Source organism: Musa acuminata, chromosome BXJ3-6 (genome assembly GCF_036884655.1).
Source record: "Musa acuminata AAA Group cultivar baxijiao chromosome BXJ3-6, Cavendish_Baxijiao_AAA, whole genome shotgun sequence".
Taxonomy (NCBI): Eukaryota; Viridiplantae; Streptophyta; class Magnoliopsida; order Zingiberales; family Musaceae; genus Musa; species Musa acuminata.
Window position 1 is genome coordinate 20,891,909 of NC_088354.1, and position 72,089 is coordinate 20,963,997.

Sequence of the window (72,089 nt, forward strand, 5' to 3'; positions counted from 1 at the left end):
TTTGAATAACTTTCCAATCGAAGAACCTATCGGGTCCTTGATGACTTACAAAATGTCATACAATGCACATGAAGAAAATGAGAATAATCTTCTAAAGAACATGAAGGATTTAAAATTTTGAACTTAAGAAGATCACTTGAAAGAAAACTCAAGTAACGATGATGATGATGATGACGACTTGGCACTTTTAACAAGAAAATTCAAAAAATTCATAAGAAGAAACAAAACTAAAAATAAAAATAAACTAAAAAAGGACCAAACCATTTGCTATGAATGCAAGAAGCTGAGACACTTCAAAAGTGAATGTCTCCTCCAAGTGAAGAGGAAGCAACCAAAAAAGAAGAAAGCACTTAAAGCAACTTGGGATGACTCAAGTGCATCCGAAAAAGAGGAGCCAACCAACAAAGAGCAAGTTGCTAACTATGCATTGATGACATATCTCGATGAGGTAAGTAACTCGATTGAAGCTCAATTATCTTTTGATAAATTATTAAATGCTTTTTATGATTTATTTGATGAATATAAATTAGTTAGTAAAAAGTATAAACTATTGAAAAAAGAGCATGCTTCTCTTGTTAGTGATTTTGATAGATTAAAAATTAAGCATGATGATAGATTAGCTCCTTGCACAAAATGTGATGAATTAAAAATACTTAAAAAGGAGAATTTGCAACTACATGAAACCTTAGAAAAATTTGAAATAGGTAACAAATCCTTAAACATATTCCTTGTAAGTAAGAATCATGTTCATAGAAGAGATGGAATCAGCTTTGTGAGTAACACTCATAAAAATCCAACTATCTTTGTTAAAGGTCCAACTTTGCATGTTTCATCCCGAAACAAATGTAACTTTTGTTACAAATTTGGACATGTTGCTTATAAATATCCGTTTAAGAGATATAGTTTACACAAATTGATTTAGGTTCCTAAAGGGACCATAAAGAACTCCATGCAAAATGATAAGTTAAGTCGATCGATTTTTGAGGCGCCCAAGGTCAAATGGGTACCTAAAAATCATCTTTTTTTGTAGAAATATTTACCACCATAAGCTATAAGCAATAGATGATACCTTGATAGTAGATGCTCAAGGCACATGACTGGAGATCCATCTCAATTCTATAAGCTCACTAGCCTAGACGAAGAGTATGTCACCTTCGGAGACAACAACAAAGGTAAAATCATTGGCAAGGGAACCATAGGTAATAAATCTAACTTTTTGATTAAAGATGTGTTTTTGGTTGATAACTTAAAGAATAATCTTTTAAGCATTAGTTAATTATATGATAAAGGATACGTCACTAGATTTGAATCCAATGCTTCCATTATTGAATAGCCACACAAACACACCATAGCCCTAAAATAAAATAATATATACACTATTGACATTGATGATTTTTGTAATGAAATATGTTTTTCAGTTTTAAATGATGATGCTTGGCTTTGGTATAGGAGATTAGGTCATGCTAGCATGAAACTAATCTCTCAAATCTCATCTAAAGAACTTGTAAGAGGTATTCCTAACATTAAGTTTGTTAAAAATAATGTATGTGATGCATGTTAACTAGGAAAATAAATAAAAGTTAGTTTCAAACCAAAGAATCAAATAAGCACCTCTAGACTATTGCAATTGATCCATATGGATTTGTTTGGACCAATAGATATATCAAGCCTAGGAGGTAGCAAATACGCCTTGGTAATTATAGACGATTATGGTAGATACACTTAGACGTACTTCTTGACACACAAAAGTGATTGCTTTAGGTATTTTTCTAAGTTTTGTAAACTTGTTCAAAATGAAAAAGGCTTTATGATTTCATCAATTTAGAGTGATCACGGTAGCGAATTCCAAAACTGTGATTTCTAAAATTTTTATGAATCTAATGGATACAACTATAATTTCTCTACTTTGAGAAATCCTCAACAAAATGGAGTAGTCAAAAGAAAAAATAGAAATTTACAAGAAATGACAAGTACCATGTTGAACGAACATAGTCTACCTAAATATTTTTGGGCCTAAGCCGTTAATACAACATACTATGTCATGAATATGATTATAGTAAGACCTTTACTTTCCAAAACTCCCTATGAATTGTGGAACGAAAAAAATCCCAATGTTTCATACTTAAAAAGTTTTCATTTGTAAATGTTTTATCTTGAATAAAAATAATGCCTTAGGAAAGTTTAATGCAAAACCGATGAAGGCATTTTTCTTGGTTATTCTTCTATTTCAAAAATCTTTCGTGTCTTTAATAAAAGAACCTAGGTCATAGAAGAGTTTATTCATGTTGTCTTTAATAAAGTCTCCGAATTTAAGAAAAATAAGTTTGATGATGATCTTAATTTTGATGCTTTAAATTTAAATGAACCCTCTCCTCCAACTAGCAACTTGGATACATCTTTTTTCGAAACATCCTTATCCAAAGAATGGAAGTATATAGTTACTCATCTTAAGGAGTTAATCCTAGGAGACACATCAAAAGGGGTACAAACCCGTTCTTCTCTTAAAAATTTTTGTGCCAACGCCACTTTTCTTTCTCAAATTGAACCTAAATGTATTGACGAGGCCTTGAAAGATGATTCATGGGTTATCGCAATGCAATAAGAGTTGAACCAATTTAAGAGAAATGAGGTGTGGGAGCTTGTTCAAAAACCTAGTGACCATTTAGTTATTGGTACTAAATGGGTCTTTAGAAACAAGCAAGATAAATTTGGTATTGTGGTTAGAAACAAGGCTAGATTAGTAGCCAAGGGTTTCAACCAAGAAGAATGTATTGATTATGAAAAAACCTTCTCTCCCATGGCAAGATTAAATACTATAAGAATACTCCTTACCTATGCTAGTAATAATAATTTTAAGTAATTTCAAAAGGATGTCAAAAGTGTTTTTTGTAATGGCTTTATTTCCGAAGAAGTTTATGTTGAACAACCTCCCGGATTTGAGAATGATAATTTTTTGAATCATGTGTTTAAATTTACTAAAACTCTCTATGGATTAAAATTAGCCCCAAGGGCTTGGTATAAGAGACTTAGCTCCTTTCTCATCCAAAATAATTTATCTAAAAGTAAGGTCGATACTACATTGTTTATTAAAAATTTTAAAAATAATTTTCTTATTATTCAAATTTATATTGATGATATTATTATTGGTTCTACAAATGAATTCTTATGCGAATCGTTTACCAAGAGTATCAGTCAAGAGTTTAAAATGAGCTTATTGAGGAATTAACTTTTTTTTTAGGATTACAAACCTACGATTCCCTACTCTTTGATTCTCTTCAACATACCCTTAAATTTCCAACCATTAAATCTAGAAATGTTCATAAAGGTAAATATTTAGATCTAGAGGAATTGAGTAATCTGGAACTAATTCAATGATTTGCTAACTTAGATATCCTCCCAATTTTTCAAATAAGTGAACATATTTATCCTAAATATGTTAGGCTGTTTTATAACAATTTACATGTGGATGAATACGATAGGGTATCCACTTATCTTTTAGAACATCACATACCCATTACGGATAACGTAATTTGCAACCTCATAGGAATTGCTAAGAGGTTGTTACTTTAGAGGATAATGAGACGAAGAATCAGTTGAGACTACTTATTCTGAAGCTTTAGGTACTATCTTTAGTAATCCAAACTTGTCTATCCTTCCAAAAAGTTATGAACATTTACTACTTTACAACACCAAATTGCTTCATCATATCTTGATAAGTAGTATTCTTCCAAAACAATATCATCATGATGAAGTTAGCCAAATGGAATTAGGAATGATATATTAGATTATGAAAGGACAAGACAACTATTTTGGTTACCTGATACAATAAAAAATAATTAAACTATTAAAAAAAGATATGATGCTTCCATATGGTGGCTTGATCACTAGATTAATCCATGCACATGACATAGTCATTGCACCTGACGAAGAAATCTTGCAACTAGATTATCACGCCCCCTGAATTTAATCCTCATTCGGGAGGTGTGAACCTAACTTAAAATTGATAATATTAGAATTCAACAAACATTCCAGGATCCAAACACACATTTGAGGATACTAAGAAAATATTCAAGTCATAATTCACCTTTATAATCCACAATTCACAAAACCTGTGTAGTTTATAATCATACATCATATCACTTAATGATTCATAAAATCTAAAGCCTACTCAACTAAACCATAGCCACATTATAAATCCATAGTTATGGGAATCTATACAATCACAAAACCAACATGTACCACATGTTTATATCATTACATAATTTTAACTTAACATTCCCAAAATCCTGACATGAGAGGTACTTTTTAAACATTTACAAAACTCATAAGTTCATATTTACCATAAACATTCTATTAGATACCAAGTACACTTATATAACAAAAACATATCATCCAATAAGGGTTTGCCTAAAGTCTTTTAGCTTTCCACTACCTTAGCCTAATTTAAACATTTTAGCAAGCGACAAGATATCCTGAAAAAAATTATTAGCAACGGAGTGAACACATTGAGCTCAATAAGTGACTAACATATCCGTGGTAAAGAGGATAGTTTCGAACAAATAAGTTTTAAAATACAAGTCAGAGATACAAGAGTTAGAAAATAGCCACTCGACAAATACTGAATTATAATATTGTATCGTTCGAAGCATGTTTTGTTCAAACAATGGAGTAAGGGCTAATTGGAGCATGATAATGGTAGATGAAATATTTTGAAATATATCAATGGCAGATGAAATGCTTCAGAATATATCAATGGCATATGAAGCATTTTAGAGTATATCAATGGCATAGGAAGCATTTCGGAGCATATCAATAACAAATGAAATATTTCGAAGTATATAGCATTTTGGAACATATCAAAGAACAAAACATGAACAGAAACACAAATGTCATATGACGTTGTATTCATTCTATTTTTATACATAGAAACATAGTCAAAGCTTTGAATATCATGTCAAACACATAGAAGAGAAGTGTGATCCCAAACATAATCTCCCATGTTTGGGAGCGTCATCCATCCACATCTAGATGAAGCCAGAGAGGGCTGGTAGAGCATTGTGGGCTCTAAGCAGATACCCTTTACCATTTCTGGCAAAGGTCCAAATAATTCCTTTACCATTTCTAGCAAAGGTCTAAATAATCCAACAAATACCATAGTACAAAAGGGTATTATGAATAATAAATTGGGAAATATTGGAAACACATGTGGAACAACAGAATGCATGTGCCTATAACGAAACATTGCAATACAAACATGAACTTTACATAATAAAATCAGGTATATAAATAATTGAAGGACAAGAGTATATAGGAATTTAAAGCAATAATGTAAAGCTTAATTGAAGTAAGGGTTTTTTTTACTAAAATCAATTTCCAAAGAGAAGAAACAAGAAGAGGTGAAATCTACGAAAGCTCAATTCTAGCAAAATTTGAGAGGCACATTATATGAATTATTTTGATAACCAATTATACTCCAATTTATACAAAATAGGTATCATGCAAAAGATATATCTGTCTAGTTTTAAGAAAAATAAGGTTTGCATGAATTTGAGTTTACAACAGGGAGCTACAAATAATTTAGAAGTGAAAGATCTAAAAACATCAACTCTATTTTACTGAATCCACAAGGTCGAAGAAAATAGATATTTTTAGTTTGCATTTGTGTTCCAAAAATTTCAAATCGGTAAGCTCAAAAAAAGTTTTGAGTTTAGGTTCTAATAAATTATACTTTACATGAATCGGAGTTCCCAACAGAAAGTTACAAGCAGTTAAGTAACAAAAGGTCAGAAATTACAGTCCCTATTTTATAGAATCTGTAGGGTTAGTGGGAATAGAAGTCTATGTAGGCATTTAAACTCCAAATTATTCAGTCTATATATTAAAATAAAGGTCTTTGAGTATACTTTCAAATGGATTAGGCTTTGCCTAAATCAGAGTTTAGTATTAAAAGTTAGGTCCGAAACAATGCATAGATGTCAAATTACTGAAAAATTACAAACTCATGGCTTTGTATCAAAACGAAAGAAATGTTTGGTGCTAAGCCAAAATCTTTCAAATTATGTAGAATTAAAATAAAAGCAGAGATTAGAATTTCTATCGGATGGGGTTAGAACACTTGTCTTGGAAGAGTTTGATTCCTAAATGTGGGGAGTTGATGTAAAACCTCAAGCAAAGCTTCTTCTTCTTCTTCTTCTTCTTCTTCTTCTTCTTCTTCTTCTCTTCTCTTTTCAAACCCACACTAGCTGTCGCTCTTAAGTTTTCTTTTAATCTCTCATCTAATTACTTAGGTTTGACTAACAAAAGGGTTACAAGGTGGCAAATATGCATGAAAGAGGCTTAGGTGTCATATCCATAGAACAAACTTAGGTGGCACCATTAGGTTAGCTAGTGACACATGTCCACTATTTTTTTTTCTTGAACTTAAATTTGATTCTTTCCTAAATTATATCAAATTTCTAATATTCATATTTCGATCCCTAGCCATAAACTTCTAATATAAAATTATTTAATATAAAAGAATTATTAGCTAATCCTCATATTTACAAACAAGCATCTATAAAATTTTCAAAAATGGGAGATGTTACACTCATTTAGTCTAAATTTATCATACCTCTTTCAACGAAAGATAAGATCAAAATTTTACACCTAGATTGAGGCCATCAACATCATTGAGTCTTCTGTAGTGACTTCTCTTTTCAAATCCAAATGTCTTGACCCTCTTGTTGTCACTTTTTGATTTATTTTAAATCATATTTTTATTATTTTCCGCCAGTGCTCAGCCTCTACTTCTAATACAAAGGTGGCAAAAGAAATCTTTTGATCGTTAGAAGAATTTCGTACATCAAATATCTTCTTCATTCACATTGCCCATTATTTTGCTACTATTCTACCACTAATGAATTAGGTTCACCACGCTTCTGTCGCGCCACTCTAATTTAATATTTCTGATCAACCCTTTCATCCCCATTAATTAATAAGAAACAGATGAAGTATGAGGACCAAATGTCCTCGTCATCCTAGATTCCTAAAGGACATCAAAGAAAATTTTTACTAATCACTATAGTTTACTAGACCTCAATATATTGTGCATATCAAACATATCAAATATCTCGATGATCCTCAAACTATGCTCTGCTACTATCTCTGTCACGACCCCTGAATTTAATCCTCATTCAGGAGGTATGAACCTAACTCAAAATTGATAATATTAGAATTCAACAAACATTCCACTATCCAAACACATATTTGAGGATTCTAAGAAAACATTCAAGTCAGAATTCATCTCTACACTCCACAATTCACAAAACCAGTGTAGTTTATAATCATACATTATATCACTTAATGATTCATAAAATCCAAAGCCTACTCAACTAAACCATAGCCACATCATAAATCCATAGTTGTGGGAATCTATACAATCACAAAATCAACATGTACCATATGTTTATATCATTACACAATTTTAACTTAACATTCCTAAAATCCTAACATGAGAGATACTTTTTAAATATTTACAAAACTCATAAGTTCATATTTACCATAAACATTTTATTAGATACTAAGTACACTTATACAATAAAAACAAATCATCTAATAAGGGTTTACCCAAAGTCTTCTAGCTTTCCACTGTCCTAGTCTAATTTAAATATTTTAGCAAGCGACAAGCTATCCTAAAAAAAATTATTAGCAATGGAGTGAGCACATAGAGCACAGCAAGTGACTAACATATCTGTGGCAAAGAGGACAATTTCGAACAAATAAGATTTCAAAATATAATTCAGAGATACAAGAGTTAGAAATTAGCCACTCGTCGAATACAAAATTACAATGTTGTATCGTTTGAAGTATGTTTTGTTTATAACAATGGAGTAAGGGCTAATTGGAGCATAACAATGGTAGATGAAATATTTTGAAACATATCAATGATGGATGAAATGCTTCGGAACATATCAATGACATATGAAGCATTTTAGAGTATATCAATGGCATAGGAAGCATTTCGGAGCATATCAATAATAAATGAAGTATTTCGGAGTATATATCATTTTGGAACATATCAAAGAATAAAACATGAATATAAGCTCAAATGTCACATGACGTTACATTCATTTTATTCTTATCCAAAGCATGCATAGAAACACAACCAAAGCTTTGGATATCATATCAAATACATAGAAGATGAAGTGGGATCCCAAACATAATCTCCCACATTTGGGAGCGTCATCCATCCATGTCTGGATGATGCCAGAGGGGGCCGACAAAGCATCGCGGGTTCTAAGCATATTCCCTTTACCATTTCTGGCAAAGTTCCAAATAATCCTTTTACCATTTCTAGTAATAGTTCAAATAATCCCATAAATGCCAGAGTATAAAAGGGTATTGTGATCAATAAATTGGGAAATATCGGAAACACATGCGGAACAACGGAATGCATGTGCCTATAACGAAATATTACGATATAAACATGAACTTTATATAATAAAATCAGGTATATAAATAATTGAAGGTTAAGAGTATATAAGAATTTAAAGTTGTAATGTAAAGCTCAACTGAAGTAAGGGTTTATTTGCTAAAATCGATTTTCAAAGAGAAGAAACAAGAAGAGGCAAAATCGTTGAAGGCTTGATTTTGGCAGAATTTGAGAGGAACATTGTATGAATTATTTGGATAACTAATTATACTCCAATTTATACAAAACATTATCATTCGAAAGATGTGTCTATCTAATTTTAGGAAAAATAAGCTTTGCATGAATTTGAGTTTACAATAGGGAGTTACAAATAATTTAGAAGTGAAAGGTCTAAAAACATTAGCTCTGTTTTACTAAATCCATAGGGTCGAAGAAAACATATGTTTTTAGTTTGTATTTGTATTCCAAAAATTTTAAATTAGATAATCAGAAATATTTTGAGTCTAGTTTCCAGTAAATTATACTTTACATGAATCTGAGTTCCCAGCAGAAAGTTACAAGTAATTAAGCAACAAAAGGTCAGAAATTACAGTCCCTATTTTGCAGAATCTATATGGTTAGTTGGAATAGAAGTCTGAGTAGGTATTTAAACTGCAAATCATTTAGTTCAGTATCAAAATAAAGGTCTTTGAGTATACTTTCAAATGGATTAGGCTTTGCCTAAATCAGAGTTTAGTACTAACAGTTAGGTCCGAAACAATGTATAGAGGTCAGATTACTGAAAAATTACAGATTCATGGCTTTGTATCAAAATGAAAGAAATGTTTGATGCTAAGCTGAAATATTTCAAATTATGTAGAATTAAAATGAAAACAGAGATTAGGATTTTTGTGGGATAGGGTTATAACACTTGCCTTAGAAGAGTTTGATTCCCAAATGTGGGGAGTTGATGCAAAACCTCAAGCAAAGCTTCTTCTTCTTCTTTTTCTTCTTCTTCTTCTTCTCTTTCTTCCCTTCTCTTCTCAAACCCACACTGGCTGCAACTCTTAAGTTTTCCTTTAATATCTCATCTAGTTACTTAGGTTTGACTAACAAAAGGGTTGCAAGGTGGAAAGCATGCATGAAAGAGGCTTAGGTGTCATCCATAGAACAAACTTAGGTGGCACCATTAGGTTAGATAGTGACACATGTCCAATATTTTTTTCTCTTTAACTTAAATCTGAATCTTTCATAAATCATATCAAATTTTTAATATTCATATTTAGGTCCCTAGCCATAAACTTCTAATATACAATTATTTAATATAAAAGAATTATTAGCTAATCCTCATATTTACAAACAAGCATCTATAAAATTTTTAAAAATGAGGGATGTTACATAGATAGGTTTAATATCATAAATAGAAACCTACTAAGAAGATTAAGATGTATACTCAGAAATAGGACTTAGATTAGATTACCTAGAAGGACTGATCTCCCCCCACCTGATCAAGAACTTGAAACACCAATATTTAAGGAAAATCAATCTCCTCCTACTGGTCCCTTTGAGGTAACACCTCCAATAGAGAAAGCAACCTCCTCATCAACCGACGCCATAAGGACTCGAATGAATCAATTTGAACTACGTTAAGATCAAATCTTAACTGAGTTGTAGCAAATTCATTGACAACTTAATACTCTGTTTAGATATTTTGATTTACCAGTCTCTGAATATCTAATGTATATCTTTTTGTTGATGACAAAGGGGGAGAAGTTGATGGATCCTTTTTAATGTTGTGAACTTTTGATGTTGTGAACTCTTTAATGTTGTGAACTTTTGATATTGTGAACTTTTGATGTTGTGAACTCTTTAATGTTGTAAACATTTGATGTTGTGAACTCTTTAATGTTGTGAACTTTTGATGTTGTTAACCCTTTAATGTTGTGAACTTTTGATGTTGTGAACTCTTTAATGTTATGAACTTTTGATGTTGTGAACTCTTTAATGTTGTAAACTTTTGAATGTTACCATGCAATGATGCAATGTCGGATTCTCTTTAATATTGTGAACTTTTAAATGTTACCATCCAATAATCATAAAGGTTATATCAAGATGATGTATTATGCAAGTAGTGATGTAAGACTGCCCAAAGCATTTTATCATGCATGAAGTGATGAAATTGTGCATTTAATACTGTACTAACTTGAAACTATGATGATGCACAATGCATAAAATTTCTAATTAAAATCGAATAAAAGCTTGAATTCAAGGTTGTGAAATCAAGTTTGTCTTTTCTCAAGTATGACATATAGATAGGAGTTAAGGTTAACTCCATCATCAATTGATTGTCATCATAAAAATGTTGAATCTCGGATTTTGATGATGAAGTCAATTGTCATTTGTTGTCTAATCTATGTGTTTGAGATAAGTGTGCAGGATTAACTACGATGAAAGTTAGACAAGCAGCAGGAGTTGCGCCGGAGTCAAGTTCATGATCACGTTGGGAGTTCGAGAGTTCGATGGAAGTTCGGACGGTCGTCGGAGGTGTTCTGCGAGAACAGATCCGAGAAGTCCAGAAGCTTGCCAAGCGAAGCTCGTCGGAACTTGCCAAGTGGATCGTCGCAAAGTCCAGGAGTTTGCCGGAAGTCCGCAGGAGCATCACCGAGGGTTCATCGGATGATCGACGGAAGTTCGCCGGAAACTCGCCGGAAGAAGCGATTGACGCACCGAAGCAAAGCTGCAGAAATTGTCTTAGATCTAATCGTAGTTAGCACGTTGATTAAGTTGGAAAATGGGAGGTGATCCCATTAGCTTAATCTTGGGGCAATTGGGCCCCTGAAAGACTGAAATTGGGCCGAATGGAGCTAACCATTCGGACCCTGATTGCACCAGGAGGTGCAACCGCCTAGGCCAGGAGGTGGCACCGCCTGGGCTAAGCCTCCCAGCGAGACTGGGCGGTGCAACCTCTCCAGCCGGGAGGTGGCACCGCCTGAGCTCAGTCTTCGAGCAAGACTGGGCGGTGCAACCTCCCTGACAGAGAGGTGGCACCGCCTGAGCTTAGTCTTCGAGCAAGACTGGGCGGTGCAACCTCCCTGGCAGAGAGGTGGCACCGCCTGAGCTCGGTCTTCGAGCTCTGCCAGGCGGTGCAACCTCTCCAGTCAGGAGGTGCAACCGCCTGATCCCGGAATTCCGGGATTTGATCGTTTTGAGCTCCAAATTTGAACTGGGTTGGGGCCTATAAATACCCCACCCATTCAGCACTGAAAAGATACAGACCTATACCGAAATCTTGATCTTTTCTGTGATTCTAAGAGCTCAAAAGTGTTGTAAAGCCTTTAAGTCTCCTCCTTCTGTTCTTCAAGTTTTGAGTTGTAAAGTGAGGAGAGAAAGGTCTGTAAAGGTTGTCTCCTGAGCCTGCCAAAAGGAGAGAAACTGTAAAAGGGCAGTTGGCCTTCGCCTAATTGAAGGAAGGCCTCTAGTTGACGTCGGTGACCTCGTCGGTGGAGGAAGCCAAAAGTGGAGTAGGTCAAGACTGACCGAACCACTCTAAATCTCTGGTTTGCGTTTATTTTGAGCACTTTATCATTACTGCAAACCTCCTTCATAACTACTGCATTCTGCGCTTTTACGAACAAGTTCTAAGTGCTGTTCTTTCCGAATCTGCATTCAGACGTAAATCGGTGTTTTCGTACATTACAGTTTACGTTTACGTTTTGATTCTGCAAAACTGTCTTCTATGCCTTCACGAACAAGTTTTTAAGTGCTGATCTGTCCGAATCTGCTTTCAGACGTAAACCAGCGTTTTCGTATGATATTTACATTGCAGTTTACGTTTACGCCTTGATTCAGCAAAACTGTCTTCTGTGCTTTTACGAACGAGTTTCTAAAGTTCAAATCCCTTTGAAACTGCGTTTAGACGTAATATTGCGTTTAGACGTAAAACTGCTCAAACTGTGTAAAGACGTTTTAGACGTAAACTGAGTTTAGACGTAAATCTGCGTTTAGACGTAAAACTGCGTTTAGACGTAAAACTGCGTTTAGACGTAAATCTGCGTTTAGACGTAAAACTGCGTTTAGACGTAAATCTGAGTTTAGACGTAAATCTGCGTTTAGACGTAAAACTGCGTTTAGACGTAAATCTGCGTTTAGACGTAAAACTGCGTTTAGACGTAAATCTGCGTTTAGACGTAAAACTGCGTTTAGACGTAAATCTGCGTTTAGACGCAATCTGCGCTTAGACGCAAACTGCACTTAGATACAAACTGTGAATCAGCTTTTGTATCATAATAGTTTCTATCGAACGAACGCAGCTTTCGGTTTTAATCGCTGTAAAATTTCCGCTGCACTAATTCACCCCCCCCTCTTAGTGCTCTCGATCCTAACAATTGGTATCAGAGCGAGGTTAACTCTCTAACGGATTAAAACCCAAAGAGAAATGGCATACACCGAAAACCAAGAGGGGCATTCTATTACGCGTCCACCCATGTTCAGTGGGACGGACTACACCTATTGGAAGACCCGAATGTGGATCTTTCTTATTTCTATGGATTTTGAACTGTGGAATCTTGTCGAAAACGGATTTTCGAAGTCTTCTCTTCCAATGATCGATTGGAATGATTTGGAGAAGAAGGCTTTCGCTCTTAATGCAAAGGCTATGAATGCCTTATTTTGTGCACTTGATAAAAACGAGTTTAACCGTGTTTCAACTTGTGAAACTGCATTTGATATTTGGCGCACACTCGAAGTGACCCATGAGGGCACAAGTAGAGTAAAAGAGTCAAAAATCAATTTGTTGTTACATTCTTTTGAACTTTTCCGCATGAAACTGAGTGAAACCATTGGCGACATGTTTACCCGTTTCACGGATGTCGTCAACGGTCTAAAAGGACTCGGAAAGAGCTTTACGGATTTTGAGCTTGTTAACAAAATACTAAGATCCCTTCCTAAGAGTTGGGATCCTAAAGTCACTACTATTGAAGAGGCAAAAGATTTACAAAATTTCCCTCTTGAAGAACTAATCGGGTCATTAATGACCTACGAAATGACTTGTAAAGCTCATGAAGAGCAAGAAGACATCCTTCCAAAGAACAGGAAGGATATGACACTCAAAACTTCTGAATGCCACTTGAGAGAAAACTCAAGTGATGAGGACTGTGATGATGACTTGGCACTTCTAATAAGAAAGTTTAAAAAGTTCTTTAAAAGAAACAAGTTTAAGAATGATGCAAAAAATAAACTTGAACCCAAGAAGGACCAAGTAATCTGCTATGAATGCAAAAAGCCGGGACACTACAAGAGTGATTGTCCGCAAGTCAAGAAGAGAAGATCAAAGAAAAAAGCGCTTCAAGCAACATGGGATGACTCAAGCGCATCCGAAGAAGAAGAGTCCAACACCGAGCAAGTTGCTCATTACGCCTTAATGGCCATCAAAGATGAGGTAACAAATTCAATAGATACAGATTTATCTTTCGATGAATTATTAAATGCTTTCCATGAATTGTTTGATGAGTATAAGACTATCAGTAGTAAATACAAATTGCTAAAGAAGGAGCATGATAGTCTTATTTGTAATTTCGATAAGTTAAATGCTGAACATCATGATAGTTTAAGCCCATGCATAAAATGCCACAATCTAGAAACTCTCCAAAAAGAAAACTTGCTACTTAAGGACACCTTGAAGAAATTCGAGGTTGGTAGCAAGTCATTGAATATGATCCTTACAAACAAGGGTCACGTTCCCAAAAGGAGTGGAATTGGATTTGTGAGAAGTCCTCACCAAAATCCAACCACCTTCATAAAAGGCTCCATCTTACATGTTCAACACCAAACCAAGTGCAACTTCTGTTGCAAATCTGGACACAAGACACATTATTGTCCATTCAAGAAAATAAGTCCAAACAAATTGATTTGGGTTCCTAAAGGAACCATGACAAATTCTATGCAACATGATAAAAAATGTAGATCTATTTATGAGGCACCCAAAAGGAAATGGGTTCCTAAAGATCATCCCTTCCTATAAAAACATTAAAATTTTAGGCTGGAGCAAGAAATAATATTCTGCTCCTTGACTCTTGATGGTCATAAACCAAGAATCAAAAAGGAACTCGCAACGCTTAAGTAACAAGTGGAAGTTATGAAATCACAAATACGATTTGGATACAACCTTATTAGAAACATATGATATCCAAATTCACATATCCCCTTGATCTTCAAAACCCGTTAACATTATCATCTACAAATGAATTCTTGTATCATGAAGAAACTAAATATGTCATGATCTTAAAAGGGATACCAAACAAACTATCAACATACGTATGACATATGCACGTTAAAAGATCTATCTTGATCGTACAAGAGCTTCTTCCTTAAATAAAAACTCATACGAAATCACGTAACAAACATTAATTGCTCTGAAACTCTCCTCAAGGCAAAGGCTCCCTGATCAAATCATATTAGGTGCTCACTGGCTGAAGGCGGTGGCACCTCTCCAGCTGGCGGTGGCACCTCCAGCTACCACGGGTTGCCAGAGGTTGCACCGCTCCAGCCAGAGGTGCAACCGCCCGCAACTCTGCCTTTTTAAACCCACACTAGGGCCGGCGGTGAAACCGACCCCAACTCACTCCCATTTCCTCCTCTACTCTTCCAAGTCTCCTCCATTCTCATTTCACTCCTCTAAGCCATCCAAATATCTTCCATTTCAGAGCAAAACATCAAGAATCCTTCCTTCTCTTGAAGATTTCACAAAGGTACTCTCTAAGAAGCCCTTAAATTCTGTTTTGCTCTTCATTTACTCTTGCTCATCATCATCCCTCTGAACAGCAGTAGTTATGGGATCTAGAAGATCCTCAAGGGACAAGGGAAAGAGGAGATTAATAGAAGAGTTTGATTTCACTCTTTTCGATTCAAAATACCATGCTGAAAAATTTCCCTCTGTCGAACTTAGATCTATCAGTAAGGGAAAATACGTAGATCTAAATGAACTAAGAGACTTAGAGACTATCCAATGGTTTGCAAACCTAGATCTACTTCCAATCTTGCAGATTAATGAACCCATCTATCCTAGGCTAGTTAGATTATTTTACAATAACATACAAATAGATGATGAAGAAAGGATGTCTACTTATCTTTTAGGACAACACATCACAATCACTGATAGGTTCATTTGTGATATAATAGGCATTCCCATAAAAAGCATAGGACTTTACTTTAGAGGATCATGGGATGATGAAAGTATTGGAACATCCTATGTTGAAGCCTTAGGAACAATCTTTGACAATCCTAACATAGAATTAGTTCCTAAAAGTTGTGAACATCTATTGCCTTTGAACACTAAGATACTTCATTATATCATGACTAGTATAATTCTTCCTAAACAATACCATCATGATGAAATAAGTCAATTAGAATTAGGAACTATGTACTCAATCATGAAGGGACATGACATCTGTCTTGGCTATCTTATTCAACAAAATATGTTAGAATTATCTAAGAAAGATATGATGCTCCCATATGGTGGTATAATCACAAGAATAATGAAAGCTTACGACATTCTAATACCATCAGAAGAAGAAGTAATGAAAGTAGATCGATTCAGCATAATAAATAAAAATCTACTTCACCGACTAAGATGTTACTATAGAAACGGTAACTGGGTTAGAATCCCTAGAAGGACTGATCACCCTCAACCTGAACCAGAACCGGAAACACCAGTATTTAGGGGTACCCAATCTCCTCCGACCCTTCCCTTTGAGGAAACACATCCGGTTGAGCAAACTCAAACATCCATCGAAGAAATTGGGATTCGAATGGATCGATTCGAATAGAGACAAGAACGGATTAAACAACGACAAGATCAAATCCTATCTGAGCTGCAGCAAATTCATAGTTAATTTGACTCCTTGTTTAGGCACTTTAATTTTCCACCTCATCAATGAACTTGTTGAACACCTGTTGTTGTTGTAAACTTCTTACTCACTTCTGATGTGCTGGCTGTAAACATCTATCGTGGTAAACATATATCTTGCACATTATGGTAAAAGTTATCTAAGATTTTTATGGTATCATTACTGTTTGGTATGTGATGTGTCCAAATTAAGAATGTTGTGCTTTGAAACTAAAAGTTTTGAAAACCTTGTGCTTTGATTCAGAATTAGGAATGTTGATGTGTCCGAATAGATAAATCTGTTAAAATTATTTTTCGGACTATGTTGAATGATCAAACCACTTGATTGCCATGTTTCTATGATTATATGTGAAAATCTGCAACAAAATCTTGTCCGAATGCATCTTATTTTTTGAATGCTATACACCAGATTTTCTCGTACACTTTCATGAAAAATAAGTTTCTGAAATAGATTTGATGAAGTGATTCATGTGTATGTATTCCATCCTGCAAAATCTTTACATAGACAATGGATTATAACAAAAAGGGGAAGAAGTATTTAAAGCAATCTATGTAAAATTCCTCTATAAGCTTGTTATTATTATTTTCCTGGTATCATAATTACTATGCTTTTTGTTGATGACAAAGGGGGAGATATATGAATAGATATATGAATTGATAAACACTGCCATGATTAGAAATACTATGAGTGATGCTATAAACACACTGCTATGATTATGCCATCCTTGCATCACCAAGAGATATATGAACATGTGCTAAAGTTTGCATTATGCCTTAAGCTAATATCTTATCATGTGAAGAAAATGTAAAACTTGCTAGAATATTTCAAATGTGTGCATCATGTAATAGTGCTTCACAGCTTTATATGATAATGTTCAAACTACATGATGAATAGTTACAAACACAATCATACAAACTTGATGATGTATGTCAAGCCTTGACATCATCCTTGAAGAGATACATCATGATGAGTATCATGATGGGAGTATTGATGAGTTTAACTGATCTAACTTATCAATACGTCACTTGAATTCTCAGGTCTTGAATTCAAGGTTGACTTATCTCAACTATGGCATATAGACAAGGGGAGTTAAGGATAACTCCATTATCAATTGATTGTCATCATCAGAAAGGGGGAGATTGTTGAATCTCGGATTTTGATGATGAAGTCAATTGTCATTTGTTGTCTAATCTATGTGTTTGAGATAAGTGTGCAGGATTAACTACGATGAAAGTTAGACAAGCAGCAGGAGTTGCGCCGGAGTCAAGTTCATGATCACGTTGGGAGTTCGAGAGTTCGATGGAAGTTCGGACGGTCGTCGGAGGTTCTGCGAGAACAGATCCGAGAAGTCCAGAAGCTTGCCAAGCGAAGCTCGTCGGAACTTGCCAAGTGGATCGTCGCAAAGTCCAGGAGTTTGCCGGAAGTCCGCAGGAGCATCACCGAGGGTTCATCGGATGATCGACGGAAGTTCGCCGGAAACTCGCCGGAAGAAGCGATTGACGCACCGAAGCAAAGCTGCAGAAATTGTCTTAGATCTAATCGTAGTTAGCATGTTGATTAAGTTGGAAAATGGGAGGTGATCCCATTAGCTTAATCTTGGGGCAATTGGGCCCCTGAAAGACTGAAATTGGGCCGAATGGAGCTAACCATTCGGACCCTGATTGCACCAGGAGGTGCAACCGCCTAGGCCAGGAGGTGGCACCGCCTGGGCTAAGCCTCCCAGCGAGACTGGGCGGTGCAACCTCTCCAGCCGGGAGGTGGCACCGCCTGAGCTCAGTCTTCGAGCAAGACTGGGCGGTGCAACCTCCCTGACAGAGAGGTGGCACCGCCTGAGCTCAGTCTTCGAGCAAGACTGGGCGGTGCAACCTCCCTGGCAGAGAGGTGGCACCGCCTGAGCTCGGTCTTCGAGCTCTGCCAGGCGGTGCAACCTCTCCAGTCAGGAGGTGCAACCGCCTGATCCCGGAATTCCGGGATTTGATCGTTTTGAGCTCCAAATTTGAACTGGGTTGGGGCCTATAAATACCCCACCCATTCAGCACTGAAAAGATACAGACCTATACCGAAATCTTGATCTTTTCTGTGATTCTAAGAGCTCAAAAGTGTTGTAAAGCCTTTAAGTCTCCTCCTTCTGTTCTTCAAGTTTTGAGTTGTAAAGTGAGGAGAGAAAGGTCTGTAAAGGTTGTCTCCTGAGCCTGCCAAAAGGAGAGAAACTGTAAAAGGGCAGTTGGCCTTCGCCTAATTGAAGGAAGGCCTCTAGTTGACGTCGGTGACCTCGTCGGTGGAGGAAGCCAAAAGTGGAGTAGGTCAAGACTGACCGAACCACTCTAAATCTCTGGTTTGCGTTTATTTTGAGCACTTTATCATTACTGCAAACCTCCTTCATAACTACTGCATTCTGCGCTTTTACGAACAAGTTCTAAGTGCTGTTCTTTCCGAATCTGCATTCAGACGTAAATCGGTGTTTTCGTACATTACAGTTTACGTTTACGTTTTGATTCTGCAAAACTGTCTTCTACGCCTTCACGAACAAGTTTTTAAGTGCTGATCTGTCCGAATCTGCTTTCAGACGTAAACCAGCGTTTTCGTACGATATTTACATTACAGTTTACGTTTACGCCTTGATTCAGCAAAACTGTCTTCTGTGCTTTTACGAACGAGTTTCTAAAGTTCAGATCCCTTTGAAACTGCGTCTAGACGTAATATTGCGTTTAGACGTAAAACTGCTCCAACTGTGTAAAGACGTTTTAGACGTAAACTGAGTTTAGACGTAAATCTGCGTTTAGACGTAAAACTGCGTTTAGACGTAAATCTGCATTTAGACGTAAAACTGCGTTTAGACGTAAATCTGAGTTTAGACGTAAATCTGCGTTTAGACATAAATCTGCGTTTAGACGTAAAACTGCGTTTAGACGTAAATCTGCGTTTAGACGTAAAACTGCGTTTAGACGTAAATCTGAGTTTAGACGTAAATCTGCGTTTAGACGCAATCTGCGCTTAGACGCAAACTGCACTTAGATACAAACTGTGAATCAGCTTTTGCATCATAATAGTTTCTATCGAACGAACGCAGCTTTCGGTTTTAATCCCTCTTAGTGCTCTCGATCCTAACAAAAAAAGGGAGAGATTTTTTAATCTCGAATTTTGATGATGAAATCAATTAGTAAATTATTGATTTAATCTATATGTTAAGATAAGTGTTGTAGGATTAACGACGATAGCAATAAAGGCATAAAGCAAGATGTTGGTCCCGAGTCAAATATCGGATGATATGTCGAAGAATCGGACTATATGCTGAAAGTTTATCGGAAGCTCGTTGAGAGTTTATCAGGAGTTCGCTAAAAGTTCGTCGGGAGTTCATAAGAAGTTCGCCGGAAGATCACCGAGAAGCTCACCAGGAAGTTCGCCGGAAAGTCACCGTAAGCTCATCGAGAAGTTCGCCGGAAGAACAATTGACTAACCAGATCAAAATTGCTTAGTTAAATGTCTTAATTATCATAGTTAGACTGTAATTTGAGTTAGAATTAAGAGGTAATCCCACTAACTCAGTTAGGGACCAACTGGGCCCTTAATAGGGTTGAATTAGGCCGGTTGAATAGCCTATTCAACACCTGAAGTCACGACCGGCGGTAGCACCAATTGGAACTTGGTTTCCTAAGTGGTCTGGGCGGTGATTCCACCCAAACTGGGTGGTGGTACCATCGATAGTTAATGCTATTAGGTGGTGGTACTGCCATAGCTTGGTCTTTGAGCTCTATCAAGTGGTGGTACCGCTCAGTGTTAGTCTGCAAGCGGTAGTACCACTCAATAATAGCACTAATACCGCCAGTACATTGAAAATCCGGGATGAGATACTTTTTGGCTCCAATTTTAAAACCATTGGGGTCTATAAAGATGCCACCATTTTCTACATGAAAGGGTACAAAAGTGTGAACAATATCTTGAAGTCTTGGGGTGTTAAAAGTATTGTAAAAGTGCTAAGAGTCCTCCTCCTCCCTTTCTAAGTCTTGTGATCTTTCAAGAGAGGTGTGAGGCTTGTAAGGGTTGTCTCCTAAACCATGAAAAGGAGAAAGTGCTGTAAAGAGGGTGGTTGGTCTTCGTCCATTGAAGGAAGACAATTAGTGGACGTTGGTGACCTCGATGGAGGAGGAATCAGAAGTAGATATAGATCACAACGATCGAACCACTATAAATTTCGGTGTGCTCATTTCTATTCTGCTTTTTATTACTACTATTACTCTCTAAGTTAATTGCTAGTTCATTTACTCTAAAGTCAAGCACTTTATGAGATTGGGCTTCAATGAACGAATATCTTACAAAACCGACGATTTTTTCGCTCACCCCTCTTAGTGTCGCTCTTGATCCTAGCAAGGTTGGCTATTATTCCCAATGACTAATTATACTAGATCTGGAACCTTTAGACTTATAAGTCCGATATCCAAAAATGAGTACTTAAATAAGGTATTCTTAGTGTCTCAAGTCTAAGGACTAGATACACAATTGAGACTACATAATTACTATCTGATGATGAGGTATCATTTGTTGAATCTTAGATTTTGATGATGAAATCAATTGATGAAGTTATGATTTAATTAGCATTTGAGTGACGCAAGACTAACTTCGATCATGGAAAGATAATTCGATTTAAGTAGGAAGAATCATAAGTTACGCCGAAGTGAATCATGACAAAAGATTAAATGTCGAACTGGAGGACTGGTCGATGTGCCGGAAGGGCTTCGTGCTATGAGTTCATGCATCGGGTCAAAAGAATCGAACATTGCGCTAAGAAGATCGGATGTTGTAGGAGGTCAACATACCAATGGATCGGGCAATATATCAAAGGAAAGGATGATACGCCAAAGGATCGGATGAAATATCGAAGAATGGAACAAAGCGCCGAAAGATCAAACGAAGTGCCAGATGAACCAATGACATACCAGATAATATAAGATTCATATTTATAATCGATTATGTTTAGATCGAAGTAGTTTAGATCTTAATTATCGTAGTTATATCGTAAATTGAGTTAGTTTTGGGTATAACTCTACTAACTCAATTAGGAGCCTATTGGGCCTAATTTGGGGCTGAATTGGGCTCATTAGGAGGCTCATTCAATGACCCAAAAGCTAGCTTAGGTGGTGGCACCAGCAAAATAAGGGGTGAAACCACCTATGAGTTAGAAAAGTATGAAATGTACTTCTCTCGGAAGACCCGACGGTGATACCACCTAGACACAATCTCCTAGATTATGTTAAGTAGTAGTACCGCCCAATGTTAGTCTGGCAGGCGGTGGTACTGCCAATACCACGAAATCCCGAGGATTTAAATTTTGGCTCTAACTTTTAAAGCTATTTAGGGTCTATAAATACCCCACTAATTTTTGCTTAGATAATAAAAAATAAGAATAGAAAGGGGAAAGAAAACTTGAGAGAAAAGAGTTGTAATCTCTTTAAAGTTTAAAAGTGTTCTAAGGGAGGAGTGAGGTCCATTGTAAAAGAGAGGTGCAAAGGTTCTCTCTGAGCCCATGAAAAGGAGAAAGAGTTGTAAAGAGGGTAGTTAGTCTTCGCCTATTGAAAAAAGATCGTTAGTGAATGCAGGTGACCCTAACGGAAGAGGAATTGAGAGTAGATGTAGGTCGGGATGACCGAACCACTATAAAATCGGTTTCAATTTATTTTTTGCCCTTCATTGATATTTTTTACTAATTTACTTGCTCACTACTTTTATGCACATTGTAAGTTAAACATCTTTCCAATACGGGTTTGATCGAATAATATTTTTGAATCAACGTAGTTTTGTAAAAGCACTAATTCACACCCCCTAGTGCCGTTTACGATCCTAACAATTGATATCAAAGCTAAGTTTCTCTCGGTTGGTTTAACACCCAAGAGAGATTAAATAGCTTTTGCCGATAATCAAAAAGGTTATTTTATCACTCATCCTCCTACGTTCAATAGGACGGACTACATGTATTGAAAAACATGAATGAGAGTTTTTTTGCATTTTATGAACTTTAATTTATGGAATATTATCAAATATGGTTTTAAAACATCCTCTAAACCTATAAATAAATGAAATAATTTTGAGAAAAAAATTATTTTCGTTAAATGATAAAGCTATGAATGCTTTGTACAAATATGAGTTTAATTGTATTTTGACTTGTGAAAGTGCACATAATATTTGGCACACTTTTCAAATTACATATGAAGGCATAAATAGAGTTAAAGAATCTAAGATTAATCTTTTGATGCATAGTTTTAAATTATTTTAAATAAAGCCAAGTGAAACTATTGGTGACATGTACACCCATTTTACGGATATTGTTAATGGTTTGAAAGCACTTAGTAAAAGTTTTTCTAACCTTAAACTTGTTAATAAAATTTTACAGTCTCTTCCTAAAAATTGAGATCCGAAAGTAACTGCAATTCAAGAAGTTAAGGACTTGAACTATTTTCCTCTTGAAGAACTCATAGGGTCATGAATAACCTATGAAATGACTTGTATTACACATAACAAACATGAGAACAACTTTTCAAAGAATAAGAAGGGTATGTTACTTAAAATAAAAGAACACCACTCAAGTGAAAGCTCAAGTGATGATGATGACTTTGAACTCATCACAAAAAAATTCAAAAAATTCATAAAACAAGAAACTAAGAACAAAAATGAATTTAAAAATGACACAATAATATGCTATGAATGCAAAAGGCTAGGGCACTTTAAAAGCAAATGCTTGCAATTGAAGAAGAAGGTACTCATACAAAAGAAGAAGAAAGCACTTAAGGTAACTTGAGATGAATCAAGTGTATCGAAAGACGAAGAACAAACTAATAAAAGCGAGGTGGCAAACTACACCTTAATGGCTCTCAATAATAAGATAAGTAACTCAAACAAATCTTTCTTACCTTATAATGAATTACTTGATGCATTAAATAATTTATATGATGAATTTAATTTAGTTGGTAAGAAATATAAATTATTAAAAAAGGATCATGCATCTCTCTCTAGTAAATTTGAAAAATTAAAAAATGAGCATAACAATTGTATGTTAACTCCTTGCACCAAATGTAAAGAATTAGATTCATAAAAAAGAAAAAATTATTACTACAACAAATATTAAAAAATTTAAAATTGGTAGTAAATTATTAAATATGATTTTTGCTAATATGGGTCATGTTCATAGAAAGGAAGGAATCGACTTTATGAGTAACACTCAATAAAAGCCAAATACTTTTGTTAAAGGACCCACATTATATGTTACCACTAAAGTTAAGTATAATTTTTGTGGTAGATGTGGTCATTTTATTTATAAATATCTATTTGGGGTACTAGTGGTACCACCGTCATTATTGGGCGATGCCATCGCCTACAGATTGATATTGGGTGGTTCCACTACTAATCATAGGTGCCTTGGAAGCCAATCACATGAGTGATGACACGTGTGACTTGACATGCAGTCTTTTTGCTTATTATTATTTAATATTTTATCACTTTATATTGCCCATTGCTTGAATATATTGTGATGTCCATGGATTTATGCAATGAGAATCCGATCGTGATGAGATCATGATAATGAGACCGATTTACCTTTAAACACAGATCCTAAATGATCTCGATTATAGGTTACTCTAGAGGGACATTGAGAAAACCTAAGAGACTGGTGTGCTATATACCCATCCATATGATGGATACAGTTGGTCTCATAGTTGCTCTTGTAGGGACACTAGGGATACAGTATAAGTGCTCATTGGAGAATGAGTTTACTGATTGATCTGCTTATGGAATGCTAGATAGTTGATGATGCCTTATTATTAGACACCAATTCTGTAGTCCCAATGGGGTATCAAGTCCTTAGACTTGAGATACCAAGGATATCTTGTATCAGTACTCCATTCTTTGATACCAGACTTATAGGTCTAGAGATTTCAAATCTAGGATAGCTGATCATTGGGAGTGGTAGCCAATCTTATAAGAACTATTGAGTGTCAATAGAGGATCATTCACTCTCGGTGTCATGAGGGGAATATCCCATGTGTTCTTACTTAGACAAATCCCTGGTCAGGGTCATTCGGATTGAGAGAGAAAGAGTTTTCTAGGAGAATCCGATTAGAATGAGACTCGAGCAAAAATCGTATGGCTCTAACAGCACCATTGTCATGCCCCCTAAATTTAATTCTCATTCAGGAGATATGAACTAAACTCAAATTGATAATATTATAATTCAACAAATAATATAGGATCCAAACACATATTTGAGGCCACTAAGAAAACATTCAAGTCAAAATTCACCTCTATAATCTACAATTTATAAAACCTGTACAGTTTATAATCATACATCATATCATAAATCCATAAGCATGAGAATCTATACAATCACAAAACTAACATGTATCACATGTTTATATCATCATATAATTTAAACTTAACATTTCCAAAATCCCAATATAAGAGATACCTTTCAAACATTTACAAGATACATCAATCCAAATTTGTCATTAATATTTCATTACATACAAAATATAATTTTAGATCAACATCCTTTCAACTATGAAAGATTTGCCCGAATAATCTTCTAGCTTTCCACTACCTCTGCCCAATTTAAATATTTTAGCGAGTAACAAGCTATCCTAAAAATATTATATAGCAATAGAGTGAGCATATAAAGCTCAGCAAGCAACTAACATATCTATGGCAAAGAGGATAGTTTCAAATAAATAAGGTATCAAAATACAAGGTAGAGATAAAAGAGTTAATATATAGCCACTCATCAAACGCATAATTATAATGTCATTTCGTTCGAAGCATTTTTTGTTCAGAACAATTGAGGAGAGCTAAATGGGAGCATATCATTGGCATACGGAGCATAACTATGGCATATGGAATATTTTAAAGCATATCAAAGATGTATAAATATTTCGGAGCATATGAAAGAACAAATATGAAACAGAAGCTCAAATGACACATATGATGTCACATTCATTTCATTCTTATCCAAAGCGTGCATAGAAACACATAACCAAAGCTTTGAATATCATATCAAATACATAGAAGGTGGAGTAGAATCATAACATAATATGGTTCATCCATTTCTGAATGACCACCAAACATAAGTCTCCCACATTTGAGAGCTCCATCCACCCACGTATGAGTGAAGTCATAGAGAGCTGGCATAGCATCGTGGGCTCTAAGCATAACCCCATTTACCATTTCTGATAAAGGTTCACATTTATCCCACAAACACTAGAGTACAAAAGGGTATTGTGAATAATAAAATTAGGATATATCAAAAATACATGCGGAACACCAGAATGTATATGCCTATATGAAACATTGTGATACAAACATGAATTTTACATAATAAAATTATTGGGAAATCTTGGGGGCGACATCACATGCGCAGGGGAAGAATAGAAAACAAAATCCCCAATTCCCACAGATATGTTCGTCAGTGTGCGAAGATTGGTGTGCAAAATCTACAAAATAGAAAACCATGTGTGAGATAGATTTTGTTACCTAGGGAGATCGTATATCCCTGAATCCCTATAGATCTCTAGGAGAGGATGAAGGAGGTCAAGTGCTCTCCTCTCTTGCGGTGATCCACATAGTAGGGCTGCGATGACTCTCCTCAAAAACTCCAGGCCTGCTTTGAGGTGGAGAGGGGGAGGAGAATAAGAGAAGGTAACAAAAAAGACTCTAGCCTATGAACCACTAGTTCCCTCCTATTTATAGAGGTCCCCTATAAACTTAACCCTAATGGATGGATCCTGCCCTATTGGGTATTGGATCTCCATCCAACTACCCAAGCCTCTTAGATTAGTGGATCTCTATTCAATAGTCTCTCATTGGCTCTTATTGGATCTCATTCATAGGATCCAATAATTCAAGGGCTTTTGGATATCCAATAAGATAGGGGCTCCGACGGATATCTCATATCCGAACCTCTACTCATCACAATGGCTACCATATGTGTGTGACCCTCTAGGCCTAATATCGAGCTAGCCATGAGTCATACCTATCAGAACTCCTTTTGGCTCAGTGAATTATTATCTCCATAATAATTCACTCAATTTATCGACTACAAACGTACGAGGCCACAACATCATAGTCCGTAGACGATATAGAGGAATCCAATCCATTGGACCTATCTGTCCTCACTTACTATGTACCTATAGTCCTCCATCTATCTAATATCCCAGAGACCATATACCAAACATGATGCTATCAGACCCTATGGTTGCTACTCGAGTTTCACTCTAATTGGATTCTCTCGGAGAACTCTTTCTCTCTCAATCAGAATGACCCTAGCTAGAGATTTGTCTAAGCAAGAATACATGGGACATTTTTCTCATGACATCGAGAGTGGATGATCCTCTATCGACACCCAATAGCCCTCGTAAGGTTGAATACCACTCTCCATGACCGGCTATGCTAGATCTGGGACATCCAAACATATAAGTCCAGTATCAAAGAGTGGAGCACTCATACAGGACATCCTCAGTGTCTTAAATATAAGGACCAGATACATCATTGGGACTACTGAATCGTTGTATGACAATATGATATCATTAACTATTTAGCATTTCGTAAGCGGATCAATCAGTGAACTCATTCCCCAATGAGCACCTGTATTGTATCCCTAGTGTCCCCACATGAGCAGCTATGAGACCAGTGCTAGGAAATCTTGGGGGCGACATCACATACATAGTGGAAGAACAGAAAATAAAATCCCCGATTCCCAAAGATATGTTCGTCGTCGTACGAAGATTGGTGCACAAAATCTATGAAACTTAAAACTACATATAGAATAAATTGTGTTACCTAGGGAGATCGTATATCCCTGAATCCCTATAGATCTCTAGGAGAGGGTGAAGGAGGTCAAGCGCCCTCCTCTCTAATGGTGATCCACACAGCAAGGCTGCGACAACGCTCCTCAAAACTCCAGGCCTACTCTGAGGTTGAGAGGGGGAGGAGAATAGGAGAGGCAAGCAAAGACTCTAGCCTATGAACCACCAGTGCCCTCCTATTTATAGATGTCCCCTATCAACTTAACCATAATGGATCCTGCCATATTGAGTATTTGATCTCCATCCAACTACCAAAGCCTCTTAGATTAGTAGATCTCTATCCAATAATCTCTCATGGGCTTTTATTGGATCTCATTCATAGGATCCAATAATTTAGGGGCTTATTGGATATCCAATAAGATATGGGCTTCGGCAGATATCTCATATTCGAACCTTTACTCATCGTAATGCCTACCATATGTGTATGGCCCTCCAGGCCTAATATGGAGCTGGCCGTGAGTCATACCTGTCAGAACTCCTTTTGGCTTAGTGAAATATTATCTCCATAATAATTCACTCGACTCGTCGACTATGGATATACTAGGCCACTATGCCGTAGTTCCCAAACGATACAGGGGAATCCAATCCACCGGACTTGTCTGTCCTTAGTTACCATGTACCTATAGTCCCTTATCTATATAATATCCCAAAGACTGTATACCAGGTATGGTGCTGTTAGACTCATATAATTTCTACTCGAGTCTTGCTCTAATCGGATTCTTCCGGAGAACTTTTTCTCAATCCCAATGACCTTGGTTAGGGATTTGTCTGAGCAAGAACACATGGGACATTACTCTCATGATACTAAGAGTGGATGATCTTCTATCGACACTCAATAGTCCTCGTAAGGTTGACTACCACTCCCGAAGACCGGCTGTGCTAGATCTGGGACATCCGAACCTATAAGTCCAGTATTAAAGAGTGGAGCACTCATACAGGACATCCTTGGTCTCTCAAGTCTAAGGACCAGATACACTACTAAGATCATAAAATCACTGTCTAACAATAAGACATTATCAACTATCCAACATTCCGTAAGCGGATCAATCAATGAACTCATTCCCCAATGAGCACTTGTATTGTATCCATAGTGCCCTCACATGAGAAGCTATAAGACTAGCTGCATCCATTATATGGATGGGTATACAACACACTAGTCTGTCCGGTTATCTCGATGTCCCTCTTGAGTAACCTATGACCGGGATTATTTAGGATCTTTTATTTAAAGACGAATCGGTCTCATTATCATGATCTCATCACGATCTGATTCCCATTACACAGATCCAAGGACATCATAAGATATATATTCATATATGCAATAGTTAATATAAAGTGATAAAATGCTAAATTATAATAAGCATAAAGACTGCGTGTCAAGTCACATGTGCCATCACTCACGTGATTAGCTTGCAAGGCACATATAACTAGTAATCTCCCACTTGACCTGAAACCAATCACCTATATGTCTGATCCCCATCAGACCCCTGTGACGCTCAAAGACAATATGAGACAACGGCTTTGTCTATGGATCTGTAATGTTATCTTCAAATGGAACTCTTTCCACTACTACATCTCCTCGGGTCATGATCTCTCTGATCAGGTGGAACCTCCTCAGAACATGCTTAGATTTCTAATGAGACTTGGGTTCCTTCACTTGAGCAATCGCCCCGTTGTTGTTGTAATATAAGAAAATCAGCTCCTCGCTACTTGGCATGACTCCCAGATCTATGATGAACTTCCTCATCCAGACTACCCCATTTACTGCCTTTGCTACAGCCATGTCCTTTGCCTCTATGGTCGAGTTCGTAGTAGTATTTTACTTGGAACTTTTCCAACATACTGCTCCTCCATTCAAGGTGTCAATATACCCTAAATTCGACTTACTATCATCGATATCAGACTGAAAACTCAAGTCGGTGTAGTGTTCAACCTTGAGGCTACTACCTCCATATACTAGTAAAAGATCCTTAGTCCTTCTCAAGTATTTAAGGATACACTTTATTGCTTTCTAGTGCTCCAAGCCTGGATCCACCTGATACCTACTCGTGACACTCAGAGCATGTGCTATATCAAGCCTGGTACATAGCATGACATATATGATAAACCCTATTGCTGAGGCATAGGGTATCCTATCTATATTCGCCTATTCTTCAAGAGTCTTTGGGGACATACTCCTAGAAAGTGATATCTCATGTCTCATCAGTATGAGACATCTCTTGGAATTTTTCATGCCAAAACTTTTGACAATGGTGTCTATATACTTGGACAAGGAAAAGCCAAGCATCCTCTTGGATCTATCTCTATAGATCTGAATCCCCAAGATATATGATGCTTCCCCTAAGTCCTTCATTGAGAAGTGTCTAGATAACTAAGTCTTTACTGTGGATAGCATTCCTACATCATTCCCATTGATCAGGATGTTATCCACATATAACATCAATAAGGTGATAGCGCTTTCGCTTACATTCCTGTACACACAAGGCTCATCTGTATTCTTAATGAAGTTATAAGATCTGATTGCCTCATTAAATCTTATGTTCCAACTTCGGAAAGCTAGCGTTAGTCCATAAATAGATCTAAGTAATCTTACACCTTATCTGGGCAGTCTTTGGACATCCCTTGGGTTGTATCATATACACCTCTTCCTCGAGGTTGTCATTAAGGAATGCAGTTTTCACATCCATTTGCCAGATCATATAATTATAGTATGCTACAATAGCCAATAGAATTCGAATGAATTTTAGTATGGCTATGGGTGAGAAGATTTCGTTATAGTCAACACCTTGTCTTTGACGATACCCCTTAACCACTAGCCTTGCTTTATAGGTCTCTATCTTTTCATCTACTTCTATCTTTTTCTTAAAGATCCACTTACAACCGACGAATACAATACCCTCGGGCGCATCAACTAGGTTCTAAATATTGTTGGAGTACATGGAATCTATGTCAGAATTCATGGCTTCTTGCTACTTCCCGGAGTCTATACTTATAATAGCTGTTGAATCTCGGATTTTGATGATGAAATCAATTAATGGGTTAATTGATCTAATCCATATTATTGAGTTAAGTGTGCAGGATTAACTACGATAACTAGAAAACACAAAGCAAGAATACCGGAGTCAAGATCGATGGACGTTTAAGAGTCCGAAGAATCGTCGGAGATGCTGCCGGAACCAACCGAGAAGAAATCGGGAACCTATCGGAATTTTCAGAAGTTCGCCGAAGAGATCGTCGGAGGTTCACGGAGATCACCGAGAAGGCTCGGCTACTCGTTAAAGTCATCACAAGATCGGGAGCTTGATGGGAGTCCGTCGGAAGAAGCTCGTCGGAAAGCTCGCCGAAACAAGACTCGACGTTCGCGGTTGAAAGCTTGCTTAGGATGTGTTTTTGTTATGTAGTTCACTTGTAATTAGGATTAGGATTAAGAGATAATCCTATATCCTGGTTAGGGGCCAATTGGGCCCAAAGTCAGATATGGTTTGGGCTTAAATTAAGCCAAACCAGTGAAATCGGAGTGCCAGGCGGTGGCACCGCCCAGCACCCGAGAGCTGGGCGGTGACACCTCCTTGGCTGGGCGGTTTCACCATCCAGCACCCGAGCGCTGGGCGGTGGCACCGCCGCGTTGGGCGGTGGCACCTCCAGCACCGGGAACCCTAAGAAAATTTAAATTTTGGAGCCCAAAATTTGAATCCTCTTGAGGCCTATAAATACCCCTCAAATCTCAGCTAAGGTTACAACTTTTGCGAAGCATTTTGATTGAGAGAAAAGTCTTAGAAAGTCTTAGCAAGTCTTATTTTCAATTTGCTAGAGAGTTCTCCTCCTTCTTTCTTATTGAAAATTTGTAAGAGGTTGAACTGCTTGTAAAAGGTTTTAAGAGGGGTGTTTACCCTTCCATTTCAAGAGATTTGCTAGTGGAAGGTGGGAGCCTCATCGAAGAGGGGCATCGCAAGTGGAGTAGGTCATTTGACCGAACCACTCTAAAAATCGGCGTAATCTCTGGTTTGCATTTTATTATTGTCATTTACATTACTGCAAATCTTCTTACTGCTTTAGTTCCTTATTATCCTTGTTGAGCAACTTTAAGAATACGCTTTCAAGTTAAACTTTTCAAGTTCCGTTCTTATCGTACGAAAGATTTTGTTAAAATCGAAGTTTTAATCCGCTGCACTAATTCACCCCCCCCCTCTTAGTGCCGCTCCGATCCTAACAAGTGGTATCAGAGCAAGGTTATCTCTCATATTTGGTTTAATACCCAAGAGAGATGGCTTACTCCGGCATGCAAGAGGGCCATTCTATTGCACGACCACCTTTGTTTAATGGGTCGGATTACACATATTGGAAGACTCGCATGAGAATCTTCCTCATTTCTATGGACTTTGAGCTTTGGTCTATTGTCGAGAATGGATTTCAAAAATCTTCTCTTCCGATGAGCGAATGGAATGAATCGGAGAAGAAGGTTTTTGCTTTAAATGCAAAGGCTATGAATGCCTTGTTTTGTGCATTAGACAAAAATGAATTTAATCGTGTTTTAATATGTGATTCGGCTTTTGATATTTGGAGAACTCTTGAGGTCACTCATGAAGGCACTAGCCGAGTGAAAGAGTCCAAAATCAACATCCTTGTGCACTCTTACGAACTTTTCCGAATGAAACCAAGTGAGTCCATCGGAGACATGTACACCCGGTTTATGGATGTCATCAATGGACTCAAAGCTCTTGGTAAAGATTTTACTAACTTTGAACTAGTAACTAAAATCTTAAGATCCCTCCCTAAAAGTTGGGATCCAAAAGTTACGGCCATTCAAGAGGCCAAAGGCCTTAAAGCATTCCCTCTTAAAGAACTCATTGGGTCTCTAATGACCTACGAAATGATATATCAAGCTCATGACGAGCTCGAGAACCCCCTTCCAAAGAACAGGAAGGATATTGCACTCAAATCACAAGAAGACCACTTGAAAGGAACATCAAGTGATGAGGACAGTGACAATGACATTGCACTTTTGACTCAAAAATTTAAAAAATATTTAAGAAAGAACAAATTTAAAAATAATATAAAAAATAAATTTGAACAAAAGAAGGACCAAGTGATTTGCTATGAATGCAAAAAACTGGGACACTACAAGAACGATTGTCCTCAAGCCAAAAAGAGAACATAAAAGAAGAAGGCGCTCAAGGCAACGTGGGATGATTCAAGCGCGTCCGAAGAAGAGGAGTCCAACACCGAGCAAGTTGCTCATTACGCGCTAATGGCTTTAGGAGAAGAGGTATGTGATTTATTTAATGAAGATTTATCTTTTGAAGAACTCTCTATCGCTTTTCATGAATTATTTGATGAATGTAGAATTGTTAGCAAGAAGTTAAGTATCTTAAAGAAAGAGCATGCTTTGCTACAAGATAAGTTTGAGAATCTTCAAATTCCTCCATGCTCTAAGTGTGAGCATTTAGAAGCAATAAAAAATGAAAATTTGCTTCTTAAAGAAACCTTAAACAAGTTTAAGGTTTGTAGCAAAGGATTAGATATGATCCTTGCACACAAGGGTCACATCGCAAATAGAAATGGAATTGGATTTGTAAAAGGATTACATCAAAATCCTACCACTTTCATAAAAGGACCTACATTACATGTTTCCTCTTATATGAAATGCAACTTCTGTTGCAAATCCGGACATATTGCCTACAAATGTCCATTTAGAAAAATTAGTTCACGAAAATTAATATGGGTTCCTAAAGGAACTATAAAGAATTCAATAATAAATAACAAAATTAGTGGGTCAATTTTTGAGGCACCCAAAATCAAATGGGTACCTAAAAATCATCCTCTTTTGTAGACAAACCCACAAGCTAGGAGCAAGAGATGGTATCTCGATAGTGGATGCTCAAGACATATGACTGGAGATCCATCTCATTTCTCTATGCTCACTAGCAAAGAAGAAGGGTACGTCACCTTCGGAGACAACAACAAAGGCAAAATCATTGGCAAGGGAACTATTGGTAACAAATTTAGTTTTTCCATTGATGATGTTTTACTAGTTGATGGATTGAAACACAATCTCTTAAGTATTAGTCAACTATGCGATAAAGGTTATATCGTTAGATTTGAATCAAATATGTGCATTATTGAAAAACCAAATCATAACATGACTATGATTGCTTTAAAACAAAATAATGTCTATACCATCAATCTTGATGAACTAGGTAATGAAATGTGTTTCTCCGCCGTAAATAATGATGCTTGGCTTTGGCATAGGAGATTAGGTCATGCAAGCATGAAAACAATATCTAAAATCTCATCTCAAGAATTAGTACGAGAGATTCCGAATATGAAGTTTATTAAGGATAAGGTATGCGATGCATGTCAACTAGGCAAACAAATAAAAACAAGCTTCAAACCAAAAAATCAAATTAGCACCACTAGACCATTACAATTGATCCATTTGGACTTATTTGGACCAATTGATACAACAAGTCTAGGTGGAAGCAAATATGCTTTTGTGATTGTGGATGACTACTCTAGATACACTTGGACCTATTTCTTAGCTCACAAAAGTGATTGCTTCAAGTGTTTCTCTAAGTTTTGTAAACTCACTCAAAACGAAAAAGGCTTCATGATTTCATCAATTCAGAGTGATCACGGTGGTGAATTCCAAAATCGTGACTTTCAAAATTTTTGCGAAGTAAATGGGTACAATCATAACTTCTCAACTCCAAGAAATCCTCAACAAAATGGAGTAGTTGAAAGGAAAAATAGAAACCTACAAGAAATGGCAAGAACTATGTTAAATGAACATAGTTTACCCAAATATTTTTGGGCCGAAGCCGTAAATACGGCTTGTTACATCATGAATAGGGTCCTAATAAGACCATCTCTATCAAAAACTCCCTATGAATTATGGAATAACAAAAAACCAAATATTTCTTATTTTAAAGTTTTCGGTTGTAAATGCTTCATTTTAAATGAAAAGGATTTCCTAGGTAAATTTGATGCTAAATCCGATGAAAGCATTTTTCTTGGTTACTCCTCCGTTTCTAAGGCCTTTCGTGTCTTTAACAAAAGGACCTTAGTAATAGAAGAGTCTATTCATATAGTTTTTAATGAAATTTCTGATTTAAAGAAAAATGATTTTGATGATGATCTTGGTTTTGATAATTTGAATTTAAACGAACCCCCTCCTCAAAATAGCCATTTGAATGCATCTTCTTCCGAAATTTCTTTACCCAAAGAATGGAAGTATGTAGATGCTCATCCAAAGGAGCTAATTATAGGAGATACAATAAAAGGGGTTCAAACTCGTTCTTCTTTCAAGAATTTTTGTGCTAACGCCGCTTTCCTTTCTCAAATTGAACCTAAATGCATTGACGAAGCCTTAAAAGATGATTTTTGGGTCATTGCAATGCAAGGAGAATTGAACCAATTTGAGGGGAATGAGGTATGGAAGCTTGTTCCTAGACCAAGTAACCACTTAGTCATAGGTACTAAGTGGGTCTTTAGAAACAAGCAAGACGAAAATGGTATCGTGGTTAGAAACAAGGCTAGATTAGTGGCCAAAGGTTTCAACCAAGAAGAAGGTATCGATTACGAAGAAACCTTCGCTCCCGTGGCTCGATTAGAAGCCATAAGGATGCTCCTTGCCTATGCTAGTAGTAATAATTTTAAACTATTTCAAATGGATGTCAAAAGTGCTTTCTTGAATGGTTTTATTTCCGAAGAAGTATATGTCGAACAACCTCCCGGATTTGAAAATTCTCTTCTTCCTAATCATGTATTCAAATTGATTAAAGCTCTCTATGGCTTGAAACAAGCTCCTAGAGCTTGGTATGAAAGTCTTAGTTCCTTTCTTATTTTAAATAATTTTACCAAAGGCAAGGTTGATACTACATTGTTTATTAAACATTTTGAAAATAATTTTCTTATTGTGCAAATTTATGTTGACGATATTATTTTTGGCTCTTCGGATGAATCACTATGTGAATCATTTGCCAAATGTATGAGTCATGAATTTGAAATGAGTTTAATGGGTGAATTAACTTTCTTTTTAGGATTACAAATCAAACAACTTAGTGATGGTATATTTCTTAACCAATCCAAATATACATTAGAATTGTTAAAACGATTTAACATGGATAATTCAAAAGCAATAAACACCCCTATGAGTACTATGACTAAGTTAGATATGGATGAAAATAGTAAAAATTTCGATCAAAAAACTTATAGGGGAATGATAGGTAGTCTACTCTACCTCACCGCGACTAGACCAGATATTATGTTTAGTGTAGAACTTTGCACTAGGTTTTAATCTAATCCTAAATTATCTCATCTAAAGAGTGTTAAAAGAATATTTATGTATCTTCAAGGAACTCCAAATTTAGGATTGTGGTATCCAAAATCTGAAAAATTCGATCTAATAGCTTATGCAGATGCCGATTTTGGTGGATGTAGGATAGATAGAAAAAGTACATCCGGAACATGCCAATTTTTAGGACATGCACTTGTTTCTTGGACTTCTAAGAAACAAAATTCAGTTGCACTATCTACGGTGGAAGCCGAATACATTGCTGCAAGTGCATGTTGTGCACAAGTCATTTGGATGAAAAATACATTAGAAGACTATGGAATTCACTTTAAAAACATTCCCATAAAATGTGATAATACTAGTGCCATATGTCTTACTAAAAATCCAATTCAGCACTCTAGAACTAAGCACATCGACGTTAGGCATCATTTCATACGCGATCATGTCCTTAACAATGATGTTGTTCTAGAATTCATTGACACAAAACATCAATTAGCAGATATATTTACAAAAGCTTTGAATGAAGACCAATTTGAATTCATTAGAAGGGAATTAGGTATGTTAAATTGTCCCTAAGAATAAACTTGTTTGAATGGAATTTTCCGTAAAGTTTTTCATTCTCTCTCCGTTCCTCGGTGACTTGTTAAATTATCTTATCCTATCTTGAGTCAAACACCGCTTCCATCTGATCAAGATTAATGATTTTATGATATTTTGAATCTCGAAATTGATTTTGATGGCTTGATTATGAGTTGCAAGTTGACGAATTGAATTTGAATGGATTTGTATTCGAATTATGATCTTGACTTATTGGAGTTACTACTTAAAATTTTTTTTTCTTATCCCAATCTCTTCTTTGTACATCTACAATTTTTGTTATTTATAAAAAGAAGAGATTTGATAATATGGATGAATGCTGAATTTTCCTTTAAGATGAACTCTGCGTAAATATTTTAGCATACTTAATTTTGAATGATAAAATCTTTGTATGATTAATGATAATATAGATGAGTGATGTATGATCAATGATAAAATCTTTGTATGATCAATGATAATATAGATGAGTGATGTATGATCAATGATAAAATCTTTGTATGATAAATTATGTGCTTCAAGTCTCATTCCCTTTTTGTTGATGACAAAGGGGGAGAAAAGTGATGACTTGTATCATTTTAATAGCATGACTTATATGAATTGCAAAAGCTTGTGTGATATGAATGTCTTATATGCCTTGCAAAATCCTTGAGAATATCACAAGATTGATTGATCATATTGAAAGCATGCCTTACATCGATATCATGAAATTCATGTTGAAAATCTTTATCTCCTATCGTAGTAAAAATTGTCCCATATCATTTGACTTATGATTTTCATCGAAGTTTCGCATTTACTATTGCTTAATGAGAATAACGATAAGCTCTACGGTTAGAACTTATAGGTTTATGCTTGAATTCAATGGATGAAATTCAAGTGTTTTCATCTTCTCATAATATGGCATATAGATAGGGGGAGTTATGTTTAACTCCGTCATCAATTGATTGTCATCATAAAAAAGGGGGAGATTGTTGAATCTCGGATTTTGATGATGAAATCAATTGATGGGTTAATTGATCTAATCCATATTATTGAGTTAAGTGTGCAGGATTAACTACGATAACCAGAAAACACAAAGCAAGAATACCGGAGTCAAGATCGATGGACGTTTAAGAGTCCGAAGAATCGTCGGAGATGCTGCCGGAACCAACCGAGAAGAAATCGGGAACCTATCGAAATTTTCGGAAGTTCGCCGAAGAGATCGTCGGAGGTTCACGGAGATCACCGAGAAGGCTCGGCTACTCGTTAAAGTCATCACAAGATCGGGAGCTTGATGGGAGTCCGTCGGAAGAAGCTCGTCGGAAAGCTCGCCGAAACAAGACTCGACGTTCGCGGTTGAAAGCTTGCTTAGGATGTGTTTTTGTTATGTAGTTCACTTGTAATTAGGATTAGGATTAAGAGATAATCCTATATCCTGGTTAGGGGCCAACTGGGCCCAAAGTCAGATATGGTTTGGGCTTAAATTAATCCAAACCAGTGAAATCAGAGTGCCAGGCGGTGGCACCGCCCAGCACCCGAGAGCTGGGCGGTGACACCTCCTTGGCTGGGCGGTTGCACCGTCCAGCACCCGAGCGCTGGGCAGTGGCACCGCTTGGCTGGGCGGTGGCACCTCCAGCACCGGGAACCCTAAGAAAATTCAAATTTTGGAGCCCAAAATTTGAATCCTCTTGAGGCCTATAAATACCCCTCAAATCTCAACTGAGGTTACAACTTTTGAGAAGCATTTTGATTGAGAGAAAAGTCTTAGAAAGTCTTAGCAAGTCTTGTTTTCAATTTGCTAGAGTTCTCCTCCTTCTTTATTATTGAAAATTTGTAAGAGGTTGAACTGCTTGTAAAAGGTTGTAAGAGGGGTGTTTACCCTTCCATTTCAAGAGATTTGCTAGTGGAAGGTGGGAGCCTCATCAAAGAGGGGCATCGCAAGTGGAGTAGGTCATTTGACTGAACCACTCTAAAAATCGGTGCAATCTTTAGTTTGCATTTTATTATTGTCATTTACATTACTGCAAATCTTCTTACTGCTTTAGTTCCTTATTACCCTTGCTGCGTAACTTTAAGAATACACTTTCAAGTTAAACTTTTCAAGTTCCGTTCTTATCGTACGAAAGATTTTGTTAAAATCGAAGTTTTAATCCGCTGCACTAATTCACCCCCCCCCCTCTTAGTGCCGCTCCGATCCTAACAATAGCCTCCTCGTAGGTTTGAGGATCAATATCCTCAACATCTTCTCCTCCAATATGTCCCACATATCTCTCAGGAGGAAAAGATACTTTGCCGGACCTATGTAAAGTTGGAACTTGTGTGTTAGGTACCTGAACAGACTCGGGCTGTAAAGTGGTGCTTAAGCTAGGTTCTCCAACCTCGCTCAACTCTATCATACTTATTAGGATCAAGAGGTCGGCAATGGGGGGGGGTGAATTAGTGCAGCGAAAAACCTTCTACGATTAAAAAAAACTACGTTCGTTCGATAAAAGTGATTTAAGTAAGAAAGTCGATTTGTAAATCACTTTAACTTTTGAATAAGGAAGATGCAGCAAAGATATAAATGCAGTTTACAGTTATGGTTCAAATCAGATAGTAGGCGCAAATTGAAATATGATATTCGTACGAAAAACCAGATTTACGTTTAAATGCTGATTCCTAAATCACTTGATTAAGCGAGATGCAGTTAAAGCAAGGATATAAAGGCAGTTTGCAATTATGATAGAAATCAAAACGTAAATGCAAACTGAAATATGATGATCGTACGATAAAATTGATTTACGTCTAAACGCCGATTCAGAAAGTACAAAGCTTGAAACCCAATTGTATATGCGCAGAAAGCAATAAGCTTTTGAGGAGGTTTGCAGTAAAGATAATATGCTCAAAGTAAATGCAAACCGAGATTTAGAGTGGTTCAGTCAATCTTGACCTACATCCACTTTTGGCTTCCTCCACCGACGAGATCACCGATATCCACTAGAGGCCTTCCTTCAATAGGCGAAGGCCAATGACCCTTTTACAGTTTCACTCCTTTTGACGGGCTTAGCAGACAACCCTTACAGATTTTTCTCTCCTCTCTTTAAAGATAAGAACTTGGAAGAAAAGAGGGAGAAGAACTTTTGGCCTTTACAACAATTTTGAGCTCTAAAAATCACAGAATAAGATCAGGATTTCGGTGTGTTTGAGTGCCCTTTCAGTGCTGAAAGGGTGGGGTATTTATAGGCCTCAACCCAGTTTGAATTTCGAGCTGAAAACTATCAATTCCAGGAATTCCGGGATCTGGCGGTTGCACCACCTGGCAGAGCTCGAAGATTGAGCCTCTAAGCGGTGCCACCTCATGTCAGGGGCGGTTGCTCCTCCTGCCAGAGCTCGAAGACCGAGCTCAAGCGGTGCCACCGCTTGACTGAGGCGATTGCACCTCCTGCCAGAGCTCGAAGACCGAGCTCAGGCGGTGCCACCTCCTGTCAGGGGCGGTTGCACCGCCCAGTCTCGCTCGGAGACTAAGCCCAGGCGGTGCCACCGCCTGGCTGGGGTGGTTCAACCGCCTGGCAGAAATCAGGGTCCGAATGGGTTGATCCATTCGACCCAATTTGGGTTTTTCAGGGGCCCAATTGCTCCAAGAATAAGTTAATGGGATCACCTCTTATTTCCAACTTAATCATTGTGCTAACTACGATATTTCCTAAGACATTTACTACAACTTGCTCCGGTGCGTTAATCGCTTCTTCCGGCGAGCTTCCGGCGAACTTTCGTCGATCATTCGATGAACCCTCGGTGATGCTCCTGCGGACTTCCGGCAAACTCCTAGACTTGCGACGATCCACTTGGCGAGTTCCGACGAGCTTCTTTGCAAGCTCATGGACTTCTCGGATTTGTTCCCGTAGAACCTTCGACGACTGTCCGAACTTCCGTCGAACTCTCGAACTCCCAACGTGATCTTTGTCTTGATTCCAGCGCAACTCCTGCTGCATATCTTACTTTCATCGTAGTTAATCCTGCACACTTAAAACAAAACTTCGATTGAGACAATTAATCCTAAGCAATTAACCAAGTTGTCCGGCATGTCATTGGTCCCTCGACGCTTCGTCCGATTCTTCAGCGCATCGTCCCCTCCTGTAGCCTATTCCCCAATCGACCAGTTGACTCTGCAACTCCGATATCCTTGGCACAATACCCACTCTTCTTGGCCCGATGCTCGAGTCCACGGCCCGAAGCCTTCTGTCGATACGTCGACCGATCCACCGGCCCGACGTCCAATCTTCTGACATGTTCCTCCGGCACAACATGATTTTCCTGCTTTAATTGTCTCATCCTGATCGAAGCATCCTGCGTCACTCAAAACGCAGATTAAATCATAAACATATATCAAGTAGTTTCATCATCAAAATACGAGATTCAACAATCTCCCCCTTTTTGATGATGACAATCACTTGATGACGGAGTTAAACTTAACTCCCGGAGTTTAAACAAACTCCCCCTATCAATATGCCATATTGATAGAATCTTGAATTCAAACTGAATTCAAGTCATTGCAATATTCATCATGAATACTTGCAACACGTCATCATGAACTTATGCATAAACTTATGCATAACATCATACTTCTCCCCCTTTGTCATCAACAAAAAGGAGAAGTCCAACTATTCTTGTGTTTGGAATATTAGTTTAACTTATTGTATGAAAAACATAATATCAAATTTTATCATCATGCAGTTTTGAAGCCAGAAAATTTAGCAAATGTTACATCATGCTTAGAACATTCAAGCTATTAAGTTTTAGATATGCAAGTTTTATAGCATACAAGATAGCACTTTTAGAACATGCAAACTAGCAATGTTACAACATTTTAGAACTTGCAAACTAGCAATTTAGAAATGTTCAAGAAGGCAACTCTTACTTCTTGAAATATGCAAGTTGCAAGCTAGCAAATTTTTGCTTCCTTTGCAATGTTTGAGCTCGCAATTTTGCTTCCATTGCAAGGTGCAAGTTTAGCATGTTTAATTTTCTTGAGATAGCAACTATTTGCTTCTCTTTATACTACAAGCTAGCAATTTTTACGATATGCAAGCTTTACTACATACAAGCTAGCAAAAATTTCGAAAGCAAATGCAAGATAGCTTTCTTGTGTAAGCTTATGATTCTTGCTTCCTATTGCAATGTGCAAATTGCAAGTTTTGCTTCTTGAGATAGGCAAGATAGCACTTTTGTAATTTTTGTTTGGCAAGCTTGTGATGTTCAAGATAACAAGCTCTTTCTTCTCCTTTGAGAAGTGTCATTTTTGCTTTCTTTGCAAAGTGCAAGCTAGCAAAAGGCCAAACTAGCAAGAGATAATATTTTACATGAGGCAAGCAAACAATTTGGCAAGTGTTACATTTGCATCTTCTCTTTAGAGGAGTGTAATTTTTGCTTTCATCTTGAATTGTGTAAGCTAGCTAGTTTGCCTCTTTTCATGATGTCCACGCTAGAAATTCTTGCTCCCCCTTTGTCATTGTCAAAAAGAAGGGAAGACCCTTTTTTCAGTTTTTAGATTATGACAAAGGTAAGTATCAATTTTATTTGTGCATCATTATATATTCATATTAAAACATACACAATTTCAAAAACCTTATTTTTCATGCACGATACCGAAAAATAAATCAATCATCATTAATGGGTATATCATACATGATACTCAAACATTAAAATTTTTAAGCATTTATCAACATGTTGATCATGATACCAAACATTCATCATTTAAAGCATTCATGATACATATCATATGCAATACATTATGTACATCAGTGTCATAAGTATTGCATGCATCATTTCAAATTCATGAATATTTCATCATTGCATGCATCATGCCAAATCATAAAATATACAATCATCATTAATGCATGATTCCTAATCATCATTTATTTTGTAACATGATGGTACCAAATTTGTCAAATTACATTCTACCATACATGACCGAAACTTCTTATTTGTATACATCAAAACAAATTAATGAATATTTCATGTATTCTTATCATCACATATGGAATATCAAGAAGAATTATTAGGTGATGAGATAAACATTTCATGAATTCAAGGAATTGCATAAAAATCATATCATAAAAGATTAGAACATGTGAATACCAAAAGACATGATTTCTTTTTGAAAAACCTACTCCATAATTAATCAAAAGAAAATCTTAGGAGAACGATTAATGAAAAATTCTTGATTCATAGTAAATCTTAATTTGTAAATATCACGGAACCAAGATCATGATTTTGGATAAAACTCATTCAAATTCAAATCACCAAAAATCATTTTTATGGTTCACAAAATTCGTAACATAAGTAGATTCATGATTTCATTGATAATATATTTTCCCCTTTTTTAAGTATTTCATTTTAAGTGATTGATTTCATGTTAGCATGCTTTTTCATTTATGTTAAACATGCATCAACGTTTAGGATCGAAAAATGAATTTCATCATAAAACCATCAAGATTAATAGATTCTCAAAAATGAACTATTATGATTAAGAAAATCCAAAAATAAAATTTAACAGTTTCATGCATTCAGACAAGGTTTTGCTATAGATTTTCAAGTTCAATCATGAAGATAAAACATGCTCATGATCATAAAAATTTTTGTATCCAAAACACATAATTTCCAACATGTTATTAAGGCATGTAATAGTGTAAAATCATCATGGCAATTAAGTGATTCGAACATTGAATCAAGAAAGTCCGAAAAATAATCTTAACAAGTTCATACATTCGAGCACATTTTTGCCATAGTTTTTCAAATACACTCATGAAAATAACACATGCTTATCATCATGTATAGCTTAAAATCTCATGCATAAAATTGTTAATCAAAATATTTAATATTACATCATTATGCATTTCTTCAAATCAAACATGATTTTTTTTTAATCAAAATGGAAATCAACGTAATACACATTATTACTTCTTAACCATGATTTCATATTTTCAATCAAAATCATTTTATTTGTTTATCATAAAATATGTAATATTATCATATTGGCATGATTATAATTTTTGCCATAGTTTTTCAAATACACTAAATTCAAGCACATTTTTGCCATAGTTTTTCAAATACACTCATGAAAATAACACATGCTTATCATCATGTATAGCTTAAAATCTCATGCATAAAATTGTTAATCAAAATATTTAATATTACATCATTATGCATTTCTTCAAATCAAACATGATTTTTTTTTTAATCAAAATGGAAATCAACGTAATACACATTATTACTTCTTAACCATGATTTCATATTTTCAATCAAAATCAATTTATTTGTTTATCATAAAATATGCAATATTATCATTTTCGAAATTAATTGGCATGATTATAATTTTTTTTAAAAAACATGTAATTTTTAAGAAAATTAATTCTAAACTAAAAAAGAAAATATATCGTGAGAGCATCAAGTAATTATAAAATTAATTAGGGGGATTTCGATTACCGTATCATTGAAAGCGGTTAAGACATAGTCTGCCACCTCGCCTTTCTTGATTTTCTCCTCGTCTTCGGAGGAGCTCGATTCATCCCACTTTGTGTTCTTCTTCTTTGGCCTCTTCCTTCATTCAAGTTTATTGTTTATTTTAGATTTTTGTTTAATAAACTTATTAAGATTTAGTGTTCGAAGTTCAAGTTCATCATTGTCCTCATCACTTGAGTTATCGCTCAAGTGGTATTCATTTGTCCGGAGTTCCAAATCCTTCCTGTTCTTTGGAAGGTGATTTTGTTCATCATGTTCATCATGTGCATTGTGCACCATTTTATATGTCATCAATGAACCAATTAGTTCTTCAAGTGGTAAGTTGTTTAGGTTTTTAGCTTCTTGTATTGCAGTTACTTTTGAATCCCACTTCTTAGAAAGAGAACGCAAAATCTTGTTTACGAGTTCAAAATCCGAAAAACATTTTCCAAGAGCTCTTAAACTATTGACGACATCCGTGAAACGGGTGTACATGTCGCCTATAGTCTCGCTTGGTTGCATTCGAAAAAGCTCAAAATCATGCAATAAAATGTTAACTTTCGAGTCTTTGACTCTACTAGTTCCCTCGTGTGTGATTTCAAGTGTTTGCCAAATGTCAAAAGCTGTTTCGCACGTAGAAATCCGATTGAACTCATTTTTGTCCAAAGCGCAAAATAAGGCATTCATAGCCTTTGCGTTTAAAGAAAAATACTTCTCCAAATCTGACCATTCGTTCATCGGTTTAGAGGGAAGTTGAAAACCATTTTCAACGATATTCCATAAATTCAAATTCATAGAAATCAAGAAAACTCTCATTCGAGTTTTCCAATAAGTGTAATCCAATCCGTTAAACAACGGTGGACGAACAATCGATAAGCCCTCTTGAAAGCCATGAAGAGCCATTTCTCTCAAGTGTAAATCCGAAATGAGAAATACCGGGCTCTGATACCAATTGTTAGGATCAAGAGCACTAAGAGGGGGGGGGGGTGAATTAGTGCAGCGGAAAACCTTCTATGATTAAAAAAAACTACGTTCGTTCGATAAAAGTGATTTCAGTAAGAAAGCCGATTCGTACATCACTTTAACTTTTGATTAAGCGAGATGCAGCAAAGATATAAATGTAGTTTGCAGTTATGGTTCAAATCAGATAGTAGGTGCAAACTGAAATATGATATTCGTATGAAAAAATTGATTTACGTCTAAATGCTGATTCGTAAATCACTTGATTAAGCGAGATGCAGTTAAAGCAAGGATATAAAGGTAGTTTACAGTTATGATAGAAATCAAAACGTAAACGTAAACTGAAATATGATGATCATACGATAAAACTGATTTACGTCTAAACGCCGATTCGGAAAGTGCAAAGCTTGAAACCCAATCGTTTATGCGCAAAAAGCAGTAAGCTTTTGAGGAGGTTTGCAGTAAAGATAATATGCTCAAAGTAAATGCAAACTGAGATTTAGAGTGATTCGATCAATCTTGACCTACATCCACTTTTGGCTTCCTCCACCGACGAGGTCATCGACGTCCACTAGAGGCCTTCTTTCAATAGGCGAAGGCCAACCGCCCTTTTATAGTTTTACTCCTTTTGACGGGCTTAGGAGACAACCCTTACAGATTTTTCTCTCCTCTCTTTAAAGATCAGAACTTGGAAGAAAAGAGGGAGAAGAACTTTTGGCCTTTACAACAATTTTGAGCTCTAAAAATCACAGAATAAGATCAGGATTTCGATCTGTTTGAGTGCCCTTTCAGTGCTGAAAGGGTGGGGTATTTATAGGCCACAACCTAGTTTGAATTTCGAGCTCAAAACTGTCAATTCCCGGAATTCTGGGATCTGATGGTTGCACCGCTTGACTGAGGCGGTTGCACCGCCTGGCAGAGCTCGAAGACTGAGCCTCTGGGCGGTGCCACCTCCTGTCAAGGGCGGTTGCTCCACTTGCCAGAGCTCGGAGACCGAGCTTAGGCGGTGCCACCGCTTGACTAAGGCAGTTGCACCTCCTGTCGGAGCTCAAAGACCGAGCTCAGGTGGTGCCACCTCCTGTTAGGGGCGGTTGCACCGCCCATTCTCGCTCAGAGACTGAGCCCAGGCGGTGCCACCACCTGGCTGGGGCGGTTCAACCGCCTGGCAGAAATCAGGGTCCGACTGGGTTGATCCATTCGGCCCAATTTTGGTTTTTCAGGGGCCCAATTTTCCCAAGATTAAGTTAATGGGATCACCTCCCATTTCCAACTTAATCATTGTGCTAACTACGGTATTTCCTAAGACATTTAATGCAACTTGCTCCGGTGCGTCAATAGCTTCTTCCGGCGAGCTTCCGGCGAACTTCCGTCGATCATCCGATGAACCCTCGGTGATGCTCCTGTGGACTTCCGGCAAACTCCTGGGCTTGCAACGATCCACTTGGCGAGTTCCGACGAGCTTCTTTGGCAAGCTCATGGACTTCTCGGATTTGTTCCCGCAGAACCTCCGACGACTGTCCGAACTTCCGTTGAACTCTCGAACTCCCAACGTGATCTTTGTCTTGATTCCTGCACAACTCCTGCTGCATATCTTACTTTCATCGTAGATAATCCTTCACACTTAAAACAAAACTTTGATTGAGACAATTAATGCTAAGCAATTAACCAAGTTGTTCAGCATGTCATTGGTCCCTCGACGCTTCGTCTGATTCTTCGGCGCATCGTCCTCTCCTGCAGCCTATTGCCGAATCGGTCAGTTGACTCCGCAACTCTGATATCCTTGGCATAATACCCGCTCTTCTTGGCCTGATGCCTGAGTCCACGGCCCGAAGCCTTTTGTCGATATGTCGATCGATCCACCGGCCCGACTTCCAATCTTCTGACATGCTCCTGTTGAATCTCGGATTTTGATTATAAAATCAATTGATGAGTTAATTGATCTAATCCATATTATTGAGTTAAGTGTGTAGGATTAAATACGATAACCAGAAAATACAAAGCAAGAATACCGGAGTCAAGTTCGATGGACGTTTAAGAGTCCGAAGAATCGTCGGAGATGCTGCCGGAACCAACCGAGAAGAAATCAGGAACCTGTCGGAATTTTTGGAAGTTCGCCGAAGAGATCTTCGGAGGTTCACGGAGATCACCGAGAAGGCTCGGCTACTCGTTAAAGTCATCACAAGATCGGGAGCTTGCTGGGAGTCCGTCGGAAGAAGTTCGTTGGAAAGCTCGTAGGAACAAGACTGGACGTTCGCAGTTGAAAACTTGCTTAGGATGTTTTTTTTGTTATGTAGTTCACTTGTAATTAGGATTAGGATTAAGAGATAATCCTATATCCTGGTTAGGGGCCAACTGGGCCCAAAATTAGACTTGGTTTGGGCTAAATTTGAAGCCCAACCAATGAACCGAAGGGTCTGGCGGTGGCACCGCCCAGCGCCCGAGAGCTGGGCGGTGGCACCGCCCAGCACCCGAGAGCCAGGTGGTGGCACCGTCCAGCACCCGAGAGTTGGGCGGTGGCTCCGCTTGGCTGGGCGGTGGCACCGCCCGTCCACTGTCAGTGTCTGACACTGACAGGCGGTGCCACCGCCACTGACAGGCGGTGGCACCGCTAGCATCGGGAACCCAAAGAGATTTCAAATTTTGGAACCCAAATTTGAATCCTCTTGAGGCCTATAAATACCCCTCAAATCTCAGCTGAGATCACAACTTTTTGAGAAGCAATTGTTTGAGAGAAAGGCCTTAGAAAAGTCTTAGCTAGTCTTGTTTTCAATTTGCTAGTGTTCACCACCTTCTTTCTTGCTGAAAATCTATAAAAGAGTGAACCTCTTGTAAAAAGTTGTAAGAGAGGTATTTACCCTTCCCTTTCAAGAGATTTGCTAGTGGAAGGTGGGAGCCTCATCGAAGAGGGGCCTCGCAAGTGGATGTAGGTCATTTGACCGAACCACTTTAAAATCGGTGCAATATCTGGTTTGCATTTCATTACTGCTATTTACATTACTATAAACCTTCTTTCTTGCTTTATTTCCTCATGACCTTTGCTGCACAACTTTGCGAATACGCTTTCAAGTCAAGCACTTCCGATTCCGATTTTTATCGTATGAAAGATTTGTCGAAACCAACGTTTTAATCTGCTGCACTAATTCACCCTTGTTTTCAGAGCTGACTCCAATCCTTAGTGCCGCTCTTAGTGCCGCTCCGATCCTAACAATTGGTATCAGAGCTATGCTCACTCTCATATTTGGTTTAATACCCAAGAGAGATGGCTTACTCCGGCATGCATGAGGGTTATTCTATCACACGTCCACCCTTGTTTAATGGGTTGGATTATACTTATTGGAAGACTCGTATGAGGATCTTCCTCATTTCCATGGATTTCGAGCTTTGGACTATTGTTGAAAACGGATTTCAAAAATCTTCTCTTCCGATGAGCGAATGGAATGAATCGGAGAAGAAGGTTTTTGCTTTAAACGCAAAGGATATGAATGCCTTGTTTTATGCACTAGACAAAAATGAATTTAATCATGTTTCAATTTGTGATTCGGCTTTTGATATTTGGAGAACTCTTGAGGTCACTCATGAAGGCACTAGCCGAGTGAAAGAGTCCAAAATCAACATCCTTGTGCACTCTTACGAACTTTTCCGAATGAAACCAAGTGAGTCCATCGGAGACATGTACACCCAGTTCACGGATGTCATCAATGGACTCAAAGCTCTTGGTAAAGATTTTACTAACTTTGAACTAGTAACTAAAATCTTAAGATCCCTCCCTAAAAGTTGGGATCCAAAAGTTACGGCAATTCAAGAGGTCAAAGACCTTAAAACATTCCCTCTTGAAGAACTTATTGGGTCTCTAATGACATATGAAATGACATGTCAAGCTCATGACGAGCTCGAGAACCCCCTTCCAAAGAACAGGAAGGATATGACACTCACATCACAAGAAGACCACTTGAAAGGAACATCAAGTGATGAGGACAGTGACAATGACATTGCACTTTTGACTCAAAAATTTTAAAAATATTTAAGAAAGAATAAATTAAAAAATAATACAAAAAATAAGTTCGAACACAAGAAGGACCAAGTGATTTGCTATGAATGCAAAAAATCGGGACACTACAAGAACGATTGTCCTCAAGCCAAAAAGAGAATTTCAAAGAAGAAGGCGCTCAAGGCAACGTGGGATGATTCAAGCGAGTCCAAAGAAGAGGAGTCCAACACCTAGCAAGTTGCTCATTACGCCCTAATGGCCATCGGAGAAGAGGTAATAGATTTAATTGATGCAGATTTACCTTATCATGAATTATTAAATGCTTTCCATGAGTTATTTGATGAATGTAAGACAATTAGTAGAAAATACAAATTGCTAAAAAAGGAGCATGATAGTCTCACTTGTGATATCGATAAATTAAAAACTGAATATTATGATAGTTTAGCTCCATGTATAAAATGCCATGATCTAGAATCTCTCCAAAAGGAGAACTTGCTACTTAAGGATACCTTGAAGAAATTCAAGGTTGGTAGCAAATCTTTGAACATGATCCTTACAAATAAGGGTCACGTTCCTAAAAGAAGTGGAATCGGATTTGTGAGAAGTCCTCACCAAAATCCAACCACCTTCATTAAAGGCCCCGTCTTACATGTTCGGCACCAAAGCAATTGCAACTTTTGTTACAAATATGGACATAAAACTTATAAATGTCCATTCAAGAAAATTAGTCCGAACAAACTAATTTGGGTTCCTAAAGGAACCATGATCAATTCTATGCAATATGATGAACAAGTTAAATCAGTTTTTAAGGCACCCAAAAGAAAATAGGTACCTAAAAATAATCCCTTCTTGTAGAAACATACACCATCACAAGCTAGGAGCAAGAGATAGTATCTAGATAGTGGATGCTCAAGACATATGACTGGAGATCCATCTCATTTCTAGATGCTCACTAGCAAAGAAGAAGGGTACGTCACCTTCAGAGACAACAACCAAGGCAAAATCTTTGGCAAGGGAACCATAGGTAACAAATTAAAAATTTCTATTAATGATGTCTTACTAGTTGATGGATTGAAACATAATCTCTTGAGTGTTAGTCAATTATGCGATAAAGGTTATATCGTTAGATTTGAATCAAATGTGTGTATTATTGAAAAACCAAACCATAATATAACTATGATTGTATTAAAATAAAATAATGTCTACACCATCAACCCTGATGAACTAAGTAATGAAATGTGCTTCTCCGCTTTAAATGATGATGCTTGGCTTTGGCATAGGAGACTAGGCCATGCAAGCATGAAACTAATATCTAAGATCTTATCTAGAGAATTAGTGCGAGGAATTCCAAATATAAAGTTTATTAAGGACAAAGTATGCGATGCATGTCAACTAGGTAAACAAATAAAAACTAGTTTCAAATCAAAAACTCAAATTAGCACCACTAGACCATTACAATTGATTCATTTGGACTTATTTAGACCAATTGATACGACAAGTCTAGGAGGAAGCAAATATGCATTTGTAATTGTGGATGACTATACTAGATACACTTGGACCTATTTCTTAGCTCACAAAAGTGATTGTTTCAAGTGTTTCTCTAAATTTTGTAAACTCACTCAAAACGAAAAAGGTTTCATGATTTCATCAATTCGGAGTGATCACAGTGGCGAATTTCAAAACCGTGACTTTCAAAATTTTTGTGAAGTTAATGGATACAATCACAACTTCTCCACTCTGAGGAATCCCCAACAAAATGGAGTAGTTGAAAGAAAAAATAGAAACCTACAAGAAATGGCAAGAACGATGTTAAATAAACATAGTCTACCCAAGTATTTTTGGGCCGAAGCCGTAAATACATCTTGCTACATCATGAATAGGGTCCTAATAAGACCATCTCTATCAAAAACTCCCTTTGAATTATGGAATAACAAAAAACCAAATATTTTCTATTTTAAAGTTTTCGGTTGTAAATGCTTTATTTTGAATGAAAGGGATGCCTTAAGAAAATTTGATGCTAAATCCGATGAAGGCATCTTTCTTGGTTACTCTTCCATTTCTAAGGCTTTTCGGGTTTTTAACAAAAGAACCTTAGTAATTGAAGAGTCTATTCATGTAGTTTTTAATGAAATTTCAAATTTAAAGAAAAATGATTTTGATGATGATCTTGATTTTGATAATTTGAATTTAAATGAACCCCCTCTTCAAAATAGCAACTTGGATGCACCTTCTTCTGAAATTTCCTTACCCAAGGAATGGAAGTATATAGATGCTCATCCAAAGGAGCTAATTATAGTAGATACATCAAAAGGAGTTCAAACTCGTTCCTCTTTCAAGAATTTTTGTGCTAATGCCGCCTTCCTTTCGCAAATCGAACCTAAATGCATTGAGGAGGCCATAAAAGATGATTTTTGGGTTATTGCAATGCAAGAGGAATTGAATCAATTTGAGAGGAATAAGGTATGGAAGCTTGTACTAGACCTAGTGACCATTTAGTCATTGGTACTAAATGGGTCTTTAGAAACAAGCAAGACGAAAATGGTATCGTAGTTAGAAAAAAGGTTAGATTAGTGGCCAAAGGTTTCAACCAAGAAGAAGGTATCGATTACGAAAAAACCTTCGCTCCCGTGGCTCGATTAGAAACCATAAGGATGCTCCTTGCCTATGCTAGTAGTAATAATTTTAAACTATTTCAAATGGATGTCAAAAGTGCCTTCTTGAATGGTTTTATTTCCGAAGAAGTATATGTCGAACAACCTCCTGGATTTGAAAATTCTCTTCTTCCTAATCATGTATTCAAATTGACTAAGGCTCTCTATGGCTTGAAACAAGCTCCTAGAGCTTGGTATGAAAGGCTTAGTTCCTTTCTTATTTTAAATAATTTTACCAAAGGCAAGGTTGATACTACATTGTTTATTAAACATTTTAAAAATAATTTTCTTATTATGCAAATTTATGTTGATGATATTATTTTTGGCTCTTCGGATGAATCACTATGTGAATCATTTGCCAAATGTATGAGTCATGAATTTGAAATGAGTTTAATGGGTGAATTAACTTTCTTTTTAGGATTACAAATCAAACAACTTAGTGATGGTATATTTCTTAACCAATCTAAATATACATTAGAATTATTAAAATGATTTAATATGGATAATTCAAAAGCAATAAACACCCCTATGAGTACTGCGACTAAGTTAGATATGAATGAAAATAGTGAAAACTTCGATAAAAAAATATATAGGGGAATGATAGGTAGTCTACTCTACCTCACCGCGACTAGACCGGATATTATGTTTAGTGTAGGACTTTGTGCTAGCTTTCAATCAAATCCTAAATTATCTCATCTTAAAAGTGTTAAAAGAATATTTAGGTATCTTAAAGGAACTCCAAATTTAGGATTGTAGTATCCAAAATCTGAAAAATTCGATTTAATAGCTTATGCAGATGCCGATTTTGGCGGATGTAGGATATATAGAAAAAGTACATCCGGAACATGCCAATTTTTAGGACATGCACTTGTTTCTTAGACTTCCAAGAAACAAAATTCAGTTGCACTATCTACGGCGGAAGCCGAATACATTGCTGCAAGTGCATGCTGTGCACAAGTTGTTTGGATGAAAAATACATTAGAAGACTATGGAATTCACTTTAAAAATATTCCCATAAAATGTGATAATACTAGTGCCATATGTCTTACTAAAAATCTAATTCAGCACTCTAGAACTAAGCACATCGACATTAGGCATCATTTCATACGTGATCATGTCCTTAACAATGATGTTGTTCTAGAATTCATTGACACAAAGCATCAATTAGCAGATATATTTACAAAAGCTTTGAATGAAGACCAATTTGAATTCTTTAAAAGGGAATTAGGTATGTTAAATTGTCCCTAAGAATAAACTTGTTTGAATGGATTTTTCATAAAGTTTTTCATCCTCTCTCCGTTCGTCGGTGAATCTGATCCTTCTCTTTCGATTCTAAATGACATGTTAAATTATCTTATCCTATCTTGAGTCAAACACCACTCCCATCTGATCAAGATTTATGATTTTATGATATTTTGTGAATCTCGAAATTAATTTTGATGGCTTGATTATGAGTTTCAAGTTGACGAATTGAATTTGAATGGATTTGTATTCGAATTATGATCTTGACTTATTGGAGTTACTACTTGAAATTTTTTTTATCACAATCTCTTCCTTGTACATCTACAATTTTTGTTAGAAAGAAGAGATTTGATAAAATGGATGAATGCTGAATTTTCCTTTAAGATGAACTCTACGTAAATATTTTAGCATACTTAATTTTGAATGATAAAATTTTTGTATGATCAATGCTGAATTCCTGATGTTATAATGATAAATTATGTGCTTCAAGTCTCATTCCCTTTTTGTTGATGACAAAGGGGGAGAAAAGTGATGACTTATACTATTTTGATAGCATAACTTATATGAATTGCAATAGCTTGTGTGATATGAATGTCTTATATGCCTTGCAAAATCTTTGAGAATATCACAAGATTGATTGATCATATTGAAAGCATGTCTAACATGTATATCATGAAATTCATGTTGAAAATCTTTATCTCCTATCATAGTAAAGCATGTCTAACATGTATATCATGAAATTCATGTTGAAAATCTTTATCTCCTGTCATAGTAAAAATTGTCTCTTATCATTCGACTTGAAAATGATTTTCATCAAAGTTTCATATTTACTTATGCTTAATGAGAATAACGATAAGTTCTACGGTTAGAACTTATCAGTTTATGCTTGAATTCAATGGGATGGAATTCAAGTGTTTTTATCTTCTCATAATATGGCATATAGATAGGGGGAGTTATGTTTAACTCCGTCATCAATTGATTGTCATCATCAAAAAGGGCGAGATTGTTGAATCTCGGATTTTGATGATAAAATCAATTGATGGGTTAATTGATCTAATCCATATTATTAAGTTAAGTGTGTAGGATTAATTACGATAACCAGAAAACACAAAGCAAGAATACCAGAGTTAAGTTCGATGGACGTTTAAGAGTCCGAAGAATCGTCGGAGATGCTGCTGGAACCAACTGAGAAGAAATCAGGAACCTGTCGGAATTTTCGGAAGTTCACCGAAGAGATCGTCGGAGGTTCACGGAGATCACCGACAAGGCTCGGCTACTCGTTAAAGTCATCACAAGATCGGGAGCTTGCTGGGAGTCCGTCGGAAGAAGTTCGTCGGAAAGCTCGCCGGAACAAGACTCGATGTTTGCGGTTGAAAACTTGCTTAGGATGTTTTTTTTGTTATGTAGTTCACTTGTAATTAGGATTAGGATTAAGAGATAATCCTATATCCTGATTAGGGGCCAACTGGGCCCAAAATTAGACTTGGTTTGGGCTAAATTTGAAGCCCAACCAGTGAATCGAAGGGTTTGGCGGTGGCACCGCCAGACTGGGCGGTTGCACCGCCCAGCACTCGAGAGCTAGGCGGTGGCACCGCCCAGAACCCTAGAGCTAGGCGGTGGCACCGCTTGGCTGGGCGGTGGCACCGCCCGTCCACTATTAGTGTCTGACACTGATAGGCGGTGGCACCGCCACTGACAGGCAGTGGCACCGCCAGCATCGGGAACCCAAAGAGAATTCAAATATTGGAGCCCAAATTTGAATCCTCTTGAGGCCTATAAATACCCCTCAAATCTTAACTGAGATCACAACTTTTTGAGAAGCAATTGTTTGAGAGAAAGGCCTTAGAAAAGTCTTAGCTAGTCTTGTTTTCAATTTGCTAGTGTTCACCTCCTTCTTTCTTGTTGAAAATCTGTAAGAGAGTGAACCGCTTATAAAAAGTTGTAAGAGGGGTATTTACCCTTCCCTTTCAAGAGATTTGCTAGTGGAAGGTAGGAGCCTCATCGAAGAGGGGCCTCGCAAGTGGATGTAGGTCATTTCACCGAACCACTTTAAAATCGGCGCAATCTCTGGTTTGCATTTCATTACTGCTATTTACATTACTGCAAACCTTTTTACTTGCTTTATTTCCTCATTACCTTTGCTGCACAACTTTGCGAATACGCTTTCATGTTAAGCACTTCCGATTCCGATTTTTATCGTACGAAAGATTTGTCGAAACCAACGTTTTAATCTGCTGCACTAATTCACCCCCCCCTCTTAGTGCCGCTCCGATCCTAACAGTTCCTCCGGCACAACATGATTTTCCTGCTTTAATTGTCTCATCCTGATCGAAGCATCCTGCGTCACTCGAAACACAGATTAAATCATAAACATATATCAAGTAGTTTCATCATCAAAATATAGATTCAACATGAATTAGTGCAGCAGTAAGATAACGACGGTTTAAAAACTTTCGTACGATAAAACTATTTCCGACGTAAAACCATTTTCGAAAACTTAACTTGAAAGCGAGTTCATAAAAATATTGAAGGCAGTAAGCACTTAAAGAGGTTTGCAGTAAAGATAAATTACACAAATGTAAATGCAAATTAGATTTTAGAGTGGTTCGATCAACGTGACCTACATCCACTTTCGGCTTCCTCCTCCGACGAGGTCACTGGCGTCCACTAGAGGCCTTCCTTCAATAGGCGAAGGGCAATCACCTTTTACACTCATCTTCTCCTTTTACTGGGTTTAGGAGACAACCCTTACAAGCACTCACTTACTCTTCTCTCATACTAGTCTAACACTTAGAAGATGGAGAGGAGATCACATAAGATTTTAGCAGCGTTTCTTTCTTTTTAAACTCTCTATGCTTATATGTTTTAACTAGGGATGAGAGGGGTATTTATAGGCTTCAAGTTAATTCAAACTTGGAGCCTAAAACTTTCCCATCCCGGGTTTCCAGGGCACGGGCAGTACCACCACCTACACTAGGCGGTACCACCGCCTAGTGTCAGTCTGACTAACACTACCTTGGGCGGTACCACCGCCTAGGTCTAGTAGTACCACCGCTTAGGGGGCAGTGCTGAGCGGTACCACCACTTGGCACCCTGCCAGGGGCAGTACAACTGCCCAGACTAGCGGTACCATCGCTTGACATAGTCTCGAAGACTGTGCCATAATGGTGAGACTCTTGGAGTACTGTTTAGGCCTCTTATTGGGCCCAACATAGTTCTTACATAGGCCTAACTGGCCCCTAATTGGGTTGGCCCAAATCCAAGCCCAATTATATGCTAACTACGAAATCCTAAGACATTTGCTAAGCTAAACAAGTCCCTATGTCTATTCTTCCGGTGAGCTTCTAGCGATCTTCCGGTGAACTTCCGATGATCTCTCGGCAATGTTCCGGCAAACTCCCGGTAAGCTCCTAGACTTCACGACGATCTTCTTAGCGAGTTCCGAGGAGCTTCTTTGGCAAGCTCTGAGACTTCTTGGCTGGTTCCTCTAGAACTTCCGACAAACGTCAGGACTTCCGACGAACTCTCGAACTCCCAACGTAATCGCGTCCTTGACTCCGGGACTTTATTTTGCTTTATGCCTTGCTATCATAGTTAATCCTACATATGTAAAAACACACTTCAATCTAGACAATTAATACTAGCATTAATCAAGTTGTCCGACATGTCATTGGTCCCTCGACGCCTCGTCCGATTCTTCGACGCATCATCCTCTCTTGCGGCCTATTGCCCAATCTACTAGTTGACTCCATAACTTTGATATCCTTAGCGTAATATTCGTTCTTCATTGGCCCGATGCCTGAATTCATGGCCCGAAACCTTCTGTCGATATGTCGACCGTTCCTCCGGCTCGACGTCGTTCGATTTTCTAACATGTTTTCCCCCGGCACAACATGAATTTTCTTGCTTTAATTGTCTTATCCTGATCGAAGCATCTTGCATCACTGAAAACACAGATTAAAACATAAACACATATCAATTGGTTTCATCATCAAAATACGAGATTCAACAATCTCCCCCTTTTTGATGATGACAACCAATTGATGATGGAGTTAACCTTAACTCCCAGAGTTTAGACAAACTCCCCCTATCAATATGTCTTATTGATAGAAACTCTTGGATTCAAAAATCTAAGCAAACATGTCATGATCAAATCATGCATTACATCAATATACATCTCCCCATTTGTCGTCAACAAAAATGAGAAGTTCTACTTTCTAGGTGTTTAAACATATAAGTTCAAATCGTTACATGAAAAACATAATATCAAGTTTTATTATCATGCAATTTGATGTTAGAAAATTTAGAGATATTCAAGAAAGCAATACTTACTTCATGAAATATGCAAGTTTTACAACATACAAGCTAGCAAATTGAAAGATATGTAAGTTGACATATTTGCTTTTCTTTACGATGTACAAGATATTATATTTTTGCATCTTCTAGCAATTCTTGGTGATGTTCAAGATAGCAATTTCTTCTCTTTTGAGAAGTGCAAATTTTGCTTTCTTCTTGATTTGTGCGAGCTAGCAAATTTACTTTCTAGCACGTTTTGCTCTCCCTTTGTCATTGTCAAAAAGAAGGGAAGACCCTTTACATCAATTTTCAACTTATAACAAAGGTAAATAGTATAGATAAAAATTCAAGTCATGAATTTTAAAATAATTATTTTATCATAAATATTTCATCATTGCATGCATTATTATCATAAGTTAAAGTATTGTATGCATAACACCAAATCATCAATATTTCAAATCATGATGGTATTAATTTATCAAATTGCTTCCTACCATGCATGATCTTAACTTTTCCCTCTTTTATAATTATAAATAAGAAAGAATAAGGGAAGAACAAAATAGTGTAAAATATTTCAATCATTTCAAGGCATACAAGCCATAAATACAAAGACATCATATCATGAAAGATAAGACCTCTTGAATTACAAAAGACATTATTCATTTTATAAAATCTCTTCTTTTTATAGATAGCAAAAATTGTAGGTGTACAAGGAAGAGATCTTGATTAAAAAAAAATCACAAGTAGAAAATTCAAGAAATCAAGATCATGATTTGAATACAAACACATTCAAATTTAAATCTTCAAATCAAAATTATTTTCAAGAGATTCATAAAAGGATGATCAAATAGATTCATCAAAGTCAATAAGATAGAGAAAAAAAAATTTCAAGAAAAATGCTTTTCTCTTCTTAGTTATTTCAATTTATGTGATTAACTTCATTCAAGCATGCCCCTTTTTTTTATATTTATGTCAAATAAAAACATGTATCAACATTTAGGATCAAAAAAATAAATTTCATCATAAAAACCATCAAGATCAATAAACCATAAATTACTTGAAAATTATCATGCATAATTTCGAAATTTATTAAGCATGATCATTATGACATCAAAACATGGTTTCAAAATATTTAATATTTTCATTACAACATCAAGCAAGGTTTCATTGAACATAATTCTGAATGATTCTTATAGATATCTAAAACTTCTTTAGTTTTAATTTATATGATTGACTTTATATTAACATTCCCAAATTTTTGTTCTTATGTCAAAACTATACATCATGTTGAAAACCAAAGACAAGGTTCATAAAAAAAATCATCAAGCCTTCCATACAAAAGCCATGCATCGTCATTGAAAAGCAATATGGAAATCATCAAAATACACATTCTTGCTTCTTAGGCACATACATAAGATTAATCTTACTAGGTGTACAATCATTAGATTTATATTTAACATTTTATTGTATTATCATAAAACATGTAATTTTCATGATCATTTTCAAAATTACTAGAATGAAAAGAATGATCCTAATTTTTGCATTTTCATTTTTAAACATGTAATTTTTTTAAAAAATAAATTTTTTAAACTAAATAAAAAAATACATCATAAAAAGCATCATGTAATTTCAAAATAAATTAAAGGAGTTTCAATTACCTCATCGTTGAAAGCCGTTAAGGCGTAGTTTGCCACCTTGCATTTGTTGATTTTTTTCACATCTTCGGAGGAGCTCGATTCGTCTTTTGACAACTTCTTCTTGCGTTCATAGCAAGTAGTTTCATTTTTTTTATTCTTTAATTTTTATTTTATTAAAAATTTAAAGTTCATGAGTAGTCCCTCATCCATCTAATATCCCAGAGACCGTATATCGAGCATGGTGCTGTCAGACTCATACGGTTTCTACTCAAGTCTCGCTCTAATCGGATTCTCCTAGAGAACTCTTTCTCTCTCAACCCGAATACCCTGGCCAGGGATTTGTTTGAGCAAGAAAACATGGGATATTCCTCTCATGACGTCGAGAATGGATGATCCTCTATCGACACTCAATAGCCCTCGTAAGGTCGACTACCACTCCCAATGACCAACTGTACTAGATCTGGGACAACCAAACCTATAAGTCTGGTATTAAAGAGTGGAGCACTCATACAGGACATCCTTGGTGTTTCAAGTCTAAGGACCAGATATACCACTAGGACTACGGAATCGCTGTCTGACAATAAGGCATCATCAACCATCTAGCATTCCGTAAGCGGATCAATCAATGAACTCATTCTCCAATGAGCACTTGTATTGCATCCCTAGTGTCCCTACACGAGCAGCTATGAGACCCGCTACATCCATTATATGGATGTGTATACGGCACACTAGTCTGTCCGGTTATCACGATGTCCATCTCGAGTAACCTATGACTGGAATTATTTAGGATATGTGTTTAAAGGTGAATCGATCTCCTTTTCATGATCTCATCACGATCCGATTCCCATTGCACAAATACAAGGACATCACAATATATATATGCATATATGCAATAGTTATAAAGTGATATATGCCAAAATATAATAAGCAAAAAGATTCTGTATCAAGTCACACGTTCCATCACTCACGTGATTGGCTTGCTGGGCACCAATGACTAGTAGGTCCGTGGCCGGAAGCAGAGTTTCCTTCTCGCGGTGGTGGTCAGTGGCCATCGGCTTCAAACTTTCTCAAACGATCTCTTTCTCTTTCTGTTTTTTTCTTTTTTTTTTTAGATAGCTATGGAAATACTGCAGCGAGAACGCCAAGGATCGCCACTCTGATACCAAATGATAAGACCCTAAAGTCTTATCGTCGCTCTAATACCAAATGGTAAGACCCTAAAATCTTATCGTCGCTCTGATATCAAATGATAAGACCCTAAAGTCTTATCATAAAATAAATGAAAGAAATGATAGAAAAGGAGATGAAATGGTAAGGCTCTGATACCAAATGGTAAGAGCCTAAGGTCTTATCATAGAAGAAATGAGAGAAAAGGGAATGAAAATGATCGCTTCGAGGGGATCGGCCTCCTTGATCACTTCGAGAGGATCGGCCCTCCTTGATAACTTCGAGGGGATCGGCTCTCCTTAATAACTTCGAGAGGATCAGCCCTCCTTGATAACTTCGAGGGGATCGGCCTCCTAGGGTTTGTCCATAGAGTGGAATAACATTTCATTGATTGATTGATTGATTTAAAGAAAGGGTTACATCACTATTTATAGAGTTCCATCTAGAGTCCACTTGGACTTGGACTCTTAATAATAAATAAATATTAAATAAACCTTTATCTAACTCTAACTAAACTAAACAGACTCAATAAACAACTAAACTAAACAGACTCAATAAACATTATTCAAAAGCTTAGAAAAAGGATCCTAATAGTAATTTGGGTTAGGACTAAGAGTTAATCCTATACCTAGTTAGGGGCCAACTAGGCTCGAATTTGAACTAGTTTGGGCCAAGTTTGGAACCCAACCAGTGACCCATAAGGTCGAGCGGTGGCACCACCCAAAACCCGAAAGATCGGGCGATGGTACCGTCAGACTAGGCGGTGGCACCACCCAGCACCCGAAAGGTTGGGCGGTGGCACCGCCTAGAATCCGAGAGTTCCGGCGGTGGCACCGCCAGTACACTGTTAGTGTCAAACACTGATAGGGGGTGGCACCGCCACAGACAAGCGATGGCACCGCCAGCATTGGGAACCCAAAAGTAATTTAAATTTGGAGCCCAAATTTGAATCCTCTTGGGGCCTATAAATACCCCTCAATTCTCAACAAAGAACACACCTTTTGAGAAGTTAGAAATTGAGAAAAATCCTTAGCAAAGTCTTGTTTTTTCAATAGCTTAAGTGTTCACCACACTCTTTCTCTTTAAAAAATCTGAAAGAGTGTGAACCACTTATAAAAAGGTTGTAAGAGGGGTATTTGGTCCTTCCACTTCAAAGTGATTTACTAGTGGAAGTTGGGAGCCTCATCGAAGAAGGCTTCGCAAGTGGATGTAGGTCATTTGACCGAACCACTTTAAATTATTGTGTTCCTTAAATGTGTGAGTGTTTAACTTTCTGAAACCTTTATTTACTTAGCAGCAAGCTTTTGGTTTTCATCTCCTTACTTTACTCGTGTTAGGATCGAGAGCACTAAGAGGGGGGGGGGGGGGGGTGAATTAGTGCAGCGGAAATCTTTCTGCGATTAAAAACTAAAGCTGCGTTTGTTCGATAAAAACTATTTTGATGCAAAAGCCGATTCTAAGATTACTTATGATTAAGTGCAGTTTACGTTTAAACACAGTTAGCGTCTAAACACAGTTTGCGTCTAAATGCAGATTGCGTCTAAACTCAGATTGCGTCTAAGCGCAGTTTGCGTCTAAGCACAGATTGCGTCTAAGCGCAGTTTGCACCTAAACATAGTTTGCGTCTAAGCGCAGTTTAAGCAGAAGTATAAAGACAATGTGCTGCTATTGTACAGCTCAAAAAGTAATCTGCAAAAAGCAGATTTACGTCTAAACGCAGATTTACGTCTAAACGCAGATTTACGTCTTAAACGTAGATTTACGTCTGAACTTTGAAACTCGTTTGTATATTCGCAGAAGGCAGTATGCAATTGAAATCAAGACGTAAACGTAAACTGAAATCTGACGATTGTGCGAGGAAAGCCGATTTACGTCTAAATGCAGTTTTATGTCTAAATGTTGAAACTCGTTGGTAAAATTGCAGAAGACAGTTTGCAGTTATAAATAGAATCAAAATGTAAATGTAAACTACAAAGAAACTCGTTCGTAAAAGCGCAGAAGACAGTTCGCAGTTACAAACATATTCAAGACGTAAATGTAAGCTGCAATGTAAAGATCGTACGAAAACACCTTTTGACGTCTAAATGCAGATTCAGAAAGATTAGAACTTAGAAGCTTGTTCGTAAAAGCGCAGAGAGCAGTAGCAATGTAGGAGGTTTGCAGTAATGATAAAGTGCTCAAAATAAACGCAAACCAGAGATTTAGAGTGGTTCGGTCAGTCTTGACCTACTCCACTTTTGGCTTCCTCCACCGGCGAGGTCACCGACGTCAACTAGGGGCCTTCCTTCAATGGGCGAACGCCAACTGCCCTTTTACAGTTTCTCTCCTTTTGACGGGCTCAGGAGACAACCCTTACAAATCCTTTCTCTCCTCTCTTTACAACTCAAGACTTGAAGAACAGAAAAGAGGAGAACTTTAGGACTTTACACAAATTTGAGCTCTTAGAGTCACTGAAAAGATCAAGAATTCGGTGTGGATCTGTATCTTTTCAGTGCTGAATGGGTAGGGTATTTATAGGCCCCAACCTAATTCGAATTTGGAGCTCAAAACGATCAAATCCCGGAATTCCGGGATCAGGCGGTTGCACCTCTTGACTGGAGAGGTTGCACCGCCTAGTAGAGCTCGAAGACTAAGCCCAAGCGGTGCCACCTCTTGACTGAGGCGGTTGCACCTCTCTGCCAGAGCTCGAAGACCGAGCTCAAGCGGTGCCACCTCTCTGTCAGGGAGGTTGCACCGCCCAGTCTTGCTCGAAGACTGAGCTCAGGCGATGCCACCTCCTGGCTGGGGAGGTTGCACCGCCCAGTCTCGCTGGGAGGCTTAGCCCAGGCGGTGCCACCTCCTGGCCTAGGCGGTTGCACCTCCTGGTGCAATCAGGGTCCGAATGGTTAGTTCCATTCGGCCCAATTTCAGTCTTTCAGGGGCCCAATTGCCCCAAGATTAAGCCAATGGGATCACCTCCCATTTTCCAACTTAATCAAAGTGCTAACTACGATTAAATCTAAGACAATTTCTGCAGCTTTGCTTCGGTGCGTCAATCGCTTCTTCCGGCGAGTTTCCGGCGAACTTCCATCGATCATCCGATGAACCCCCGGTGATGCTCCTGCGGACTTCCGGCAAACTCCTGGACTTTGCGACGATCCACTTGGCAAGTTCCGACGAGCTTCGCTTGGCAAGCTTCTGGACTTCTCGGATCTGTTCTCGCAGAACCTCCGACGACCGTCCGAACTTCCGTCGAACTCTCGAACTTCCAATGTGATCATGAACTTGACTCCGGCGCAACTCCTGCTGCTTGTCTAACTTTCATCGTAGTTAACCCTGCACACACAAAACAAAAACTTCGATCGAGATAATTAATCCTAAGCAATTAACCAAGTTGTCCGGCATGTCATTGGTCCCTCGACGCTTCATCCGATTCTTCGGCGCATCGTCCTTTCCCGCAGCCTATTGCCCAATCGGCCAGTTGACTCCGTAACTCCGATATCCTTGGCACAATACCCGCTCTTCTTGGCCCGATGCCCGAGTCCACGACCCGAAGCCTTCTGTCGATACGTCAACCGATCCACCGGCCCGACGTCCAATCTTCTGACATGTTCCTCCGGCACAACATGATGTTCCTGCTTTAATTGTCTCATCCTAATCGAAGCACCCTGCGTCACTCAAAATGCAGATTAAATCATAAACATATATCAAGGAGTTTCATCATCAAAATACGAGATTCAACAATCTCGCCCTTTTTGATGATGACAACTACTTGATGACGGAGTTAAACTTAACTCCCGGATTTTAAACAAACTCCCCCTATCAATATGCCTTATTGATAGAAACTCTTAGATTCAAAAATCTAAGCAACATGTCATCATAAACAGAGTTAACCTTAACTCCCAGAGTTTAAACAAACTCCCCCTATCAATATGCCATATTGATAGAAACTCTTGGATTCAAAAATCCAAGCAACATGTCATCATAAACTTATGCATAACATGTGATGTCATCAACATACTTCTCCCCCTTTGTCATCAACATACTTCTCCCCCTTTGTCATCAACAAAAAGGAGAAGTATCACAATCAAGTGTTTGTGATATTGGTTCAACTCATTGCATGAAAAACATAATATCAAGTTTTATCATCATGCAATTTTGCCAGAAAATATAGCAAGATTTATAGCATACAAGATAGCACTTGGTATGAAAATTAGAGATGTTCAAGATAGCAAGTTCTACATCATGCTTCGGTGCGTCAATCGCTTCTTCCGGCGAGTTTCCGGCGAACTTCCATCGATCATCCGATGAACCCTCGGTGATGCTCCTGTGGACTTCCGGCAAACTCCTGGACTTTGCGACGATCCACTTGGCAAGTTCCGACGAGCTTCGCTTGGCAAGCTTCTGGACTTCTCGGATCTATTCTCGCAGAACCTCCGACGACCGTCCGAACTTCCGTCGAACTCTCGAACTTCCAATGTGATCATGAACTTGACTCCGGCGCAACTCCTGCTGCTTGTCTAACTTTCACGGTAGTTAACCCTGCACACACAAAACAAAAACTTCGATCGAGACAATTAATCCTAAGCAATTAACCAAGTTGTCCGGCATGTCATTGGTCCCTCGACGCTTCGTCCGATTCTTCGGCGCATTGTCCTTTCCCGCAGCCTATTGCCCAATCGGCCAGTTGACTCCGCAACTCCGATATCCTTGGCACAATACCCGCTCTTCTTGGCCCGATGCCCGAGTCCACGACCCGAAGCCTTCTGTCGATACGTCAACCGATCCACCGGCCCGACGTCCAATCTTCTGACATGTTCCTCCGGCACAACATGATGTTCCTGCTTTAATTGTCTCATCCTAATCGAAGCACCCTGCGTCACTCAAAACGCAGATTAAATCATAAATATATATCAAGGAGTTTCATCATCAAAATACGAGATTCAACAATCTCCCCCTTTTTGATGATGACAACTACTTGATGACGGAGTTAAACTTAACTCCCGGAGTTTAAACAAACTCCCCCTATCAATATGCCTTATTGATAGAAACTCTTAGATTCAAAAATCTAAGCAACATGTCATCATAAACGGAGTTAACCTTAACTCCCAGAGTTTAAACAAACTCCCCCTATCAATATGCCATATTGATAGAAACTCTTGGATTCAAAAATCCAAGCAACATGTCATCATAAACTTATGCATAACACGTGATGTCATCAACATACTTCTCCCCCTTTGTCATCAACAAAAAGGAGACGTATCACAATCAAGTGTTTGTGATATTGGTTCAACTCATTGAATGAAAAACATAATATCAAGTTTTATCATCATGCAATTTTGCTAGAAAATATAGCAAGATTTATAGCATACAAGATAGCACTTGGTATGAAAATTAGAGATGTTCAAGATAGCAAGTTCTACATCATGCAAGCTAGCAAATTAGAGATGTTCAAGAAGGCAACACTTGCTTCTTGAAATATGAAAATTTTGTCCACTTTGCTAGATGCGCAAGTTAGCATGTTTTGCTTCTTGAGATAGGCAAGATAGCACCTTTGTTCTTTTTGTTTCTTAAGATGTTCAAGATAGCAATTTCTTCTCTTTTGAGAAGTGAAAATTGCTTTCTTCTTGAATTATGCATGCAAGTTATCTCCTCCTTAGTCATTGTCAAAAAGAAGGAAAAACCCTTTCTGTCAATTTCTAAATCATGACAAAGGTGAGGAATCATTCTTATTTCAAAATTCCATAATTGAGATAAACCTTGAATTCAAATCAAGTCAATTTTAATCAAGGTTCATATCATATGCAATACATTACGTAGAAAGCATAAGTATTGCATGCATCATTTTAGCAACAAATCGTAGCATTTCATCACATGGCAAGATATCATCAAGTAGAATTACGATGCAAGTTCTTGATATCTTAACATGATGAAAATTCAAATATAGCACTTATAGTATCAATTCATATATTTCTCCCCCTTTATCATCAACAAAAGGAGAAGTAGCTCTAGCTATTTTAAAATCTATGCAAGTTTTTATAACATGAAGCTATATTTTCATCACAACATATAAGCACAAAAACATAGCAAGATTCTTAGGTTCAATCATGGCAATTCAACACTTGCTTCATGTGCAAGATTGCACTTGCTTTTCTTTGCATGTTCTAACTAGCAAAAGCTTTCTCCCCTTTGTTTTTGTCGAAAAGAAGGGAGTAATCAATGGCCAAAATTTTTTAATTATTATACAGGCCATATTACAAAATCTTGTCATGATATCAAGAAAGTTCAAGAAGGACATGATCCATTCAACAAATCCTTTTAATACGGTAAAGGAATTATATAACCAAGAATCATGATTAAAATATTTCAATATCATAGATCAAGTCATGATTCGTGATTCATCATAAAGCAAATTAATTTTCTGTCATCACATAAGGCATTTAAAGAATTTTTGAAACATAGAAGAATGATTAATTTAAGCATTTAATGTTTCAATCAAAATCAAGTCATGAATACCAATACTTTCATATTGTGAGTATCAATTCATGAATACCAAAAGATATTATTTGTGATTTCAATTTTGCAAGATCATGATTATGATTTAGACAAAACTTATTCAAATCAAATCGTCAACTTTAAACTCATAATCAAGTCATTAAAATTAATTTCGAAATTCATAAAATATAATGAAATCAAAAGACAAGTTGCATTTCATTTGAAGAACTCCTTTTTGATAAATGAACGATCTTGATTTATAAAGAGCTTCATGTTATAATTATCAAGATCATGATTTTAATAATTATTCTCTTTAGCAAAGAATCACAAAAGCACTTTATTTTTGCATAAGAAATCTCATTGTATTATGATTTATAAATTCTTTTTCTGCACATGAATCATAGGAGATATGTATGTGAAACAAATCTTTGCAAGCAAGGACACTATCATTCATATTTCAAGATGGAATTTATAAGCAGGAATCATTTCATCAAATCCATTTTAGAAAAATATTTTTCAAAAGTGTATGAGAAAATCCGATTGTTAGGATACCAATTATTAAGTGAATCCGAAAATGAAATTAGTACTTTCATGCATTCGGATAAGATTTTGCTATAGATTTTCAAGTTCAATTATGAAGATAAAACATGCTCATGATCATAAAAATTTATGTATCCAAAACATATAATTTCCAACATGTTATAGTGTAAAATCATCATGGCTATTAAGTGTTTTGAACATTGAATCAAGAATGCCCGAAAAATAATCTTAACACGTTCATGCATTCGAGCACATTTTTGCCATAGTTTTTCAAATATACTCATGAGAATAACACATGCTTATCATCGGCTTAAAATCTCATGCATAAAATTGTTAATCAAAATATTTAATTTCATCATTATGCATTTCTTCAAATCAAACATTATCTTTAATCAAAATCGAGAAATAACAATGGAAATCAACGTAATACGCATTATTACTTCTTAACCATGATTTCATATTTTCAATCAAGATCATTTTATTTGTTTATCATAAAATATGCAATATTATCATTTTCGAAATTACTTAGTATGATCATAATAATATTTTTTTTAACATGTAATTTTTAAGAAAATTAATTCTAAACTAATAGAGAAAAATACATCATGAAAGCATCAAGTAATTTCAAAATAAATTAGGGGGATTTCGATTACCTCATCATTGTAGGCTGTTAAGGCGTAGTTTGCCGCCTTGCTTTTGTTGACTTTCTCTTCTTCGGAGGAGCTCGATTCATCCCAATTTTTGTTCTTCTTCTTGCATTTAAAGCAAGTAGTTCGATTCTTTTTGCTTTTTAATTTTCGTTTCATTTGTAGTTTAAGTTCACCATCACTTGAGCTTATGCTCAAGTGGTCTTCAAATGTTCTATGTCCCAAATCTTTCCTGTTCTTTGGAAGGTTGTTTTGTTCATCATTGTCCTCATCACTTGAGTCATCGCTCAAGTGGCATTCATTTGTCCAGAGTTCCAAATCCTTCCTGTTCTTTGGAAGGTAATTGTGTTCAACATGTTCATCATGTGCATTGTGCACCATTTCATATGTCATCAATGAACCAATAAGTTCTTCAAGTGGTAAGTTGTTTAGGTTTTTAGCTTCTTATATTGCAGTTACTTTTGAATCCCACTTCTTAGAAAGAGAACGCAAAATCTTGTTTACGAGTTCAAAGTCCGAAAAACATTTTCCAAGAGCTCTTAAACTATTGACGACATCCGTAAAACGGGTGTACATGTCGCCTATAGTCTCGCTTGGTTGCATTCGAAAAAGCTCGAAATCATGCAATAAAAAGTTAACTTTCGAGTCTTTGACACTACTAGTTCCCTAGTGCGTGATTTCAAGTGTTCGCCAAATGTCAAAAGCTGTTTCGCAAGTAGAAATCCGATTGAACTCATTTTTGTCCAAAGCGCAAAATAAGGCATTCATTGCCTTTGCGTTTAAAGAGAAATACTTCTTCTCCAAATCCGACTATTCGTTCGTCGGTTTAGAGGGAAGTTGAAAACCGTTTTCAACGATATTCCATAAATCCAGATTTAGAGAAATCAAGAAAACTCTCATTCGAGTTTTCCAATAAGTGTAGTCCAATCCGTTAAAGAACGGTGGACGAAAGACCGAAAAGCCCTCTTGAAGAGCCATTTCCCTCGGGTGTAAATCCGAAATGAGAAATACCCCTCTCTGATACCAATTGTTAGGATCGAGAGCACTAAGAGGGGGGGGGTGAATTAGTGCAGCGGAAATCTTTCTGCGATTAAAAACTAAAGCTGCGTTCGTTCGATAAAAACTATTTTGATGCAAATGCCGATTCTAAGATTACTTATGATTAAGTGCAGTTTACGTTTAAACACAGTTAGCGTCTAAACGCAGTTTGCGTCTAAATGCAGATTGCGTCTAAACTCAGATTGCGTCTAAGCGCAGTTTCCGTCTAAGCACAGATTGCGTCTAAGCGCAGTTTGCGCCTAAACACAGTTTGCGTCTAAGCGCAGTTTAAGCAGAAGTATAAAGACAATGTGCTGCTATTGTACAGCTCAAAAAGTAATATGCAAAAAGCAGATTTACGTCTAAACGCAGATTTATGTCTAAACACAGATTTACGTCTTAAACGTAGATTTACGTCTGAACTTTGAAACTCGTTTGTATATTCGCAGAAGGAAGTATGCAATTGAAATCAAGAAGTAAACGTAAACTGAAATCTGATGATTGTGCGAGGAAAGCCGATTTACGTCTAAATGCAGTTTTACGTCTAAATGTTGAAACTCGTTGGTAAAATTGCAGAAGACAGTTTGCAGTTATAAATAGAACAAAATATAAATGTAAACTGCAAAGAAACTCGTTCGTAAAAGCGCAGAAGACAGTTCGCAGTTACAAACAGATTCAAGACGTAAATGTAAGCTGCAATGTAAAGATCGTACGAAAACACCTTTTGACGTCTGAATGCATATTCGGAAAGATTAGAACTTAGAAGCTTGTTCGTAAAAGCGCAGAGAGCAGTAGCTATGTAGGAGGTTTGCAGTAATGATAAAGTGCTCAAAATAAACGCAAACCAGAGATTTAGAGTGGTTCGGTCAGTCTTGACCTACTCCACTTTTGGCTTCCTCCACCGGCGAGGTCACTGACGTCAACTAGGGGCCTTCCTTCAATGGGCGAAGGCCAACTGCCCTTTTACAGTTTCTCTCCTTTTGACGGGCTCAGGAGACAACCCTTACAGATCCTTTCTCTCCTCTCTTTACAACTCAAGACTTGAAGAACAGAAAAGAGGAGAACTTTAGGACTTTACACAAATTTGAGCTCTTAGAGTCACTGAAAAGATCAAGAATTCGGTGTGGATCTGTATCTTTTTAATGCTGAATGGGTGGGGTATTTATAGGCCCCAACCTAATTCAAATTTGGAGCTCAAAACGATCAAATCCCGGAATTCCGGGATCAGGCGGTTGCACCTCTTGACTGGAGAGGTTGCACCGCCTGACAGAGCTCGAAGACTGAGCCCAAGCGGTGCCACATCTTGACTGAGGCGGTTGCACCTCTCTGCCAGAGCTCGAAGACCGAGCTCAGGCGGTGCCACCTCTCTGTCAGGGAGGTTGCACCGCCCAGTCTTGCTCGAAGACTGAGCTCGGGCAGTGCCACCTCCTGGCTGGGGAGGTTGCACCGCCCAGTCTCGATGGGAGGCTTAGCCCAGGCGGTGCTACCTCCTGGCCTAGGCGGTTGCACCTCCTGGTGCAATCAGGGTCCGAATGGTTAGTTCCATTCGGCCCAATTTCAGTCTTTCAGGGGCCCAATTGCCCCAAGATTAAGCCAATGGGATCACCTCCCATTTTCCAACTTAATCAACGTGCTAACTACGATTAAATCTAAGACAATTTCTGCAGCTTTGCTTCGGTGCGTCAATCGCTTCTTCCGGCGAGTTTCCGACGAACTTCCGTCGATCATCCGATGAACCCTCGGTGATGCTCCTGCGGACTTCCAGCAAACTCCTGGACTTTGCGACGATCCACTTGGCAAGTTCTGACGAGCTTCGCTTGGCAAGCTTCTGGACTTCTCGGATCTTTTCTCGCAGAACCTCCGACGACCGTCCGAACTTCCGTCGAACTCTCGAACTTCCAATGTGATTATGAACTTGACTCCGGCGTAACTCCTGCTGCTTGTCTAACTTTCATCGTAGTTAACCCTGCACACACAAAACAAAAACTTCGATCGAGACAATTAATCCTAAGCAATTAACCAAGTTGTCCGGCATGTCATTGGTCCCTCGACGCTTCGTCCGATTCTTCGGCGCATCGTCCTTTCCCGCAGCCTATTGCCCAATCGGCCAGTTGACTCCGCAACTCCGATATCCTTGGCACAATACCCGCTCTTCTTGGCCCGATGCCCGAGTCCACGACCCGAAGCCTTCTGTCGATACGTCAACCGATCCACCGGCCCGACGTCCAATCTTCTGACATGTTCCTCCGGCACAACATGATGTTCCTGCTTTAATTGTCTCATCCTAATCGAAGCACCCTGCGTCACAGGAAACGCAGATTAAATCATAAACATATATCAAGGAGTTTCATCATCAAAATACGAGATTCAACAATCTCCCCCTTTTTGATGATGACAACTACTTGATGACGGAGTTAAACTTAACTCCCGGAGTTTAAACAAACTCCCCCTATCAATATGCCTTATTGATAGAAACTCTTAGATTCAAAAATCTAAGCAACATGTCATCATAAACGGAGTTAACCTTAACTCCCAGATTTTAAACAAACTCCCCCTATCAATATGCCATATTGATAGAAACTCTTGGATTCAAAAATCCGAGCAACATGTCATCATAAACTTATGCATAACATGTGATGTCATCAATATACTTCTCCCCCTTTGTCATCAACAAAAAGGAGAAGTATCACAATCAAGTGTTTGTGATATTGGTTCAACTCATTGCATGAAAAACATAATATCAAGTTTTATCATCATGCAATTTTGCTAGAAAATATAGCAAGATTTATAGCATACAAGATAGCACTTGGTATGAAAATTAGAGATGTTCAAGATAGCAAGTTCTACATCATGCAAGCTAGCAAATTAGAGATGTTCAAGAAGGCAACACTTGCTTCTTGAAATATGAAAATTTTGTCCACTTTGCTAGATGCGCAAGTTAGCATGTTTTGCTTCTTGAGATAGGCAAGATAGCACCTTTGTTCTTTTTGTTTCTTAAGATGTTCAAGATAGCAATTTCTTCTCTTTTGAGAAGTGAAAATTGCTTTCTTCTTGAATTGTGCATGCAAGTTATCTCCTCCTTAGTCATTGTCAAAAAGAAGGGAAAACCCTTTCTGTTAATTTCTAAATCATGACAAAGGTGAGTAATCATTCTTATTTCAAAATTCCATAATTGAGATAAACCTTGAATTCAAATCAAGGCAATTTTAATCAAGGTTCATATCATATGCAATACATTACGTAGAAAGCATAAGTATTGCATGCATCATTTTAGCAACAAATCGTAGCATTTCATCACATGGCAAGATATCATCAAGTAGAATTACGATGCAAGTTCTTGATATCTTAACATGATGAAAATTCAAATATGGCACTTATAGTATCAATTCATATATTTCTCCCCCTTTATCATCAACAAAAGGAGAAGTAGCTCTAGCTATTTTAAAATATATGCAAGTTTTTATAACATGAAGCTATATTTTCATCAAAACATATAAGCACAAAAGCATAGCAAGATTCTTAGGTTCAATCATGGCAATTCAACACTTGCTTCATGTGCAAGATTGCACTTGCTTTTCTTTGCATGTTCTAACTAGCAAAAGCTTTCTCCCATTTGTTTTTGTCGAAAAGAAGGGAGTAATCAATGGCCAAAATTTTTTAATTATTATACAGACCATATTACAAAATCTTGTCATGATATCAAGAAAGTTCAAGAAGGACATGATCCATTCAACAAATCCTTTTAATAGGGCAAAGGAATTATATAACCAAGAATCATGATTAAAATATTTCAATATCATAGATCAAGTCATGATTCGTGATTCATCATAAAGAAAATTAATTTTCTGTAATCACATAAGGCATTTAAAGAATTTTTGAAACATAGAAGAATGATTAATTTAAGCATTTAATGTTTCAATCAAAATCAAGTCATGAATACCAATACTTTCATATTGTGAGTATCAATTCATGA